The following is a 61,461-nucleotide window of genomic DNA, read 5'->3' as shown; positions in this document are numbered from 1 at the left end:
CACGCTCACCACCATGCTTGACTTTTTATGAGGGTCCTGGGGATCTAGGCCACCATCTCTCCAGGTGCCCCATCCACCCACCACCCAAGCCATTGTAAGGCAGAAGCCAGTATTGCAGCTGTTTCCATGTTACTTCAGCTTTACCACATCCTACATCCTTTTAACTGCCAAGTGCAATGTGGAGATTCACTCCCTAACGCAAGATGGGAGAATACACTACTTTGCAGGCAAAACTGGAGGTTCTGGAAGCACATTTGGGGGAAGGGGGAAGATGGTGGTGTTTACCTTTGACAGAGCCTCATTTCACAGAGCCTTGACTCAAGGCTGTGTAGCCAAGGATGGTCTTAAACTTCAATCCTTCTGCCTCTAACTCTTACAGGCAGGAGCCACCACACCCAGTGTATCAAGAACTCAGAGCTTCTTTTCATGGCCAGGTCCCAGCATTTGTTCTGTATTTGTTTCCTTTTAGGAGGGCTGTGTTTACCTGAGACACAGTCTGTCTAGCATAGGACGACCCTTACTGTGTATCCCAGGCGGGCCTGCAACTCCCAGTCCTCTTCCCCCAGTCTCTTGAACATAGGATTTTGGCCATGCCGCCAATTGCCCGGGTGGAACAATTAATAATAATAATTATTAAATCAGTAATAATTTAATGCTTCTGGGCACACATGTGCTTGAATAAGCCCAGTAAGGAGGCAGCAGGAATGTACACTCTGGAAAGCAGCTGACAGGAGGTGGTACAGGGGTCGCACCGAAGCTGTGAGCAAGAAGATGACAGAGGGAGACCCTGATCTTTAAAAACAAAAACAAAACAAAACAAAAAAAACAAAGGAAGAAAAGGAATCAGGGCATTAAAGCCCATACTTGTTGGCCTTATTAGATAGAGGAATAAAATATTTGTGTAAGCCAATGGGAAACTTTAGGGAACTAGATAGCATCAACTGACAAGCCATTGTTTAAGGAACATGACGTAGTCCCAGGTCCCAAATGTACGAGTTTATGGTTGGTAGGCTTGGTGTTGCAGAGTTTATCAGGACTGCAAGAACCTGGAAACACTAATTATACACAGGAGTTGGCTGAATATTACGTGGAAACTGTTAAAAAAAAAAAAGTCTAGGGTTGGCTTATGTGTCTGTGGGATCAGTGCTTGTCTGGGATGCCCTGGGTTTCATCCCCGGCACATGAACAGGTGTGGTGTGCACACCTATGATCCCAGCCATGAGCAGCAGTGGACAGGATGACGGTGGAGATTCCATGTCTATATAACAAGCTGTCTGATGGGTGGTTCATGCCTTAGATTCCAGTACTGGGGAGGCAGAGACAGGCTTTTCTCTGTGAATTCAAGACCAACTTAGTCTACATTGAGAGTTATAGGCCAGCTGGAGCTAGTTAGAACCTGTCTCAAGGAGAAAGGCAAATAGTGGCAGAGGAAAGAGCCCATAGGTGAGGGGGGGGCACACTCAGGAAAGCCCATAGGTGAGAGGGCACACTCAGGAAAGCCCATAGGTGAGGGGAGGGGCACACTCAGGAAAGCCCATAGGTGAGGGGGGCACACTCAGGAAAGCCCATAGGTGAGAGGGGCACACTCAGGAAAGCCCATAGGTGATAGATAGGGCACACTCAGGAAAGACCATAGGTGAGGGGGGCACACTCAGGAAAGACCATAAGTGAGGGGGGCACACTCAGGCAAGCTTGACCTTGGCTTTGAGACCATAGGTGAGGGGCAGAGCACCCCCGGGCAGGTTTGGCCACGGTGCGATCCTCTGCTAATTCACATCTATTATTAAGGAGAGTACAGAGTGCTATGCAGAGCCAAGCATGCGCCTACAGGGTTAAGAGTAGAGCCAAGGGCTGGAGCGAAGGCTCAGCAGTTAAGGGAACTGGCTGCTCTTCCAAAAGTCCTGAATTCAATTCACAGCAACCAAAGGTGGCTCACAACCATCTGTAGTGGGATCCGATGCCCTCTTCTGGTGTGTCTGAGGACAGCGACAGCGTACTCACATACATAAAGAAATAGACGAGAGCAGAAAGCCAGCTGCCACTCTCCATTGGTGACCCTGGGCAGAGGTGTTTCTTCCCCAGGCCAGCAAGGCACCCGACAACCAGGGGAGAATGAGAGCGATAGCTTCTAGGGTGGCTGGGAGATCCTGACCTCAAGAGAGAGCCCAGTCTGACACTACATTCCAAAGCAGGGCTATGCCCAGTGGTTCCCAGTTACCCCACAGTTACTATGCCAATTTTTGTTTTGTTTTGTTTTCATTGAGAAAGGATCTTACTCTACTCTAGGCTGGCTGTGAAAACCAAGCTGGCCTTAAACTTGCAGCTAACCTCCAACTCCTGCCTTTCCAGCCAAGCTCTGGAGCCACCAGACTCAAACTCAAGTCCTCAGGGCAACCTCCCCAGATCTGCCTGGCTCTGCCTCTCTTTCTTTGTCCTGGGATCACACACTCCAGGCCTCTGCATATATAGCCAACTATGGGCCCACCTCCACTCTCTGGTTTACTTCTTACTGAGAACCGAGATAACCAACTACAGTGAGGCTTGGAAGAAGACAGACACAAGAGCTTAAATGAAAACAAAAAGTAGTAACAAAATCTTTTATAAAAAAGAATCCTTCAGAATTCCCCATACCCCAGTGTCCTTCCCAGCAACCAGGTCATGTGAGCATGATTCCCACAGAGGCCAGTGCTTCAACGGCCCAGGCAGGACAGAGGCTGTGGTCACCATACATAGTGCGCATGAAGTTTCGTACAAAGTCAGGAAAGCGCTGTTCCAAGATACTGCTGCGCACGGCACTCAGGAGCTGCAGCTGCAGGGCAGGGATAAGCATCAGCTCAGGTGTGAGCCACCAGCAGTCCCAAGAGTGTCCCCAAGGCACCAGGCATGCAGCCTCAACCACATCACAGGCCCAAGGCTAAGGGAGCCACCTTGGAGGGCCCCACCCACACCACACCCTCTAGATGAATCTCACCCACAAGGCCCTTATGGCACAGACTCTACACCCCCAAGGAAGCCCCACCGTGCCTCAAACCCACAACTTCAAATAAAAAGGAGCCATGCTGCAAACCCAATCATAGCCCCACCCCCCACCCCCAGAGTCCCAAGGCCCTGCCCCACACTTGTCCAGGTCACCTGATAGGCAATGTTGTGCACGGTTAGGTGGTGTAGTGCTGTAGTGTTGTCACTGTGTAGCAGGGCATGCAGGAAGGCTCGGCTGTGCCTGTGGGTCACACAGTTGGTGGCTGCATACTTGCCTGAGCCCTCTCCCCTCTCCAATCCTAACTTCTAAGACCTACGTCTGGCAGGTGGGACAGGGACACTCAGGGTTTATGGGGCTGAAATCCTTGGCATACTGCTTCTTCTTCAACTGAAGGTTCCCAGTGGGCACAAGGGCGGATCCAAAGCGCTGGGGACAAGGAAAGTCAGGGTCACGAGGGGTACAGGCCCCTCGCCCTTCTAGCCCTGGGGCGGGACTCACCGCTGTCCGTGTGGGGTACACACAGTCGAACATGTCACATCCAAGAGCCACGCAGACCACCAAATCGGTGGCATAGCTGGGTGGAGCCATGGAAGAAAGGGAGCAGAGTCCACCTGAAGAGAGGGTTTTCCAGGACTCCCTCCATCCTCCCCCATCCTCCCATCCTCCTCCATCCTCCCCCACCCTCCCTCCATCCTCCCTCATCCTCCCCCACCCTCCCTCCATCCTCCCCCATCCTCCCTCCATCCTCCCCCATCCTCCCTCCATCTTCCCCCATCCTCCCCATCCTCCCTCCATCCTCCTCCATCCTCCCTCCATCTTCCCCCATCCTCCTCCATCCTCCCCCATCCTCCCTCCATCCTCCTCCATCTTCCCCCATCCTCCCTCCATCCTCCCCCATCCTCCCTCCATCCTCCTCCATCCTCCTCCATCTTCCCCCATCCTCCTCCATCCTCCCTCCATCCTCCTCCATCTTCCCCCATCCTCCCTCCATCCTCCCCCATCCTCCCTCCATCCTCCTCCATCTTCCCCCATCCTCCTCCATCCTCCCCCATCCTCCCTCCATCCTCCTCCATCTTCCCCCATCCTCCCTCCATCCTCCCCCATCCTTCCCCATCCTCCCTCCATCCTCCTCCATCCTCCCCCACCCTCCTCCATCCTCCCCCATCCTCCCTCCATCCTCCCCCATCCTCCCCCCATGAGGATGGAGGATGTTTTCACACTGTACTGTGTTTCACTTAGCCTAGGCTAGTCTTATACTCCCTACATAGCTGAGGATGCCCCAGAACATCCTCTACTCCAGGAAGTGGCTCATGAGACCACTTCATTAGCTCCCCAGGAACACTATCCCCGTCTTCCCATAAGGATCCATCAAAAGGGAATGGGGACCCCAGGATTGGCTCTGCACCAGGGCTCAGGGTTCTTTCTCCTCCACCCCAACATACCCAACCCCCATCAGGTATCGTGGCTTGTCCTTAGGCAGCATGGAGGTGCTCAACGCCACCATCTTCCAGAACTGTGCCTTGCTTTCTCCTCCACTCAGACCTCCGATGGCGAAGCCCGGCACATCTCTCTTGGTCATCTCTGAAAGGACATATGAACCCAGCTTAGGAGGACTTAGGATTTTGTGACATTATAAAAGGTTAAAATATGCTACTGTCACAAAGCTCAATTTCCTTTGGTACAATACAATACTGCACTCATTTCCTATAAAACAAGACCTTGAGACAGGCATTTAGAGACACACCCTGGAATCCCAACAGCACAGGAGGCTGGGGCAGGAGGATCAGGAACTCAGGCCAGTCTGATCTGCATGACTGTGACTGGGTCATTAGTGTCCCCTTGTGCAGGAAGCCCTGGGTCCCAGCTCATCCACACATCATCCAAGTGCGGTGATGCATGCCAGTGATCCTAGCACTCAGACACGGAGGCAGGAGGATCACAAGTACAGGATCATTCTCTGCTACACAGACCAGCCTGGGCTACATGGAAGCCTGTCATAAGTCAACAGATCTGTGAGAAGAGCCAGCAAGAGGGCAAAGGCACTTGCTGCCAAGCCTGAGGATCTGAGCCCCACCCCACCCCACCCCCACCCCACCCCACCCCACCCCCACCCCAGGACCCACATGGTGGAAGGAGAAAACTCACCACACACTCACAGTATCACATGTGCACATGCGCACGCATGCATGCATGCATGCATGTGACAGACACACACACACACACACCACTGGGAGGAAGGGAAGGAGGGAGGGAGAAGACATAGAGAAAGAAGAGACAGACAGACAGACAGACAGAGAGAATCATCAAATTCAAAAACCATGATCCAACCTAGGATCAGTTTTCTAGACCTGCCCTACTACTGCCTGAGGCCTCAGGCCTCTGTCTCCTGCACTCACACCTTTACTCATAGTTAATGGCTATGGTCACAGCACCCTTGTACCTGGACCAGCCCTACCCTTGTCAGTACCTGACTCTACCTTTCAGACAAGTGGTCCGAAGATCAGCATTCAGTCCACCCTGGATGATGGCAAAGAGGTTCTGCTTGTCCGGGTGCTTATGGGCTGCGATGCATCTGTCCAGCCAGCGGACTGACCTGCAGGAGGGTCCCTGGTCACAGAACCTCAAGGTGGCTAGGGAGAAGGATGGTGGGAGCCCATATTCCCCCCACCCCCCTACCCCCACCCCCCGCATGCACACACATACACACACCCCCGCACACACCTGTGCATGGCCTCCTCCACTAGAGGGCCTGTCACTGTGCTGCTCACCACATGGTCTAACTGCATGATGATGTCCGAGCCTGGGGGTAGGAGCATGCACTGGTGAGGAAGAGGACGCAGAGGACACTCCCAGGGACCACTTCTGTAATCATCCTAATACGGATGCACAGAAGCCAGGATTTCTTTTGTACAAATAGCCTCATGGACCAGTGAGATAGATCAGCAGGCAAATGTGCCTTCCTCCAGGACCCACATGGTGGAAGGAGGGAACCGACCCCTGCATGTTGTCACTGTGGATCCCAGGCTCTTCTCCAGCTCCCAGTCCTCTACCCCTACTGCGCAAGGACTATTGACATGATGTGCCTCAGTGGTATTGCCATAGTCTAGCATACACAAGGCCACAGACTCCATCCCCAGAACTGCATCAAGTGGGTGTGCCGCGGTGTCTCCGTCCCACGGTCCCAGCATTCGGGAGGTGGAAACAGAGGAATCAAGAGTTTAAGGTTAGCCGGGCATGGTGGCGCACACCTTTGATCCCAGCACTTGGGAGGCAGAGGCAGGAGGATTTTTGAGTTCCAGGCCAGCCTGGTCTACAAAGTGAGTTCCAGGACAGTTGGGATACAGAGAAACCCTGTCTCGAAAAAAACAAAAAACAACAACAAAAATAAAAGAGTTTAAGGTTGGGGGTGACTGGATACAAGTGCTGATTGCTATTCCAAAGAGCCTGGCTTTGTTCCCAGAACCCACATGACAACTCAGAACCAGGATCAGAGAATCCCATGCCCTCTTCTAGCCTCCATGCCACATGTGGTACACAGATATATATGCAGGGAAAACACCTACATAAAATAAATAAAATCAAATAGCTAAACATGGTTGGTGTTCACATTTAATCCAAAACGAGGCAGGAGAAGCAAGCTCTGAGTTCAACACCAGTCTAGCCTATGTAGAAAGATCTAGGGCAGCCAAGGCTACTCAGTTGTTAGATTTCCAACCCAGGACTCCAACCCTAACCCTGTTAATATGCAGGCAATTCCACTGGCCGGCTCTCAGGGACCTAGCAATTGCTAAAGTTATCACCTGCCAGGCCAGGTGCACAGGGTGTGTGCTGTTGATAACAGGACTGACCAGCCACCCTAGCACACTCTCTACATTCTCTCTCACTCTCGCTCTGTGTCCCCCACCCCACCCCCACCCCAGAGAAAACACCCCTATCCCCAAAGAGCTGCCTTCCAATAAATCTGCTTTTATATTTTAAATTCAGCTTGAACTGGCTTATTTCATCAGTGGAGAAAATCTATTGCCCGTCTCAAATCCAACAAAAATAAATACAATCTTTAAAAATGTGTTTTATAGAAAAATAGAATTCGAGCTGGCAAGATGGCTCAGTGGTTAAGAGCACTGACTGCTATTCCCGAGGTCCTGAGTTCAAATCCCAGCAACCACATGGTGGCTCACGACCATTCGTAATGAGATCTGACGCCATCTTCTGGTGTGTCTGAAGACAGCTACAGTGTACTTACATATACTAATAAATAAAAACTTAAAAAAAAAAAAAGAAAAAAAAAGAATTCAAGGACATTCTTGGCTCCTAGAGTTTTAGGGCAGTCTGTGCCATCTGAGACAAGACTGAGCAAGGACTAGCACCAAGGCTGACCTCTGCGTCCTGCTCTTGTTCCATAGCAGGAGAGCACACACCAATACAAATAAGCCACAGCCACCTGCTTCCCGCTAACAATTCTGAGAGCCAAAGACTTCACACAATGAAAGGTTTGGGGACCTGAGGATAAGACTCAGCAGCAGATACCTGACGTGGCATGTGTGAGAACCTGGGTTACAGGCCCAGCTTAGAGAGAGAATTAGATAAATGGGTAGACAGATCAGACAGACAGACAGACAAGCAGATGAAGAGCTAAGGGATGAATGGGTATACAGACTATACCAGTCTAAAGTCATCCGATCTGATTTCCTAGGTCAGATCAGCTGGTGGCCATATGTTTGTGAGAGACTACCATGTGAGAGGGCAGCCCTCCATGAGCAATACTATCTCTAGGCAAGTGATGTTGGAATAAGTAAAAAAAAAGCTTTGGGCTGAGGGTTGGGCTTTGTGGTTAAGAGCACTCACTGTTCTTCCAGATGACCCAGACTCGCTTCCCAGCACACAGGTTAAGTCAATACTGCTTGTAACGTCAGGTCTGGAAAATCTACTCCCTCTGGCCTCCTCAGACACCTGCGCTCACATGTACATACAGACATATAACTGACGATAATAAAAACAAATCTTAATAGAAGCTAGCTAACTAAGCATGAGCCTGCACGTAAGCTAGAAAGCCGCGTTCCTCCATTGCTTCTGCTCCAGGGTCTTGCTTTGGCTTCCCTCAATGATCACCTGCGACCAGGAAGTATAAGCCCAATAAAAATCAACCCTTTCCTCCTCAACTGGCTTAGGCTGTTTTATCACAGTGACAGGAGGAATCCAAAACACAGACAGAGGGCTTTAGATCAAAACCAGGAGAAGAAGGAAGGGCCAGGCTGAGCAACAAAGCTTTGTTCTTTCTCACAAAACAAACAAAAACAAAGCAAAGCAAAAGGCAGAGCCAGGTGTGGCTGATCCAGGTGTGGCAAAGCCAAGTGTGGCTGAGCATGCCTGTTACCCTCCTAACAAGAGAGTGTGTTTCAGTGCACACAACATGGTATAGGGAGAGCCTGCATTTACATACAAGAACTAGGGCCAGGGCTCAGAGAGCTGGTGGATTAGCACGTGGCTCAGTTTGAGACCACCTTCCTTAAATCCTTAATGAGGGGCTATTTGTAAGATGAAATAAACCCTTTCTCCCCCCAGTTTTTTTTGGTCATGGTGTTACCACAGCAACCTTATCCTGCTATCCGAAGATACAGGGACTCAGGGCAGCCCCTGTCACGAAAGCTTGTCCTGGCTCCACTTAGCATAATAACACAGGTTTCATAAGAAGGCTTTACGATAAAGCCCGTGCCCAGCACCGGAGACATCAGACATAAAGTTCCCAGCAGATCTTTTGTACTCGTCTGTACAGAAGTGGGAAAGAGTTGGAGCTTATGTTCCAAGGCTCCAGCCCCATGTGCAGTCTACACAACATAAACTGTCCTGGACTGTAGATGTAGCTCAATGAATCGAATGCTCATGTAATATACAAAAAGCCTTGATCCTCAGTATAAAACTAGGAATGATGGCATTTGACTGTAATTCCACCACTCTGGAGGTGAGAGAAAAGGATCGGGGGTTCAAAGTCAACCTCAGTTAAAGCAGAAGTGAGGTCCAGGCCAGCATAGACTATGTAGGTCTCTGTCTCAAAAATAAGACAAAATTGGGGGCTGGTGAGATGGCTCAGTGGGTAAGAGCACCCGGACTGCTCTTCCGAAGGTCAGGAGTTCAAATCCCAGCGACCACATGGTGGCTCACAACCATCCGATCACGAGATCTGACTCCCTCTTCTGGAGTGTCTGAAGACAGCTACAGTGTACTTACATATAATAAATAAATAAATAAATCTTAAAAAAAAAAAGACAAAATAAAATAAACTACATGGATGGAAATAAGGGGCCCAAACCATGACTATCTTATCTTGTTGTCACCAATATTTTATTAAATTCAATTTGTTACTAAGAACACTAACAGCTGGGTGTGGTGGCACCTGTCTTTAATGCCAGCACTCCAGAGGAGAGGCAAAAGCGGGTGTATCTGTGTTTGAGGCCAGCCTGGTCTACCAGTCTACCTAGAGAGTTCTTGCCCAGCTGAAGCTGCATAGTGAGACCCTCTCCAAAATAATAAACAATAAGTAAATAATAAAATACATACACATAAAACAAACCAATAAATAAAAAAGGATGACTCTGTATTCAGTACTGTGCTTACAGTACTGGCATTAGTTCTCTGTTTTGTCAGGAAATGAAAACAGCTTCTTTGTCTTTTTTTTTTTTTTCTTTTTTCTTTGAGACAGGGTGTCTTCCTTTGAGCCCTGCAGTCCAGGCTGTCCACTCACAGCAATCTCCCTACCCCCACACTTCAAGATTTTAGGTATAATTCTACTACTGCCAGCTTTGACATCCAACTTTTTCTCTCTGTTGTTTTCAAGACAGGGTTTCTCTGTGTAGTCCTGGCTGTCCTGGAACTCACTTTGTAGACCAGGCTGGCCTCAAACTCAGAAATCCGCCTGGCTCTGCCTCCCAAGTGCTGGGATTAAAGGTGTGCGCCACCCCCCACCCTCCTTTTTAAAGTGTTTGTTTTGTTTGTTTGCTGTAGTGAGGATCTAGACCAGGACACTGGCAAAACACTCTAATTAACTCTTGCACATGCCCAACACAGGACCTATTCTTTATCCTTCTTTTCTTTTTTTTCTTTTTTTTTTTTTTTGGTTTTTCGAGACAGGGTTTCTCTGTGTAGCCCTGGCTGTCCTGGAGCTCACTTTGTAGACCAGGCTGGCCTCGAACTCAGAAATCTGCCTGCCTCTGCCTCCCGAGTGCTGGGATTAAAGGCATGCGCCACCACGCCCGGCTATCCTTATTTTCGTTAGGTGAAAGAGTCCAAATTCAAAGACGATCCAAACCATACGTGGCGTTCGAAGCCCTCCTCTTACCCAGAGCATTCTGGATCTCCACCGACCTCTCTGGGCTCAAAAGTGTCTCTTCTCCATCGTAGGGCGAGCGGAAGTGGACGCCCTCCTCCGTCACCTCGGACAGGGAGAAGAGGGACACCATCTGGAAGCCGCCGCTATCCTGGGGAGACCCCGCAGCGAAGCTGTCAGGAGATTGAGACTGGGGACCTCTCACCTCAACGCAGCGCCCGAGGGCGGCAACCCCAACTCACCGTCAGCAGATTGTGGGGCCAATTCATGAAGCCGTGAAGACCCTGGGCTTTCCGGATCAGCTCCGGTCCCTGTGAGGGAGAAAAAGTTAGCGGTGCCCGCAGCTCCACGGCCAGGTGTGGGTGAGCCCCGGCACTGTGGGCCTTACTCAACAGACTTTTCCAAAGACCCCCTCGCCACCCACCCCCCAGATCGAATCCACACACCGGCCTCAGCCCCAGATGGTAGGTGTTGCCCAAGCAGATGCGGCAGCCCAGGGAGTCCAGCTGCTCCGTGGTGATACCCTTCATGGTGGCCTGTGTACCCACAGGCATGAACACAGGGGTGGCTACCGTTCCATGCGGCAGCCGCAGCTCACCCGCCCGAGCTCCGGAGCGACTGCACTCAGCGACCAGCCGCATTATTCGTGGAGCGGACTCAAGCGAACCTGGGCTGCCTACCGCCGCCATTTTCAGTCCCGGAACCACGTGGCCTGAGACCACAGAGGACAGCGCCGAGGTGCCCCGAATCACGTGATCTGAGAGCTATAGGGAACCATAGCAACTGACGCCACACCCTCCACACGCTTGGGTGCTCTACTTCCAGATCCCATAGCTGTCACCGTTCTAAGGCCCAGTGCCATGGCTTACCGAGTGAAGATACACAGCGCCAAGCCCGATGACCTGTCTCTGGGATCTACAAGACAGCCATTCAAATTCGCATGGGCGTACATACAATAAATGTATTTTAAACACTCCAAGACATGTTTTTCTGCTGTATAAAATACAACAGCCGGATATGATAACTCATCAGGAATCTCAAGATTTCAGAGGCTGAGGAAAAAGGATTATGTGCAGTTGGAGATCGACACCGGCACAGTGAGTTTCCTGCCAGCTTGGGCTACAGAGAGATCTCATCTCACAAAAAGGGAGGGGAAAAAAAGATGGAGCCAAGCCTGTTATTGTACTCCTTTGATACAAGGAAAGGTAGAGGCAGGTGGATCTCTGTGAGCCTATATAGCAAGCTCCAGGAAAGTTAGGGCTATATTGTGAACTACCTCAAAAAACAAGCAATAAAAAAGGCACTGTAGGGCACTACTGCAATCCCAGCACTTGGGAGGCAGAGGCAGGCAGATTTCTGAGTTCCAGGACAGCCAGGGTTACATAGAGAAGCCCTGTTTCAAAAAGCAACAACAACAAAAAACCCTAGCCAGACAAACAAAAAAACCTGATGGCTCAGCAGTTAAGAGCACCGACCGCTCTTCCAGAGGAACTGGATTCAATTCCCAGCACCCACATGGCAGCTCACAACTGTCTGTAATGCCGAAATCTGACATACATGCAGGCAAAACATCAATGCACATAAAATTATTTTTTAAAAAAAATCAGGGCTGGAGAGATGGCTCAGCGGTTAAGAGTACTGACTGCTCTTCCAGAGGTCCTGAGTTCAATTCCCAGCGACCACATGGTGGCTCACAATCATCTGTAATTGGATCCAATGCCTTCTTCTGAAACAGTGGCAGTATACTCAAATACAAAAAAAATCAAAAGCCGGGCGTGGTGGCGCACGCCTTTAATCCCAGCACTCAGGAGGCAGAGGCAGGCGGATTTCTGAGTTCGAGGCCAGCCTGGTCTACAAAGTGAGTTCCAGGACAGCCAGAGCTACACAGAGAAACCCTGTCTCAAAAAACAAAAAAACAAAACAAAAAAAAATCAAAATAGGGGCTAATGAGCACGTACCCAGAGGACATGGTACTCCTAGCACACACAGCCCCCTGTAACTCCATTTCCAGTGGATCTGATGTCCTCCTCTGACCAGGCAGGTAAGATGGTAGCACACCCACATTCAGGCAAAATACTTAAATACACAAAATAAATCTTTTAAACAAAAACAACCCAACTTTCTCCCTGGCATGCACAAGGCTCTGGGTTGAGTCCTCTGCACACATACTCACATAGCATACTCTTCATACATGTAGTCACTAACAATAGTCTGTCATTCTGTGTTCATTTACTAAGGACCTAGCATGTAGTCAGGCGCTCAGTCATTTTTTTGTCAAAGGATTCCTATCATTACAAAAAGAAATCTAATGCCCAGAAACTTGACCCTATTACTTTATTCAATGAGGGAGGTGTGTGTGTGTGTACAGTCACGTGTTCCCACTGCCCTGACCAGAGATTTAATAAAGATAGCCAAGTGATTTTCTGTCAATATAAACCGTATCTGCCACCTCTGCCGGCAGAGGGCACCATTGTCCCACAATATTCCCAGTGAGCTGCTATGCAGAACCTGCTATGATGGGCAGAGGTACTGGGTAGAATCTGAGTCTCTTGCAGTGAAAAAGAGTAAATGAATACCAATTACCAGAAGTTATAGGGCTGACTGAGCTTAGTCAGAATGCCTCAAGACACCGAGGCTGAGGAATAGTCAAGGCCCTTGTGCTTGTGTGAGCAGAGGCCAAGGGATGGTTAATAACCTGCTGTTGCTCTCCACCTTAATCCCCAGGCAGTGTCTCACTGAACCTGAAAGCAGCTTGGCAGTCAACCAGCCCCAGCGATCCTCATCTCTACGACCACTTCTCCATACACACAGTGCTGGTGTTCCAGGTCACAGCCCTGCTTTAGAGTGCTTACATTTATGCGTGTGGGTGTAACTGTCAGCGTAGATATACCCACACACTTGCCACAGCATCCTTGTGGAGGTCAGAGTACAACTTCCAGGAGTCTGTGCTCTCTGGTCCCAGGAAACCAAATCCAGGCTGTCATCTTTATGCATTTACTCAGCTCCCTAGACCTATGCCAGCTATTTAAGAATTTTATGTGTTTTGCCTACATGAACATATATGTACTGAAAGCATCCTGGAACTGGAGTTACAATTGTGAGCTCTCATGCAGATTTCTGGGACTAGAACTACTGAGATATCTCTCCGGTCCTGTATTGGTTATTTTTTGAGACAAGCTCTCACATAGTTCATGCTGACCTCACATTTACTACGCAGTAGCTGGTGTTGATCCTCTTGCTTTTTGGTCAAGGCAGGTTTTCTTTGTAGTCAGTCCAATCTGTCCAGGAATTTGCTCTGTAGACCAGGCAGGCCTCAAAGTCAAGAGATCCACCTGTCTCTGCCTACAAACTGCTGGGATTAAAAGCGTGCCAACCTGCCTCCACCTTTAAGTGCTAGCTCATAGTACTACCATAGTAGCTGGCAACTTTTTGGGTTGAGGCAGGATTTTACTCTGTAGATGATGCTGTCCTGGAATGATGCAGTCCAGGCTGTCCACTCACAGCAATCTCCACGCTTCAAAATTTTAGGTATAATCTTCTACAGCCAGCTTCGACATCCAACTTTTCCTGTTGTTCTCAAGACAAGGTTTCACTGTGTAGCCCTGGCTGTCCTAGGAGTCACTCTGTAGACCAGGCTGGCTTTTGCCTTGAACGCACAGAGATCCACCCGCCATCGTTGGGTTTATTGACAGGGTCTTAACATGTAACCCACCTGCCTCTGCCTCCTGGGTGCTGGCATTAAAGGCGTGTGGCCCCATACCCAGCACCCTATGTATGCTATTGAATTATCCGACAGACTAGGCTGGCTTGCCAGTAAACACAAAGGATCTATCTCTGCCTCCCAGTCCCAGGGTCAAAGAGGAAGCTCATTGCCATGGTCTGACATGTGCTAGGGGGCTCTGGTTTTATGTACCGACCTTTCCACCCCTTGAGTAGCCTTCCCTGGGTCTAGACTTTTTTTCCTTTTCTTTCTCCCTTTAGTGTTTTGTAGCCTATTCTGACCTCAAGAATCTTATACTCAAGTGAACTCACTAACCTCCAGTGGTTCGGAAACAAGGACTGAGCCTGGAGACACAGGCTGCACGAACCAAAGGAAAGTACCAGGGCACTTGAGCAGTGAACTCCAAGAGTGGCTGGTGGGACTAAAGGAAAGGATGGAAGACAAATGTCACTGCAAGCAGCTGTGCGACGCTGGATTGGAGAATGTAGGCTTTGCCATTGGGGTAAATATGCATGGGAGTAGTAGTAGCAGTTTAATGTCCTCAATGGGAGGAGAGCAGGGACCATCCTGAGCCCTCCCCTGCAATTAACAGCATTGGGAACTCCGCTTCAGCACAAGGGACAGCGGCACTATCGTTGCCAGGAGATTGGAGAAGCCACTGCACATACAAGAGGCCGGGCAGAGAGCATACAGCCTTCAGAAGCTTGGGGACTCAATGAGAGAGCTGGCCAAGTTCCCAGTGTGGCAAAGTCCAGGAGTTACCTAGGAAATCATGAGGAGGGAACTGGATTGGAAGGGGTGCTGTGTGCCTAGGAGTAAGAGCAAGTGCCATGCACTGACATTTTCTGTCTAGCCATAGGTGGTCTGTGCTCTCACTGTTCTCACTTATCCAGAGGTCCATGGAACACTAAGCAGGGACTTAGGTGGCTGGCATGAGAGCATAGGTCTGGAGTCTAGACAAGGCAGGCAGGGACTAGACAGAATTCTGGGTACAGATAGAAGCTGAGAACTTCCAGAAATGTAAAATTTAGGGTCTTAGACCCAATGGTAAAACGGTGGTTTAAGGATCATGGATTCGGATGAGCACTGGAGGCGGCTCTAGAGCCTTTAAGCTGGTTTAGTTAGCCAGGGTAGAGGTGCCCCATGACAACTTACAATGCCTGGATGCCATTTTTTCTGGAAGTAAAGAGGCCTGGGTCACCATACCTCTTATGACCCCAATTCACACCCGGGCGTGGTGGCACATGCCTTTAATCCCAGCACTTGGGAGGCAGAGGCAGGCAGATTTCTGAGGTCGAGGCCAGCCTGGTCTACAAAGTGAGTTCCAGGACAGCCAGGGCTACACAGAGAAACCCTGTCTTGAAAAACCAAATAAATAAATATTCACAGCAGGAGTACAGGCCTTTCAAACGGCCCACCGCTGAGTACTTCAAACCACATTATGTCTCTTTCAAGTCCTAGAGATTTCCATTATCAGCACTGGCAGTTCATGTGTCTCGCAATGCCACGGACCTTGCTCCGTAACTCAAAAGAATCACCCAGGTCTTCCCAGGTCAGAACCCTCAAGTGACCCATCCCATTGCCCTCGGGACAGGGGTTATAACCCCAGGCCTGGCATTTGGTGAACACTGCCCACCAGTCATACTTTTCATCATTCCCTTTGCATACAAGTTTCAGCCCTTGTCCAAACCCTATCTGTTCCCCTGCCCAGGATACACTCTCTCCTCTGATCCTAACCTCCTTCTGGCCCAACTGAGGCCTGGAAGCCCAAGGACTGTAGAGAACAGCCCCAGCACTGGTAGCATAGACCCTGAACACGCCTGCCACTCAAGCATATGGTAGAAAAAAACCATGAACTAAGTGTGGCGGCATCCCTCTCTGTATAGGTCTGTCTCTCTACACCCAAACCTCTATTTGTGACTTACCTCCGGTTCTCAGCACATCAAGCACGCAGACCTGAGGTCATACCTAGTCTGGATGTGCAGCTGCAGCTGTGGCATTATGGTGAGCTTTGGGACAGAGGCCATCAAATGGACAGTATTTTGGCAGATGAGAATGGGCAAGGCCCAGGCACTGCTCAAGTAGGCGGAAGCCCCGGGCCTGCAAAGATGGCCTTTACTCGGGCATTTCCAGCCTGAAAGGCTCCCCGCCCTCTGACAAGTATTACCACCCTGGAGCAGCTGGCACCGGGAACACAGGCCCAAACCCCAAGCACCTTATCATCAGGTGGGTATCTAGTTATCAGAAGTTAAATTCCTGCTGAGACCCCTGCTGACCTTTGAAGACAGAACACGAGACGCCATTCACAGCAGCCTGGAGAACAGCACTCGAGGAGTGTGTACTTCATAAACCAGCTCCTGTCTACTTACTGCTGGCTGGGGGAGGAAAGCAACTGCCAGGAAGGCCTCCCACCAGGTATGCACAGGTCAAGGGCCAACAACAGGTTCTCTATGTTCAGGGGACAAGCTACACCTTCCTGAAGCCAGCTTCCTAGGTTGATGAGCTCAGATACGCCAGGGGTGGGCATGTGTAATCAATGGCTGCTGGTTGAGTGTCCACTGACAAACTTCAGTGTGGTAGACAGGCATCACCCAGAGCTGCAGGAAAGGAGAGCCAGTTTGGCAGAGGGTGTGGTTGCTGTTCTGGTCTTCAGAGGACTTCTAAAGGTCCTGGGCTTCACAACTCCTCCCTCAGGCTATTATCTCACTAAGGCACCCTTTGTGTCCCTTTCTCACAGCAGGAGAGCAATTTTCCTCGGCTGCCATGTGGAAAGGAGGCAGGAGCCTGGAGCAAATACCTTCTGAGTAACCTGCTCCTTGTGTGGGAAGCAGAGGGACAACTGGGCTCAGGCTGGCAGCACTATAGACTGCTGACAAGGTGAGAGGGGTTTGCTGAAGGCGCTTGGGTTCCTCCCATCAGGATGAATAGGAGGCTGGCTGGATGCCCTCTAGACCCTCTGCAGGTAGGGTCCCGGGTGAGAAGGCCTTCCTTCCCTGAAGATGCATCATCATCTGCACTGCATGAGCAACATGAGCAGCATGAGGCATGGCCCAAGGCAACACTGGCTACTGGCAGCATCCCTCCTCACCTCGAGGCTGACAACCACTGCCCTTGGGCATGCACAAGCTCCAGTCCCAGCTCAAACTGGGGGACCTTATCCAGCCCAGTCTGCTCTGCCTCAGTGTAAGATTAGACTTAAAACCATATCAAACCTGGGTGTGGTGATGCACCCCCTGTTCCCGACATCCCAGCACTTGGGAGGCTGAGGTAGGAGGAGTTGTGCAAGTTTGAGACTGCTGGGGTCCTGTAGAGTGAATGAGGACTTGGAGAACCAACACCATCCAAACAGAGAAGACATTGGAAGGCCTGCAGATGGACTCTCGCTAGTAAACATGTCTTCTCTGACCTGCTCCCCTCTTCCATGGCTGGGGGGTCAGACACCCAGGCCTGAGACAGGCATTCTTTTGTTTTTCTTTTATTTATCTACATTCAGCGGAATTCAAATGTACTGTCTGAATGATCCAGACATACCCAAAAAAAAAAACCACTGTTTTTTAAAATAAAATTTTCACTTATAAAACTGAAACACTAAGCATTAAAATAATGAAGGCTCATTAACTCACTTCACAAAAAGCATTAACAGATGACGTATCCCTTCTGCAACTATTTAAAGACACCCGATGGAACTCACACCAGGCATAAACAGACAGAGGGATCCGGAACGGCAAGACCTCGGAACACTACTCAGACAAGGTTTACGTAATGGTAACTAACAAACCACTGAAGACACGGAGTCCAAAACACAGCTAAATAGGGGTCACGGCACGGGTCCCAGCGACCACCACACCTCAAAGCGTGGCAATGTCAGCAACGTGGACGGGTGGGCACTGGCCCAGTGAACATGGCAACTGGTGATGTGCAGACTCAATCTCCCGAGACAAGTTGGAGGCAGAGGTGCAGAAGGTTGAGAGGGGCAGGCAGCCTGGGCCTTTATCTGTACTGGTAGTTCATGCTGTGCTCTGTGTTCCGACTGTAGCCACCCTGTGAGGACTGGTAGGAGCTGGCAGGACCACTGTAGCTCTGGCTGGACCCAGGTGAGCTGTAGTTTGACTGTGATGAGTAGCCTCCTGCAAGATGAAAGTGGCTTAGAGGACAGAATTGTACGCTGAGGTGGCAGCTCCTGCTTTGTCATATAGGCCTCTCACTCACTGCTACCCTGAGAAGTGGGACAAGCCTCTAGGGGCTGATGTCAAGTGTTGACTTTCTGGCCAGAGAATGGAGCCCTACAGCTCAGTTCAATCCCCTCTAACACAAGTGCCTCTTTAATTTGGTGCTACTATATAAGAACCTGAGCTAGTGTGGCAGTACACAGCTTTATGAGCGAGTGTCTCAGCATTCAGGAGGCAGAGGCAGGCACATCTATCTCTATGAGTTTGAGGTCAGCTTGGTCTACGGAGCCACACAAAAAAGAAATGGGTGGCAGAGTTGGGCAACTGTGGGCCAGCACCCAGGTTCCCCAACCCCCAAGCAAAGTCACTAGCAGTTGCCAGTATAGCCTCAGGCCCAGTGCATTCCTGTCAAGTCCTGTGCACTCTAAAGCCCTCAACCCACCCCAACCCATTTGGGCCCACCTTGTTTGCCTTGGTATGAAGAGCTGCCTCCGGAGCCTGTGCCATAGCCTCCATGTGAGCCTGTGTTGTAGGACGATGACCCGCTGGAGCCATAGCTGTTGCCTCCACTCCGGCCTCCACTCCCACTGTAGTCTGAGGAAGGAATCAGTGTGATTAGGGCCTGAGCCAAGGATAACTGAGGTAGGCAAGGGCCTTAGTGGCAAGCCTGTCAGTCACCCTGCCCTGGTCAGGCTTGTAACCCACTCTCTCAAGTCCATCTGTCTCACTGTCCCACCTCCCTCTGCTTCACCTTCCCCACCATCCACACTGCTTACTTAGTCTCCAGTCCTTCTAATTGCTGCTCTTCTGTCATGAGGACAAACTCACACCTACTCAACCCTACTGGACAACAGTGCACATAAGGTTCTGAGACCCGCAAACGAGGATGGCTCCCTGAGGAGCTGGGCAGAACCTTGGCAAGTCCCGGGATGTCAACAGCCTCAAAATGTCTAACCTGTTTAACTAGCCATAGCCTGGGGACAGAGGCCTCAGCCAGAGGTGGAGACAGGGAAGAAACTTATAGCCCAAGGTGATGCTTTCAGGTTTCTCCCTACCTCCCCACCCTCTCAGAGTCAAGACCTCACAGTTCCTGGCTAGAGCTGGGCTTCTTGCCATCCCCAACCAGGAAGTGGACACTGGAGGTCAACTCACTGAATTTGCTGTCGTAGCTGTAGTCAGAGCCCCCACCACCACCTGGGGAGTTGTAAGAGTTGGAGTAGGAGGAGTAGCTGCCCTGCCCATGGCCATAGCCTTTCTGCTTGCCCTGTGGCGTGCCGTAGCTGCTGTACTGGCTCTGGTTGTAAGGTTGCTGCTGGCCCTGGTGGGACTGGTAGCCCGAGCTGTAGGAGGCTTTCTGCTGGCCCCCATGCAGCGGCTTCTTCCCAGCATGCTTCGGGGGTACTGGTGAGTTGTAGCTGTCTCCTTGGTAGTAGGAGCTGTAGCTGGATGAGCCACCACCTCCCCCGCTGCCTCCACCACCGGCATTCCCAGAATGCCCTCCATTGCTGTAGAACTGACCTAGACAGGGAAGCAGCAGATTAGATGGATGGTCCCAGGGTGAGGGCTGGGAGGGGAGGAAGGAGCAGTCATGGGCCCTGAAGGCTGGCCCGCAGCCGACTGCTCAGAGCAGCGAGAAAAAGATTGGAGCACAAGGCTCTGCTGGTCGAGGCAGCCTGGCTTAAGCCAGCCCAGCCTTCAGCTCCACTCACCCTCAGCTGATGACAAGGGGGTCTTTGCCAAGCAGCAGCACGACAGCAGCTTTGCAGATGTCAACATTACAATGAGATGGGCTCCGAGCGTGGATGACATTCAGGACTAGCTGACGGCTACCCAGATGTCCCCAACGGTGACAGGAAAAGCAAAGCACCCAGAAGCAGTGAGCCACCCCCTTTCCCCTCCGTGCAGGAAAGGAACTTAACAGGCATAAGCCTTGGAGACCCCAGGAGGAGTTGCTCTGCCATAACCACCATGCTTCTTCAAAGACCAAGCGCTCTCAAGACAGTGATTTGAGACTCAGACACTTGCCAAGCTTCCTCCCTCCCTTCCTGTGAAAGACACAGGACTGTGGGCACAAAATGCATCCCCAGGCTCATGAGAAGGCAAGCACAGGCTATGTCTGATGGGTCTCAGTGGCATGACTGATGAGCTAGCACTGTGGCCGGCCAACAGTCTCTGGCCCTCACTTCTAATCACTGGGTTTGTCACATGCTCCCTATTGGAGACTTTGGTGGAATGGCATGGGCTGGGCTAGGCCATGGCATCACTTCAGCCCCACTGAAGAAGGGAGTTCCCATCTCCAGGCAGGCTCAAGGGAAGCCAGTGCTCAACGGGGGCCTTGAAGTTCCTATAAGCCTGGATTCCCAGAGTAGGTGTCTCAGCATGCAGACCTTTTAAGCCCAGTGAAACCCATCAAGCCCTAGACAGGTAGAAGGTTAAAGGGATACTCCCACAAAGCCTGTCCTTCCTTCCTTCCCAGGTTGAAAACTAAGGGCACCACCCCTTCCCTTTGCCCCCTTGTGGATGCACACCTCACACCCATGCTGATGCTGCCCCCAGCTACCAGCACAAGCACCAGGAGAGGCAATACCCCTGTGCAGGCCCTCCTCTAGACAGGTCTCTCCCATCCCCATCACAAAGCCACAACACTGCAGGAGGAAGTGTTCCACAATGCAAGAAAGCAAACACATGGAGACTCAGTGAGGATACTGGGAAGCCGAGGGCCCCATCACTCCCCACTCCCCAACCCCACCCCAGTATCTCCTCCAAACCCTGCCCTAGCTTCCCCAGGGTCCTTTGCTGAGCAACTGAGCTGCCTGCCTGAAGCCAGGCATGAATGAAGACTCAAGTACGGAGGGCTCATTACTTTAACATGTATTCATTTAAAAAATAATAGTAATAAGGAAGGGTAGGTCTTCAACGTCATTCAGAACTATTTCCTGGTATAAAAAGACATTATTTGCCAACAATAACTTTCTAAAAAATAAAAATAAAATAAAATACATCATGCAAAATCTTAGAAAGTTTCACTGACTTTTCGAACCTTGGGAAACAAATCACACAGTAACCATTTTGACCACTTTTTGCCTGAATAAACGTCAAATCTTGCAAGTCAAGGCAGGGGCAGTTCTGCAGCAAAGACTGCAGAGCAGGGGCCTAGCCACAGTATCACAAGACTCCCCACCAAAAGGAAGGGACTCTGTACATTACACACTGGGACAAATTTCTAGGCACACAGATTCAGTGTCTGTGTGCCAGGCAGTGTAGATCATGGTGGGGGTAGGGGGAGCTGGGAAAAACCTCTGGTGATGGTGTCAAGACTCTTCCAGCTCATTTTTAAAGCCCCATTGTGAAAAAGAAAACATAGCCAAATCCAATCCAGGAGTCCGTCACTGACGCTGCCATCAGGACTTGCAAAATTTTACCGTTATTTCCTCCTCTCAAGCCTGTGTCATTTCTCACACAAGTAACGGAAGCGCAGTTTTGATGCCTTTGCGAGTTCACTTTCTTAACTAAAACAGCCACAGAACCTCCTCGCCCCAAGGACCCACCAGAGCATATACAAAAGGTGGGAGGCCCTGCTCTATGCAGTCCACAGTCCTGGCCGTCCCGGAGGTTTACATGCTCAGTAAAAAGGCAAGGAAAGAGTCAGCTATTGTGGATTCACATGTGCTGAAACAGTTTCATCACTGCCAAAGGCATCAACCAGAAGTGGAAACTTGTGAAAAGGTTAAAAATGCATACAAAACCTGCTGTAAATTAAGACAAAGGTAGATTAAACGTGCCAGTATCTGTCTCTTTAAATAAAAGAATGCTTTCCATAAAAAGCAAAGGTGGGCTTTTGCCTTGATGCTGAACAACGCTGGCTCTAGAATTCTGTGCAAGGCTGCACACACACACACACACAAAAAAATCTCTGAGAAAAGGGTTTTTCCACTTAGTGTGAACTTCGAAATGACCAAGCTCAAAGGCAAATTCATGATAGAAACTGCCATTGTCTTAAGTCTGCAGGCTAACAGTTTCAGACAGGCTGCGGTGGAAAGCCACGGTTGAGAACCCCAGTGAAGCACAGGGACACAGCACGGACACTTTGGGTTTTGGAGTTGGAGGAAATTGGAGTAAAAAGTTGATTTTGTGTCAATACTTTTAGACGCTCTAGGAAGCCCCAAAATCATGATAGCCGTAGCAGTCTGTGAAAAAGTCACCTACAAAAGGGGGAGACAGAGCAGAGAGAAGAAATTAGAATTCTTTTGAAAAAGGGCACAGAGCGCCACATTTGAAATTCAGGTTTTAGATTTCTCTGCTCGTGTGACCCCCCAATGAAGGCTCCTTCTCAAGACAAGAGCGGTGCATGGGCAGGAAGGCGCATTCTCAAAGACTGGTGCTTAAAGCAGAGAAATTTAAAATGCCGACTTCAAAGGAACTTAAGTGGTACTCAAAGGCTGTCTTAGCATTAAAACTGTCAAGGACACACTTTGGGGATGGGGAGGTGGGGGTCTTGAGGGCCAGCTAACCTATTCACCGCAAAAAGGTACGGCTGGTGGCCTTGAGCCTCAGAGATGCTGAGGCCAGCACCCTACCCTAATGAGACCCAGACTATGCTGCCGCAGCTTCCCAAGTGCAGACACAGAAAGTGCACTTACTGTAGCCTGCTGTGGCCGAATTGCTGCTGTACCCATAGCTTCCATATCCAGCACCTGCAAAAGAACAGACAGGTTACAGGGTTACATGCACTCACCCTGAGCCTCCCAAGGAAAGGTACTACACAATCATTCCTGGAGTAGGCCAGTAGGTGACATGAAAAAGGTCCCTCACCAGCATTCATGTAGCCTCCTCCATGGTTGGCGCCACCAAATCCTCGCCCCCGTCCTCGCCCTCGGATGTTACCTCCTCGGCCCCGACCTCGGATGTTAGGAGGTGGCGGCACTTCATTATGCATGGGGCCTCCCATGCCAAAACCAGGGTTGTGTGGCTGAAAGAGAACGCAGAGGAATGGGGTTTGCCCCACCTTCAGATCATCCACATTTCCACCCATGGTCAGAGGGGTCAAAGGTAAATCCTCACCTTGGCAGCAAATTTGGGTCCACCTCGGACAGGTACTGGGGTCCTTTTCTTTTTGTTGGCTTCAAGAGCAAGAGGGGTATCAGGGAAAAGTTTTTCTAATGCGGCAAGTGCAGCATAAGCCTTTGCCACCTTTTTGTTTGAACCAGCACCTTGAAACTTCTGTCCGTCCACCTCAACCTGTAGAAACACACAGTGTGTAGGGGCTGAACTAACCCAGCATCTCCTCCAGGGTGAGAGCCTATCCCCAAAGCCTTTCTGGAGAGGACCAGGCCTTCCCCCAGAGCACTTACTTCTTTCCCAGGAAGCTCAGAGTTGCCTCTAGCCAGCCACCTGCTTACTCACCTCCATAACAAACCTTTTGTCGTGGCTGCCCCCCGTCTCAGAAATGAGCTCATATTTGAGGCCACGTCTCTTCTCATTAAGCTCCATAACAGGGTTCTTGCCATGCTTAGTCAAAATCGGTCCCTGCTATTTGACGCCCTCAGGGAAAGCACAAACAAACAAAGAAATCCCACTAAATTAGATTTGGGCACTCCACCACCCAGAAGGGAAACAGTCACTGGCTAAGCCCTCTCATTTGAACCCCTAACTGGATCTGGGTCCCCTATTCTATGCCAGCTGATAGGTCTCAGTGAAACACCAGCTCCACCCATGTCCTTCTGGCTCCCAGAAAAACAGGGTTCTGGGCCGAATGACTCCCATAGCTTCCTGTGCAGGTGACTTGCATAAGATCTGGCAGATTAAGTTCAACCTTTTGATACTGCAACACATTAATTACCATATATCAAGGTTTCACACAGGGACAAGCAAGATAGTTCAATGGGTAAAGATGCTTGTGCCACAAAGCCTGATGATCCAAATCAGTCTCTGGAACTCACACAGTAGAAAACAGACTTCTACAAGCTATGACCACTCAACATATGCTATATGGATGCTCAGGTCCTCATATGTGTACACACACAATAATGGATCTAAGAGAAAGATTATAATAATAAAATGAAATTGCCATGGTGCTTATTATGTTAAAGAGAGAGGAAAAGGTCCAGGGACTAAACTAACTCAAGAGTTTTAAAGTACTGGCTGTTCTCCAGGGGACCCACATTCAGTTCCTAGCACCTACATGGTGGCTCATAACCTTTTTAAAATTCAGTTCTAAGGGATGCGGGCACTGCACACATGTGCTGTACAGATAACACACACATAAAAGAAAAATTAAGAGGGGGGGGGCTAAGCCTGAGAACCAGGTATCCATCCCAGTTACAAAAAACTAAAAACTGCAAAATAATCTCAGACTGTGTGAAGAGATTTCGGGATTTCACACTGGGCCACAGGATGGACAAGCCTGACTCTGTTTTGCATTTAAGGACTAGTGACCCCCTGCTCTGTCCTGGCAATAGGTTATTTCTAGCACCCATCATGCATGCAGCGCCATCTCTAGCACCCACCAGAGGCTCACCTCAGTAGTGGCATCTGAAGGGAAGACAGAACTGGGGTTGGAGACAGCTTCCACCACAGGGGGTGGGGCCACTATTGCTGGCTTCCCATCTGACTCCTCAGCGGAGTCTTCCCCCTTGCTGGAGTCTCTGCCTTCAGCGCCTGTTGGCAAGCCCATGTCCTGTAACACCTGTGGAGCAGACAGACCTGGGGCTCAGGCGAGGAAGGCTTGCAAGGATCCACCTACACAGGTCCTTCCCAAACTCCACAGAGCTTCCTAGGGAAGCGTGCAGCACAGTCCCAACTACCTTTTCTCTTTCAGTTCCTCGAAGTTATCTCTGATCATATGATAGATGTAGCTTGTCAAATGATCCAAAAATCTAACTACTTATATTTTTATACCCTTTCTGAGATGCATGCTATAAGCCTGAAAAACCTGAGGCCAAAGTGGGAAGTGTACTTTCTGTTAGGAAAGGAATACCACACTTACCTTCACAGCTACATGAAGCTTGGCAGTCTTTTTAGATGGCCCCGAGGCCTCGAAGTTACTGCCGTCTACCTCCACAGACATGGTGAAGATGGGAGCATGAACAGGGCCTGTCTGGGAGATCAGCTTGTACTGCAGCCCTGGCTTCAGCTGATTTAACCTCATCAGGGCATTCATAGCTTGAGGAGGATCAGCCTTCTCCTCTAAGAAGAGAACAAGGCAAGATGGGATCAAACTTCCCAAGCCCAGAAAAGGCAAAGCCGAGAGACTGTTAGAACCCGCTGTGGCAGGTGTGACTCATAGGAGCATCTCTCCATCTGGGCCTGTCACTGGTTCTGGGGGAAGTCTCTCACTCTGTATCTCAGCTTAGACTTCAAGTCCTGTCTTTTCACCTTAGCATCATGGGTGCTGAGATTAGAGACAGTGGGTCACCAGACAAGATATTAAGTGTTTACAGTACATCAGCATCGAGAGCAGCCTGGTCTCCACAGCCAGGACAAGGGTAAGGATAGCTACATTAACAGACACCATGTTTCCAAAAAAACGCCATTCAGAGCTGGGAGGAGCTGAGAGGCCAAAGAGCCTACTGTTGTGATTGAAGGCCTTAGAGTTCAGATCCTGAGAACTCACAAAAAGGCAGACGAGACAGCCTGTCTATCATCTCTGCATTCCCGTGGCTAGACAGGAGATGAAAATCCAACAATTCCCAGGGAGTACATGGGAATTACCATGGGGAATTAATTACCTAATAATCAGCACTGAACAATAAAGACATCTTGTCTAAAACAAGGTGGAAGGCACACACCCAAGTTTGTCCTCTAACCGCCACAAGAACACCATGACACATGCATATTCACATCCATACAAAACATTTTTAAATATATGGAGATTAAAAAAAAATTTTTTTTTTTTGGTTTTTCAAGACAGGGTTTCTCTGTGTAGCCCTGGCTGTCCTGGAACTCACTCTGTAGACCAGGCTGGCCTCGAACTCAGAAATCCACCTGCCTCTGCTGAGATTAAAGGCATGCGCCACCACTCCCGGAAAAAAAAAAAAAAAAGCTGGCCAGTGGTGGTAATGTCTTTCATCCCAGCCCTCAGGAGGCAGAGGCAGGCCAGACCTCTGAATTCAAGGGCTACAGAGAAATCCCGCCTCAAACAAAACAAACAAACAAACAAAAAACTCACAATGAATGAGTGAATAAAGTAATAAAGGCTTTGAATATTTTTTTTTAAAGCAAAGCAAAAACTAAAAGCACATTCCTAACAACTTCCAGGTGCACAGTCACTGGGGCAGGAAGGAAGGAAGGAAGGACAGCATCCACAAACCAGGGCACACACTCGTACCTTTCTTCTGGATCTTCTTTTTCTTCTTGCTGGGAGACTTCTCCTCCCCATCCTCTTCCATAGGGCGTTTCATGGGTGTGATAGCATAGGTGGTGCTGGGAGGAATTTGAACTGAAAAGGAGACCAAGTGAAAGCAGCTGAGACGTGCAAACAGCACTCTAGAGAGAACCTGTCATCAATGTCTGTGTGTCCTTACCAGTGTAGTCCACCGGGTTCTCGTTCTTTGGTTTCTTGGGCATTTTGGAAGGCAGGGGGTCCATTCCCAGTACTTTATGGAGTTGACCAAAGGCAGCAAGCCGCAGAGCATGCTATAGAAGGGAAGAAAGTCTGACTCGGCTGCCTCATGCTATAGTGACTGTGTGTGTGCTTACTAATGCCTTCTGAGATGGGGCAGGAGCTGGAGGGCTACTAACAGTCTCCCCTAGGTCATCAAGGGGTCCCCTGACAGCTAGGGCAGGGCCTGACAGCTCGGGCCCAGCCTTGCTGTGGGGGAGGGCCAGCCTGTGACCACCCCCCTCAAGATGAGTACAGGAAACCCCAACCTGGGGCTGGTTGCCACATGGAGTCAGGTATTAGACCCACAGGGGAAGAGCCCCACTGCAAAGCTGTTGCCCACTGCCCTTGCTGTGCCAACACGGCATACAAGCAGGGTGGAAGGCAGACAACAATCACATATGGCACCAGAACAAAGAAACAGCCCAGATTGGAGCACCCTGTATCAGAGACACCATGCCTTTGCCTTGGTCCCCAACCTGAGCCTATGATCCAGGGGCTGCCCTTCAAATGCCCAGTAATGGAACTGGGAGCCAGTGAGTGCAGACTGGGTAAGGGCTCATGTTGGCAATGGCGACGACTATACCTGCGCACTCTGTGTGATATCTTCCCGTTGCTGTCTGTCTAGATGCCCAATAGCATCAGTGGCTTCTTTTTCACAAGGGTCATAAATGCCAGAACCATCTGAAGGCAGGAAACAAGGAAGATATGCAGAGGATTATCTCTTGTCGTCTCATAAAAGTTGTTGGCTGAGGGAACCAGGTGTGTTACCCCCCCGCGCCCCATCCACACCCAGCTCTGGAAAACACACCGAGCTCAGTGACCCACTCGGCATCCAGCCCTTGACAGAAATAAATCATGTGTGTCTCAGAGCAAGAAAGTCATGTGGGAGTGGGTCACCTCGGGCCCCGGGTCCGCCCTCTGATTCATGGCTGCGGACCCGGTACAGGGCTGGATATGATGGTGCAAGAGGGTAGTCACGTGCTTTGGCCCTAACAGGGGGACATGGAGCTGCTGTAGCCCTAACCCAGTCAGTGGACCAGTGAGGCAGTGGCTGTAAGCCCTTCATCCCTGTCCTTTTCCCTGTCCCTTGAAAATCACAAGGCCCCAACCTGGCATTACGATGCCGGATGCCAGGCACTCCAGCACTCTCCGCAGGGCTTCACCAGCACCCATTGGCCTATTGGCAGTGCCGATGGACTTCTCACACAGCAGCTCCAGAGGCTAAAAAGCAAGAAGTACAATGAGCTTCCAGCTGCAGAAAATGACATCCCAGGAAGCCTATTACCATGTGAGAGAGGCTAAGGGGTCGGTCCCAAGAATCAAAGCTAGCCAGTGAGTTGAAAGTCCAATATCAGACATCTAGCAGGGGCTGGCAGACTTTCACAGGCCCGGAACACTGAGGACCTAAATGGGTAATTATGCTTAAAATGTAACCACTAGAAAGGATGTTCTTAATGGCAGGCTGTTAAGAAACAGGCAGCTGTCAGAATAGGCCTCAGACCCTAGTTTGCACAAGGTTCAAGGATACTTGTACACCTATCCTAAGATTAGTCACAGCACTGCTTGGCCAGCTCCCACCTCCTCTCTGAACTATGTCCCCCACAGAAGGCCCTTCTTCTTGCTTCTACCCCAACCCAAGGTATAACTGATCACAACAGCAGCTACCCAAGCCAATAGCCATGAAGCTATGTGAAGGCTACACTCTCAAAGGGCCTGCCTGGACAAACACTAACCCCACCCCTAGTCACAAGTGTGTCTTACCCATCCTCTGAGGGGACCCCAGGTGGGCACTCGGGTACACAAGTCCCTTAGGACACGGATGACAATGACACATGACTTCAGTCCATTGGCTCTGGCCTAGAGGAAGAAAGTGCAGACTCTTCATACTCAGGGCACCATGGAGGACACCAGGCAAACATGAAAAAACTTGAGTCTCATGGTGCTGCTTTGCCAAGGGTACACGATTGCAGGGGTACAAAGCCACCAAGTAAGTGGCCAGCATCTCACGCATTGTATATGTGGAAGCCTGTTACCCTTATTGCAAAGCAGCCCCCGCTCAGCATGAGTCTCCTCAGGGCTGTCAAGTCAAATTGATTGAGGCGCGTTCCTTTAGCAGCTGCACGCTGCAGGTGCTAACAAGATCGGCACGGTTACAGTCAATGTTATGGACACTTTATGGTCAAAGTTAGCCATGTTGCAAAACTTAGGCATTCTCTACCAAAAGACAAAGAGAAGAACAAAATGCAAACCTGGAACCACTTGGCGTGTCGGAGGGACGCCAAGGCAGCAAGGCATTTCTGCCTGTCCAGAACGTCCGGGGGATCGTTGACTGATAGCGTTTCTATTCATGGATGGAATAAGAAGACAAGGCACAGTTTGACCAAGGGGTTCTGTCAGGTACAAAGGGGATGTGGCAGCTTCCTAAAGGGCAGCTGAGTCTCCCACAATCTCAATTTGTGTCCACCCTGGACAAGGGAAGGAGAGGCTAAAGTGCCATCAGCTCTGCTCTGAGAGGAAGTCAGAAAAATTGGGAGGCCCTCTCCCAAATTTAAACCACAGAAACAAAAACCAAAATCAAAAAAGAAAAGTTACTCTAAAAGGAACAATCGGTAGGGAAGGGAAAAGATAGGCTAACCCTATCTTCTAGTAGACATCCCCACAAATTAGCTAGGCTGGAATTTACAATAGGAAAAACAAAAACAAAACAAAACAAAAAACAAAAAACAAAAACAAAAAAAGAGGTGGGGGAGTGGAAATGAACTCCCTCTCTGCTTCTCACAAACAGGCATCCACCTGTAGCGCAGGGGACCACCTCCGCCCACCAGGCGGGACTGCCCTAGCCCCAGGCCTTGACAGAGAGAGTCCTGTTGGTCAAAGGTCCAGCGTCCCTGAGTGGATAAGCTAAGAGGGCTTTGCTAACTGGCATCAGATACGTGTGCCAAAGGGAAATCAACAAGTCAACCTCCACTGCGGTACAACTAGGCTGTCGTTTGGCTCTGCCAGCTATCAAGGATTTGGATAAGGCCGGACAGCAGGCCCAGGAGGGCCCCAGGGAGATCATTGAATTGTGGACTATGCATTTTAACTTAGAATCTGAAGTGCAAAGTCTGGGCTGGAAGACAGCACAATAGTTTAAAACCTTATCCAAAACTCTGCTGCTGCTCCTGGCCTCTCTAAAGCTCAGAGTCCCACAGGCAGAGGCCAAACAAAACACCCTGACTGTGCCGCAGGGCCAGCTGATCACTATTCCTGCGTGCCGTTCTTACAGAAGCCATCTGGTTGCTGCTAACCACTGCAACACTGTAAGATTCTCAGGGACACACTTTTTTCCAAGAGGGAAACAAGTTTAACAAGGAGATTCCAGACCATTCGAGGAATAAGAGAAGCAAAACGGTACACTCCCTATGCAAAGTGCTACTCACTTTTAGTGCCACTGTTGGGTCAAACTCCCAAAAATACAAGGCCGAGGGGAGACATGAATTTAGAGTAAAGGCAGTCAGAGCTACACTGACACCCTCTAATCAGAGCACTCCAAAACTGAATAGCACATTTGAGCAAGAGGGAACACCAAGTCTGCAATGTTCTGTTGGCCTCTCTCGGCCTCCCTACCTCCAGCTAATACTTTCTCCATTTCTTCTCTGACAACAGGGGAGGTCAGATGGATGGTCAAGGACAAGGGGGGCTCTTTTGTGTTTTTTATCACAATCGCAGCATCATCCACAGACTGGAGTATTTCATACTTGTCTTCTGTTACAGTCTGGAGGAGGAAAAAAAGGTAGCTTTCATAAACACTTTCTCTGCAAGGCAATCAACAATCCTGACAAACTGTTGAGTCTCAGGCTACGAATGTTAGGAGAGCCGCTATCTGGTCTGTCAGGAGCTGCCCTTGGCTGGCCAGGTCTTTGGGCCTGTAACCCTGTAACCAAAGAAGCTATTTCCCACTAGGAGTACTGAGTGTAGAGGACCAGCACTTAAGAGACCTGAGGCAGGACAATGAGGTTAAAGCTAATAAGAGCCACTGAACAAGACTATCTCAAGGGCAGAGAGTTAAAGGAGCCATTGCAGTGGCAGCCAGTCCAGTGACTTGGGAGACTGAAGCCAAAGAATCACTTGAACCCAAGAGGTTAGAGCCAGCCAGGGCAACAGAATGACACCAACAACAATGAATCGTAATTTAAAAACCAACAAGGATGAGATTCAAACCTGAGCATCGGGGTATATGCACTCTGAAGACAGAGCCAAGAGGACACTGCAAGTTCTCAAACTTGCAACCTAGTCTATATGACCCAGGAAGACCCAGGCGAGCCAGGGAGGTCCATGTCTATAATCCCAACACTCGGGATGCTGAGAAGAAGACTGAGTTCAAGGCCAGTCTAAGATAACAAAGGGAGAATGTATTTAAAACAAAACAACAAAAACTTTTATTTTTCATTTCCTGAGGTAGGGTCTTCTTACCATACGGATCTCCCCACCTCAACTTCAGAGGTACCTCAAGGCTTGAGACTCTAATTTCTAGCATGCACCTAAAGTGCCAACACTTCAAGCAAGGCTGGGAAGCCTAGGGCCATGACATAGGGGGATCCTCAGCCTGAACAAGTTCCATGCTGGGAGAAGCAATCAGCAGACAACTGTTGAAGAGAAAGAAGCCCACGACCCCAGCCTTTAGCAAATGATAAAGACAGGGCATGTGCCTCCTGCAGAGCAGGTCTACAGGGTGCTCAACAGTCCAAGCTGAACTGCTTTAATATGCTAGCTAGTTCATGCTAACTGAAAATTAGGTTTCTTTTTATCATTTTCGTTAAAAGAAGTAAAGCGCATATACTGTGGAGAAGACATGTGCCCTGAAAACTGATAGGCAGATTTCTCAATCTGCATGGTTCACCTTCTGGACCAGGTAATTTCTTGCTGAGGAAGCTGTCCTGTATCATAGGGGGTGTTTAAAGCATCCCTAGCAACCAATAACTGGGAGAAGGCGTGTTATTTTTCCTATCTCCAGATGTCCAAAAGTAGTCCTTAGGGCTGGTGAGATGGCTCAGTGGGTAAGAGCACCCGACTGCTCTTCCGAAGGTCAGAGTTCAAATCCCAGCAACCACATGGTGGCTCACAACCATCTGTAACATGATCTGACTCCCTTTTCTGGTGTGTCTGAAGACAGCTACAGTGTACTTACATATAATAATAAATAAATCTTAAAAAAAAAAAAAAAAGTAGTCCTTAGAGAGAGTGAGGATGTCAGCTGTCAAGACACACAGCCACAGGAGCATGGGCTTTTGTGTATGCACTAGGGATGGAATTGGGTGAACTCACCAAGGACACAATATGCACATTGTGAGGCAGCCATTACTACCCCTAATGAACAGCTCTTCACAAAGCTCTTTAACAATCTTTAAAAAGATGTGATAAAGCCCAGCATGGTGGCACACGCCTTTAATCCCAGCACTTGGGAGGCAGAGGCAGAGGCAGGCGGATTTCTGAGTTTGAGGCCAGCCTGGTCTACAAAGTGAGTTCCAGGACAGCCAGGGCTACACAGAGAAACCCTGTCTCGAAAAAACAAACAAACAAACAAACAAAACAAAAAAAAGTAATAATAACTGAAATCACAACTATGAGAAACCTTCAGCAGTTCTCTGGTTTCTAACATTCTACAATTGCACCTGCAGATCTCCACTCACACTACTGTCCTGAGCATGTACCCAACACATTATGGACATGTTTATTGGCATACAGAGATACTTTTCTTTGCAAAGTAGCAAGATTGAAAACCAATTTTGAATTCCTGCTTGCTGTCTTTTAGTTAAGTCCATGAAGACTTTCCTACAAATGCAGACTATGGCAGTGAAGAAGCTTTGCTATCTCTGACTGCCCTGGGATCAGCTTCTACACTCCTGAATGTTACATCATCCCCATCACTCAGACAAGTGTGATGTCAGCCACCGCAACTGGCCAGGAAGACCCACTCCTATAATCCTAGCTCTCTGGAGGCAAGAGAAAAGAGATGGTAAGGCCAGCCTGGGCTATATGAGATTCTTTCTCAAAAGTCAGAGAAGGTAAAGTGGACCAAAATGGACAGACTCTCAAAGAAAGTGGGGGAGAGAGATAAACGGTCTTACTCTATAGCCCAGGCTGAACATATAATCTTCCTGAACCGGCCTCTTAAATGCTGGGATTACAGGTATGAGCCACCATGACCACACTCTTATTCCCCCTTCTCTACTCTACCATTGGACTCCCTGCAGCTGTAGCCAGATGGATGGAGTTTTAAGTATGTCCATGTCTGACTTCCCCATCCCATTCAGCCTACATATTTCTAGCCCAATAGTCCAGGCTTCAAAGGTAGGAGTACAAGGCTTTCGATAATTAGCCACTACAGACAGCAGGTAATTTCTCAGATACTCTATGGTTTCCTGCCTGCTATCAAAGTGAACACAAAGAAAGTGCAAGAGGGAGCCTGCTCCCTGGCACATGGCAGATAGGCTCTCCCTTCTTCTGACCATCTCTTCTCCACAAGAGCTAGAACCTCCCACCCCCTGGCATGATGGTGGTGATGGTGGTGCTGACAATGACTCACAGTGAGCTGGATGGCCAGGTTGTCAGCCACCTTGTCCAGAAGGGCGGTTGTGGGCTTCTCCTTACAGAGCAGAACCAGCTCCAGATCCAAGTCCCCCTTGAGCAGAAGACCCTTGGCTACCAGGCCGACCCGCATCACGCCCCTCAGGGTCCTAGTCATGTGTTCCGCCTTCTGTTCCCTGAGAGACAGACAAAAGTCGGGCTCAATGGGAAACCGACCTAGCTAGAACCCAGAGAGGTTGGTACTTCTTAGAAGAGATGCTAGCTTATCTGTGCCACATGGTGACACAGACCTGTAATCCCAACTCTCAGGAGGCTGAGGCAGAAGGATCTCTGTGATTTTCATGCTACCTTGGGCTACAAAATAAGGCCAGCACAGGCTATCCAGTGAGATCCTGCCACAAAAAAAAAAAAAAAAAGACAAAAACAAAAACAAAAACAAAAAAAAACCAGCAAAAAAAAAAAGAAACACTAAATGAGCTAGGCAAGATAGCAGCATGCAATGTCAGGAATTCAAGGGCAGGCTTGGCTATATAGTGAGCTAGTAAGTCTGGGCTACATGAGACCCTGCCTGAAAAGACCTAAGCCCTCCTCAACAAACATATATACACATCCATCCATCCATCCATGCGCACGCGCACGCGCGCACACACACACACACACACACACACACACACACACACACCACACAACACAGAGGCAGACAGACAGAAACAAAAACAGAGACTCACCCAGCCCCTTCTTTGCTCTCATCGTCTGGGGGTGTGTCCATATTTTCTGCCTCAGAGAGCTCGCTGTTGCCTTTCTCCTGCTCATCAATCCAGTCAGAGACAGCCTTCAGGGCCCGCTCAGTATGGGACACCATGTTCTGTACAGCCTCCAGCTCCTCTTGTGTTGGGTACACTGAAGAATGCTTTGCCATCACGTGGCGATCATCATTCACAAAAATTCTCATGGGACGCTGGAAATGCGAAAACTACGCTAAAAATGATGCAAGGACAGCCAGCAGCCCACCCTCACCTCAGTACCATTCCATCCTTCAGAAGACAGTCTATGGGAACGTGACCCAGGACCTGAGAGGAGACTCTCCAGGCTGCAGCAGGAATGGGGCACTCTACGTATCGCTATACTACAGTAGTCCCCCCTTATCCGCGGGGTACACATTCCAAGACCCCAATGGAAGCCTTAAACCGCGGACATCACCAAAACCAATACGGTCTGGGTTTGGCCTCTACACACACAGGTACAGTAGTTTAATCGGTCAATCGGGCACAGGAAAGGCTTAGACAGGACGGAATGTGAATGTTGTCTCCAAGTAGCATCGTCCTACTCACCCTTCTTCTTCTTGTGATGAAGTGATGATGATACAATGCCTACGTGATGAGATGAAGTGAGGTGAATGACGCAGGCATCAGGACGGTGCACAATTTAAAACTTATCAATTTTTTCTTTCTGGAAATTTCCACTTAATATTTTCAGACTGCGGTGGACCGCAGGTAACTGAAACCGCGGGAATTGAGAACACAGCTAAGGGGGGACTACTGTATTCACATCGTGACACGTAATTATTTTAGAGAATTCAAATATCTAAGATAAAATGCTAACAGCATCAAATGCTCTGGGGACATGCTGTCTCTGTACATAAGTGAAGGAAAAGTGTTGATAACCAAAGAAAAAAATGTCTTACCATTTTCCCCTCCTTTTTTCTTGTAGTGTCTGGAAATCAGTCTTGGCTTATCTTTTCAAATTGTGACAGTTCCTTGGTGTTACCAATACTTCAACTATCTATAAGATCAGAAAACCTTTTTAGTTTTCAATACCCCAGAGAAATGGATCATCTCAGCAGCTAAATACTTGGTAGTAGGGATAAAGATGCTAGCTCACAAAGGGTCTGCTCACATCAAGAAACATCTGTCTTCCCAGGTAGACAAGCCAAAGCACCAAAACAACTAACTCCAATTTCCCAATACAAAACCAGCAGGCTTTGAGAAGACAGACAGACTGAAGTGTTTGTTTCCCCGTGTTCCCTGTTTCATTTCTTCCTATACAGCATGCATGCAATGGGAGCCAGGAATGCAGTGGGGTGGTAGGGTAGTGGCCCACAACACAAATGACACAGTGTGTATAGAGGGCAGGTTGTCAAAGAGTTTTTGGCCCCCAAACTTCAAATCCTTTTGGCTTCCACCTCCCAAGTGTTAGGACAACAGATATGTACCACCAAGCCTAGCTTACTCTTTTGCAGTCCTGGAACCAAACAAAACCCACATTCTGGGCATATGCTCTATTTGGCAAGTGTGTATTATATGCACACTAGTCTCTATGGGCGCACATGGAGGACAGAGGTGGTATTTGGGTGTCATGCTCTATCATTTCCCACTTTATCCCTTACAATAGAGCCTCTCACCAAACCCAGAGCTAGGTTAGCACCCGGAAAGCCCTAGGGATCCTCCTGTCTCTGTCCTATCACAGCACTAGGATTACATCCTCCATGAGGCCATAGTCTAGCTTGTCCCAAGGATACTGGAACTCTAACTCAGGTTTTCATCCATTCCTGCTGTGGCCTGGAGAGTTAGCAAGCTTTCAGATTTATCCATTAGGCCAGCTCCCCAATCCTAGGGTTAGTTTTTCAAGGCAGTATTTTCTATTATAGCTCAGGCTCCGCCTAAAATTTTCTATACAGATAAAAAAGATGACCTTAAATTCCTGATTCTCCTCTATCTCTATCTTCCAAGTGCTAGATTACAGGCATTTGTCACAGAAATGAGAAATTCTAGATTCAAACACCCATACAAGATAGGCACATGCTCATTTCCCTGGCACTCCAGCACCAAATTATGCCGGGCTTTATAAATAAACTAGGGCAGGCGGTGAAACGGGTTGCTCAGTAGTAGAGCACGTGCTTATTAATACACTGCAGATACTGGGTATTATCCCCAGCACTAAAACTCAGAATGTAATATAAAGCTGAGCATGGTGGCACACACAAGTGATCCAGGCAGAGGTAAAAGGACAAAAGGAGTCACACAAAGCCTGATGACCTTCCTTCAAACTTTAGGGTCCACACAGTGGAAGGAGAGAAACAACTACATTCCTCAAGTTGTCCTCTAACCTCCACATGGGTGACATACTGTGTTCTTCCCCATGCACACAAATAAATGTAATAAAAAATAAACATAAACTAAACAAAATTAACAAGCTACCGAAATATGTTGTGGGTAGAAATATTCAACGAAATACAGGCACTATTCCCAACCCCTGGTGAGGACAGAGTCAGGAATGCTGTGAGAAGGAGGCTAGACTGGCGCTGCAGAGCAAGTTCCAGGCCAGCCAATGCTGTGAAAGGAAGAAAGGGAGGGAAAGAAAAGGAAAAAGAAATGATGAAAACTGTGGAACTTGGTGGTATACATCTTTAATCCCAGTACTTAGAAGGCAGAGACATGAGGAATCTCTGAGTCTGAAGGCCAGGATGGTCTACAAAGCAAGTTCCAGGAAAGCCAGGGCTGTAGAGAAACAGAGAAAGGCAGGCAGGCAGGCAGGCAGGCAAAAAGAAAAACAAACTGTGCTTATTAGGCATGATAGTATTCCCTGCACTCAGAAAACGAAAGTTAAGGCCAGCCTAGGCTATAACCCTATTTTAATACATAAACAGGGCAGGAGATAGATTAATATTTAAGAACACTTGCTAATCAAACATGAACACCAGCAGGTGACCCCCCAACACTCATAACGGAAAGTCTGTAACCCCAGCACTGAGTAGGTTAGAGACAAGAGGATGGCTGGCTAAAGCTTTCTGCTCGCTCCCTAGCTCCAGCTTCCTTGAGACTGCCTGTGTAAGGACTAAGGTGAGTGATAGAGCAGGACACACACACATGCATACACACCACATACAAAAAAGAAATCAAACACACATAAACCAAAATATCAACCAAAATATCACAATATGTTGCGAGAAGGAAAAAAGGTAGGAGCTCTGACCCTTGAGGACACTGCAGAAAAAATTAGGAGGTCACAAGGAAAAGTGGTGAGTACTCTCAACCTTGGGCAGAGAAGCTTGTTTGCAGTGGGCTTGGGTTAATGCAGACTCATAACCAGTCCAAGTGCTGAAAATAAGTGATTACTAAGTGAATGGCTCTAAATGGGACATCTAGTCACTGGCTCCAAGGTCTAGGAAACAGCACAGAAGAGTGGGCAGATAGGATGCTAAGAGGAGTAGGATGTGGTAGGAACACTGAAAGTATGTCTTTCTGACATGACCTGGCCACTGCACTCAGAACCTCAAGGTAGCTGGGACTACCTGCACGAGAACAACACTGCTTGGGATATGTCATTTTAACATAGATGGAGGAGTGGCTTATGAGGCCCCACCCTAGCTGAGACCCTTTTGGTAGTTGCTGAGGAAAAGGGAGTCATTTTCTTCAGTGTTGCAACCATTGTTAAGTTGCCCTTGCACCAGAGTATGGAACAATCCCACCACTACCATACAAACATACTTTTATAAGCAACCTTAATTAAAGGCAATGGGCTATAAAACAGCAACAAAACAAATAAAACAACAACAAAAACCCTGAGGCAAGAAGGGACTTGTTATAAAGGACTCAGTAGGAATGTGACAGAGTGAAGAGGGAGTAAGAATAATCAAAATATATTATGTATATGGACAAACTGTTAAAAAACTAAAAAAAAAAACACTTCTGGAAGGAGCTACCAGCAGAATGGCTCAGGGATAAGGGTGCAAAAACCAACTCCTCCTGCAAGCTGTCATCTGAACTTCCTTAGGTGTGTTATGGCATCTGTACCCCCCTCTACGCCATAAAAATGAATGTACATAAGAGACAAATGAACATTTAGAAAAGACATCCAAATGTACAAGGCAAAAGCAGTTACACAATTCTGTAAGCAACATGCAAACTACAATCTACCCTACTCTTGTGCCCTACCAATAGCCTGACCAGGCTGCAAGTGTCCACCAGTCAACGGCTAAGCCCCTCCACAGCACCAATCTGCTCCATCACACCAGTGAGGCCTTTCAGCCACACTAGTTACAAGACAGAATATAGGTACAACCCTCAAAAGGTATAAACTTCAAGGACAAAGTGCCAAGACTGGCCAGAGACTCTCCTAAAGAGCTTCAGAACTGCCTAGCAATCAACACTACTAACAGCACAGCATGGTAGTTGCAGAGTGCTGCAGAGGTGGCTCAGGAAAGAGGAGAAAGGCTTCAGGGGCCAAAAGTGGGGCAAGGAGAGAGTGCAGATGTGTAGGATGATAAGAGGTCAGAGACTAAGCCTAGGCTGTAACTGCTCCTTAAGCAGGCACATATGGGAAGTCAGCCACAGCCCAGTGACCTGTCTGCCTTTCAACTTTCTATGGGCTTCCTCCTTATTCCTACAGCACAGAAGGGCCCTGCACAACATCTTAAAAGCTAAGCAGGTCAACCTATGTAAGTCACAAAGCTCAAGTCCCTCTGACCCTTTGTATGTCCTGCTCCTAACAGTGTTACTGTCACCAGAAGATGCAGGTTCTTCCCATGTTAAAAGGAAGAGACTGGAACTCAAGTGGGTGTCAACTATACAAGACTGTGTTGCAAAAGGATGTCCATGCACAGCTCCAACGTCAGCACTTGGAAGATAGAGACAAGATCAGGATTAAGGACATATTTGAGGCCAGCCTAGCTTAAGGGAAAATTTATCCCAAAAGCCAATACTTGAGAGCTAGAAAGGCAGCTTTGTGGTTAAGGGCTCTTGCTGCTCTTGTAGAGGACTGGAGTTCAACTACCAGTACCCATTTAACTAGCTTACACTACACCTTCCTGTAACTCCAGACACAGACAATAGTACTCCCATACGCGCGCGCGCGCGCGCACGCACACACACACACACACACACACACACACACACACAAGTAAAAAATACTTTAAAAAAATGTACTGCTTAGAAGATGTGATAATGGGCGTGGTGGTGCACGCCTTTAATCCCAGCACTGGGAAGATAGAGGCAGGTGGATTTCTGAGTTCCAGGCCAGCCTGGCCTTCAGAGTGAGTTCCAGGACAGCCAGGGCTACACTGAGAAACCCTGTTTCAAAAAACCCAAAAAAAGGGTGACTGGAGAGATGGCTCAGCGGTTAAGAGCACTGACTGCTCTTCCAGAGGGCCTGAGTTCAAATCCCAGCAACCACATGGTGGCTCATAACCATCCATAATGAGATCTGATGCCCTCTTCTGGTGTGTCTGAAGACAACTACAGTGTACTTACATATAATAACAAATAAATCTTTAAACCCCTCCCCCCAAAAAAAGATGTGATAATGATCCAAGTTAGCAAGGTATAATGGAGTATGCCTTTAATCTTAGCACTCAGGAGGCAGAGACAGACAGATCTCTGTGCATTTAGACAGACAGATCTCTGTGCATTTGAGGCCAGTATAATATATATAGCAGACAGCCAGAATTATGTACAAAAACTCTATCTCAAAAAACAAAACAAAACAAAAAGAAGTTCCAGTTCAGTGTCCAGCACCCACATTAGGCAGTTCACCCCTTCTCTACCTCCAGGTCCAGGGGATACACTCACTGTCCTTCTATGGACTCTACAGGTGCTTGCACACACACACACACACACACAAATTCCAAAACAAAACTTTAAAAAAAGAAAGAGACACCTTTAACCCAGCATGCAGGAGGCAAAAGCAGATGGATCTTTCTGAATTTCAGGTCAGCTTGCCTACAAAGCAGGGTCCAGGCCAGCCAGAGCTACAGAGTGAGATCCTGTCTCAAAATTCAAACAAACAAAAAAAGAGCATGCAAGAAAAATTCTGTTGCCTTAAACTGTGGGGAGGGGAGGATAATTTATCTACCTGCTTATACCTAGTTCAGATAAATACTTGGCTGAAATTACTACGTGCCTGATGTTTCCTGGAAATGCTCCAGGGAGAAAATACAAGAGGATGTGTAAACCTCAAGGCATTGAGCAGGAGATGGACGTCCTGGGGCTCATTTCTTTGGGAAGCTCCTCCAGGTCTTCTGTTCTGGTGTAGGAATAAATAAATCCCAGGGCTGTGGGCATGCTGGGCAAATGTCCTACACCTCTGGCTATGCCATGCCCCAGCCCTTTTTCATGGCTTAAGAAAGTCTTGCCGTGGGGCAGTGGTGGCGCACGCCTTTAATCCCAGGCAGATGCAGGCGGATTTCCGAGTTCAAGGCCTGGACTACAGAGTGAGTTCCATCAGCCAAAGCTACACAGAGAAACCCTGCCTTAAGACAAACAGACAGGGCTGGTGAGATGGCTCAGTGGGTAAGAGCACCCGACTGTTCTTCCGAAGGTCCAGAGTTCAAATCCCAGCAACCACATGGTGGCTCACAACCATCCGTAACGAGATCTGACTCCCTCTTCTGGAGTGTCTGAAGACAGCTACAGTGTACTTACATATAATCAATAAATACATCTTTAAAAAAAAAAAAAAGACAGACAGACAGACAGAAAGAAAATAAATAAATCTTGCCCAAGCTCCCCCAGGTGGACCTTGAACTTGCCACTCACACTCACCTACCCTAGCCTCCCAAAGTGCTGAGGTTGCAGGTATGCAACAGTATATACAGCTGGTTGGGTTTTTTTTAAATTATTTATTTTATGTATATGAGTACACTGTAGCTGTCTTCAGATACATCAGAAGAGGTCATCAGATCCCATTACAGATGGTTGTAAGCCAGGAGATCTAACACCCTCTTCTGGCCTTCTCAGGTACCTGCACATGTGTAGCTTATACTCTGATAGACAGAGATCACACATAAATAGAATTTACACATAGAGCTGTAGGCACCGAGCGTTGACACAGTCTGTAATCCCAGTGCTCTCAAGGCTGAAGCTAGAGATCATTTTGAGGCCAGTTTGGGCATCCAGTTCAAAAAAATAGAGGAGAGAGTGGACAGCCAAGGGGAAAAGGGAGATGACTCAATGGGTAAAGAACTCTGCCATGCAAACCAAGCCTGACAGCCTGACCAAACTACATAAGTACAAGAAGAGCCTGAAGTCCCCACAGGCTGTCCTCTGATTGTCACACATGTGCCATGCTACACTCACAACCCTCCCAAATCTCATGAACACACATGCAGAAAATTATATCTGCATTTTTAAACTAAACATCAGGGGGGCTTCTGAGGTGAGCCAATGGCCCTAAGTGTTGCTCCTGCAGAGGTTGTGGCTCCTGTCTCCCAATGAGTGGCCCTGGTGCTGGCTAAGACTTAAAGCCCTTAAATTGACAACTACTGATGTGATATTTATTCTAGCCAAGAGTTTCTCATCCTAGGAGACATTATAAAGTATCACTGGAATACAGCAGAACAGTGTTAATAAGAAAAACAATCTGGGGCTGCAGAGTTGGCTCAGATGTTAAGAGCACTTGCTGTTCTTGGAGAGGACCTAGATTTAGTTCCCAGCAAAACAAGGTGACTCACAACCATCTGTGACTCCAGTTCCAGGGGATACAACATCCTCTTCTGGCCTCTGCAGGCATTGCACACACATGGTACACATACATGCAGATGAAAACCCCACAAAAATTAGGTTTTATTAATGACATCCTGTCTCAGAAACAAAAAACCTAAAACAAAACTTAAGAAAAAAATCCCAAATTAGAAGAGCTGTGGCCGGGCGTGGTGGCGCACACCTTTAATCCCAGCACTCAGGAGGCAGAGGCAGCTGGATTTCTGAGTTCGAGGCCAACCTGGTCTACAAAGTGAGTACCAGGACAGCCAGGGCTACACAGAGAAACCCTGTCTCAAAACAAAACAAAACAAAACAGAAGAACTGTGAACAAATACTGAACTCCAGATAACTTTGTAAGATGGCAACACTCTACTCCTTAGTCTTAACTGTATCAAAAAAAAAAAAAAACCTGGAAAATGGAGGTGCTAGGCATGGCTGCACCCACCTATATACCCCAGTGCTGTAGCGGGTTCTGCTGGCTGCCAGCCTACCTCCAGGTCCAGAGAGAAGCTCTTTTCAAGGGAACTAAGCAGAGAGGAACAGAATAGGACAGTTGATATCCTCATCTGCCCTCTGCATCCATATTCAAGGATGCACACATATAGCACAAACATACAACACACCCCAACATATACACAATACATTCTTAAATGAAGAACTGCCCTGGGAGGATGTTTCAGCGGGTCAAGTCAACACATAGGACCTGAGTTTGGATCCTCAGCATCCACAGAAGTCAAGCTCGGTAGTTAGTGTTGATCTGTAACCCCAACACTGGGGAGGAAAGACAGGCAGATGACTGATACTGGCTGGCCAGCCAGTCTAGCAGAAAGAACAAACTCCAGGTTCTGTGAATGACAGTGTCTCAAAAATTAAGGTGGAAAACAACTGAGGGTGATAACCTTACATTACCCTCCAGGCCTTCACATGCAACTATCAGTGAGCAAACACATGAACGAACACAAACACAAGCACACACACACACACACACAAACCCTAAGAAAGCATAAATGGGATAATTCAAATGACTAAGGGATGAACGATCCTACAGATCATATACAGTGTAAGAAATCCAGGACAGCCAGAGTTATGTCAGTGAGCAACAACCTCAGCTGTGCTTACAGCTGTCAAGTCCTCTGTTGCAAATCTGAACCTGTTTTGTCCTATATACAAGTTACAAACCATACACAAAGGCCAAATACGAATCTAGAAAACCACAAAGATAGTAAGAGGAAAAGAACTGACTACACTCTATTCTGAGTGCTTTCAGGTAGAAGACAATTGGCCCAGGTGATTGAAGGACTCTTAACAAAAACACTTGGAGGCTGTGGCTGGAGTTCAGCTGTAGAGGTCAAGAATAGCAATTGCAGGGGGCCCTGGGTTCCCACCACAGCACTGCATAAAAGGGTGGTAGCATAAACCCAAAATCTTCCTCCTCCCCCCCTCTCCGGGTTAGGAGACCTAAGGATTCAGGGTTCAAGGCCAGCCTTGCCCTACACAGTTAAGACACTGTGAGAAGGAAAGAGAAAGAAAGAGGAAACGGGGAGCGAGGGGGAGGGGACCTCCTCTAACAACAGAAATTGAGGTATTCACTGGGGTAACAACATCAAAGAGAGCAGCAGCCCAGTATTCTATCTTCATACCAGCATCCAGTCAACTTTCTGATTACCACAATCAGTGCTAAGCAGAAAACACATGGGCTTATCTTAGCAATAGAGGCTGCCTAATTTCATCCTCTGATGCCACCAAAAGGCCTACCAAGTTTACTCAGGAGGCTCCATCAGGCTGCTAATGACCACACCTGGCCTACCTGCAGTGTACCCTCTCTGGGCCCTTTCTCCATACTTAACTATAATGGATGAAGATGGCTCTTGATTCAGTTGGACAAAACAAACAAAAGAACTAATTATCTGTTTACAATGACAGAGCCAGGCTGCAGCTAAAAATCTACCAAGCTAGCCTCCCTGTCTCTGTGCGAGCCCAGATCTGCATGTCATGAACTGAGAAGCAGCACCTTCCAGGAGCAGAGAGAATTCCTAAAGATTCTTAGGTAGAAACAAAATTAGCAAGAGGCCCCCAGCTCCTGCCACATCACTCCACACAGATCTACACATGTCTCCAGGGCCGGGACTCAACTCAGACACCAGGACACCCATTGCTGGAATTTCCAATCCCAATAAACCTACAGAAAAAGATGCACAACCCAGTTATTATAATGTTAAGCTATAAGCCTAGATTGGGCAGATCTAAACATTACACTAATTTGTTCCCCAGCTATAAGACCCCTTTCCTCTCCTGGCCACATGGCTCTGGTCCATCATGGCCTCTCCTACTCTTCTGCCTCTCTCCCTGCACCCACTCTCAAACCTCTAGTCCCACTTAAAACTCTGTCCAATCATAGGCTCTAGCCTTTACCGACCAGCTAGAGTGGGGAGAAGGTTGGTAAGAGATTACCTGAGTACATGATGGGCTGCTAGTTGGGGGCAACACCCCTTGAGGAAACCGAATCAACACCAGGATACAAACAGCATCAGGAAAAACCACAACAGACACCAACCAGCCTCTCTGAGAAGCTGAGGGCTGAGGGAGGCATGGAGATTAAGAACTTCCAAGTGGTCAGGGACAAGGAACACGTTCTCTCCCTTTTATTATTGAAGCAGCATTCCAAGTCTACACGAAGCCTTAAGCCTACGGTGTGCTGGACATCTTTCCACCTCTAATTACATACAAGGAAATGTTTCCAACACTGTCCTGCTGAAGAACAAAACAGAAAATCATCAATTCTTCCCAACACTGTGGGGAATGGTCCTGAAGGAAGGGACATACTCATCTGACAGTAAATGTGGCTGTAAGCTGACAGCACTGTGCAGCACCCGACAGTTCCTTTCTTCACCTTTGATTCCACCCCAGACTCCTGCAATCTAAAAGCAGCCCAACCAGCTGCCAGCAATCTAAACTTTCACAAGAGATTAAAAGCTCTCATACAAATTCTCAAGGCTAGCTCAGTTCCCAGCATCCACACAGCAGCTCACAACTATCTGCATCTTTAACTCCAGTTCCAGGAGATCTGATATCCTCCCCTCTTGCCCCTGAGGACACTGCAAGCATTGGGTGCGTAACATACTTACAGGGAAATCCTCACACGTTAAAAAAAGAAAAGAAAAATAGTGTTTACTGTGAAGTTAAAAAGAAAGTCTCAATTATAATTCTCTCAAGGGGCCCTTGTTCTACCTGTACCAGTTTCTATAGCCATGCAAAAATTAACAAGAATAACCTTCAATTCAAACATTAATGTGAGGGACTGCCCCCTTCAAGGTCTCCCCTCTATTTCTGTTAGGATATCCTCAATGAGCAGGTGTGATGCAGTCCTATAATCCCAGTACTCAGGTGAAGGCATAAAAGACCAGCAGTTTAAGGCAAACCCAAGATGCAAGAGACCATGTCTCAGGAAGATATACAGTTGAGTTTAGTCCCCAGCAGCCACATTGATGGGCTCACAAACCCCTGTAACTCTAGCTCTGTCAGGTGTGGTGGCATAGGCCTTTGACCCTGGCATTCAGGAGGCAAAGGTAGGTGAATTTCTGAGACTAGCCAGGTATACCTAAGGAGTTCAAAGCTAACTAGAGTTACAGTGAGACCAGAAAAAAAAGGTAGCGTGTGGGCTGGGGGCACAGCTTGACGGTAAAGACCTTGCACTCAATTCCCAATACCACCAAAATAAACAAACAAACAAACAAAAAAACTAAACAAAAATTTACGAGAGGTTGGAGAGATGTCTCAGTGGCTAACAACACTTACGCTCTTGCAGAGGACCAGGGTTCAGTTCCGGATACCCACATGCAGCTTACAACAATTTGTTCCAGGGAATCAGACACCCTCATCTGTCCTCCTTGGGCACTGCACACATAGGTTGCACAAATACATACATGCATGCAAAACACACACACAGATTTTTTTTTAAGAAAGAAGGAAACAGCTTTGGGTCAGAGTAGTAGACTGTAAGGATCAACAGAACATGGGGCAGGCAGGACTGTGGTGCAAGAGTACACAGGCCTTTCATGTGCAGAGTAGGTTGATCTGCTCCCCTAACTGCAAAAGAAACCAGTGTACCTACAACTCTGCTGTCAGAACTACAATACTAAAAATATGATGTAGCAAAATTATCAACTGTTCCTGAACTGTGAGAGGCCGCAATATTGTGGAAGATATTTAACAAAACTCCAAGGGACTATGAGAACCCTCTTCCCAGTGTGCCAACAGGCAGGGAGAGGATAGCAGGCAACCTTCCCTCCCCAAGCTCAAGTCAGACAGCCTGCAGCAAGACAAGGAATTCTCAAGCTTAGAGTGTTTGTTAAACAAGGTCTCACTGCATAGCCCTGGCTGGCCTGTAACCCAGAGATCTGCTTGCCTCTGTCTCATAAATGCTATGATTAAAGGTGTATGCCACCATGTCCTGATTAGATCTTATTGGGAAAAAAACAAACAAAAACATAGTGCTCAATTTACTAAGTTTACTTCTTCTTCTTTTCTTTTTTTTTTTTTTTTCTCCTTTTGTTTTTTTTCGAGACAGGGTTTCCTCTGTATAGCCCTGGCTGTCCTGGAACTCACTTTGTAGACCAGGATGGCCTCGAACTCAGAAATCCGCCTGCCTCTGCCTCCCGAGTGCTGGGATTAAAGCCACTCCACCCGGCTTAAGTTTACTTCCTAATGTGCTTTCTCTAGTTAGGAGGGAAACAGGACCACCTCTCAAACTATGTTAGTAGGGAGCAGCATACAAGTATGTTTTCTTATAACAAAGGTTATTGGGGCTGGAGATATGGCTCAGCGGTTGTTAAGAGCACTGACTGCTCTTCCAAAGGTCCTGAGTTCAAATCCCAGCAACCACATGGTGGCTCACAACCATCCCTAATGAAATCTGATGCCCTCTTCTGGAGTATCTGAGGACAGCCACAGTGTACTTACATATAATAAATAAATAAATCTAAAAAATAAAATAAAATAAAATAAAAAATAAAAAAAGGGGGGAGGGTTGCTCCAAAGGTTACCAAATTTTCACTTTTCTGGAGGTCCTGGAAGTGGTCTTAAGCAAACCGGTAAGAATTCTACAAGTGAAACACACTGCCAGTTCTTTGTGTTAACGTTGTTAAAGAACTGGAGTCCTGAGGGGAGGAGAGAGCTCAGTAACACAGTGCTCGCTGTGCAAGCCTGAGGATCAGTTTGGAATCTCAGATTCCACACAACAGCCCTGTAATCCTAGCATTGCAGGGGCAGAGGTGGGGGGAGGGCAAAGAATTACTTAAGCAAGCTGGCCATCTAGATTAGCAAATCTGTTCTGTGTCCATCTAAGAAACCCTGCCTCTATCAAATGAAGAGCAAGCAAGGAAGACACCTGGTTTCAGCTTTGGTCCTCCACATTCACTTGTACACACACAGCACTAGCACCTACACACTATATGCAGCATACAAAAGGCGAAGACACCACACATACATTCACAAGAGGAAAAGAGGGGAAGAAGATGGGGTCTTGCATGTTACCTATGCCTGTAGCTAGGAAGACAGATGCCCTGTCCAGTGTGGTAAATGAAATTTCATTCTGAAATAACTGCAGCTCTAAGAAGCCAGATAAACACACTGTACCCTAGATCCTTCCTCTGAGACAACTTGAAAAGTCAGAGTCCAACAGTCTCAGACTCTGATACTAGCACATGGAGACAAAGCATACTGCCCAGGGCTTAAGAATCCCACCATAACCACTGACACCCACTCACCCAATCATCATGTTAAGAATGTCAGAGGGGGCCGGGCGTGGTGGCACACGCCTTTAATCCCAGTACTCGGGAGGCAGAGGCAGGTGAATTTCTGAGTTCCAGGACAGCCTGGTCTACAAAGTGAGTTCCAGGACAGCCAGGGCTATACAGACAAACCCTGTCTCGAAAAACAAAAACAAACAAACAAACAAACAAAATGTCAGAGGGTAGCCGGGCATGGTGGCACACACCTTTAATCCCAGGACTCACTATTTTTGAATGTATGTATTTATTTTGTGTGCATGTACATGCTCCACATTCTGTTCGTGGAGGTCAGAGAAGTGATGCAAGAGTCAGCTTTCTCCCCTTTTGCTTGGGCTTCGGTAACACACGCCTTTAGCCCTGGGCTACCTCACAGGTCCATCGTCCATTTTTTAAAAAGATTTATTTATTTCATTTTATATGTGAGTACATTGTTGCTCTCTTCAGACACAGCAAAAGAAGGCATCAGATCCTATTGCAGATGGTTGTGAGTCACCATGTGGTTGCTAGGAATTAAACTCAGGACCTCTAGAAGAGCAGACAATGCTTTTAGCCACTGAGCCATCTCTCCAACCCATCTTCCATCTTTTGTTCTTTCCCCCCCTTTAAGATTTATTTTTATTTATGTGTATGTGGATACCAAATGTATGCTGGTGCAGTAGAAGCCAGGAGAGGGTGCTGGATCTCCTAGAGCTTGACTTTCAGATAACTCTGAGTCTCCAGACTTGGGTGCTGGGAACCAAAATTAAGTCTTCTGGAAAAACAAAGTGTTCTTAACCACTACTAAGCCCCCATTTTATTTTCCTTTTTTTTTTTTTTTTTTTTTTTTTTGGTGGGAGCTTGGGGCATGGATAGTGTCCCACTATATATCCCTACCTGACCTGGAACTATGAACCAGGCTGACCTTAAATTCACCAAGATGCAGGCTTGTCTTTGCTTCCTCCATGCTAAGATTAAAAGTATCAGCCTATCTAGTCACTTTTGTTTTGAGACAGTGTTGTCACTTGGTAGCACAGGCTAACCTCAAACCTGACACCTTCCTGCCTCAGCCTCCATCCTGCTAACTTTTGTCACCAGCACTTGAGAGGTAGTTAGCAGGTCAAGCAGCCTGGGCTACATGACATCTTTGCATGTGTGAGGCCCTGGATTTTTTTTTTTTTTAAAGATTTATTTATTATATGTAAGTACACTGTAGCTGCCCTCAGACACTCCAGAAGAGGGAGTCAGATCTCGTTATGGATGGTTGTGAGCCACCATGTGGTTGCTGGGATTTGAACTCAGGACCTTTGGAAGAGCAGTCGGGTGCTCTTACCCACTGAGCCATCTCACCAGCCCGAGGCCCTGGATTTTTAATGGCAGAGGAAAATTAAATGAATGGGCTGGAGAGATGGCTCAGAGGTTAAGAGCACTGACTGCTCTTCCAAAGATGCTGAGTTCAATTCCCAGCACCCACATGGTGGCTCACAGCCATCTAGAATGGAATCAGGTGCCCTCTTCTGGTGTGTCTGAAGACAGCTACACTGTACTCATAGACACAAAATAAATAAATCTTTAAAAAAAACTTAAACGAATAAATAAGACTCAAGCAAACACACCAAAAATAATTCAAGGTCCCTTCCCCAAGGCAGATACACACCTAAGTGGTACAGCTGTGGTCAGGCATCCTGCAGTACCTCTGAGAACACTGACTAGAGACCCCTTCCTGCATGGCTGTACAAGTCCCTGTGTACAGACAAGAGATTGAGCAGCTTTCTTCTACAATGCTGGGACCTACACTCTGGTACTGTTTTAAATGGGTTTAACTCTGCTCCCCTCTCCTCCCAGGCTCACATCATCGTTTGTTGCAGCCTCCTGAGACTACAGCCCTAGTCCTCTGGCCTGGGCTTTTTAAATAAATTATGAATGAAGAGCAACAATTAACCTGTAAAAAATTCCCCAAACAGTACAAATCAAAGGCAACACTTTGTTCTTTAAAACCATACACCAGGGCCAGGCAGTGGTGATACACATCTTTAATCCCAGCCCTCAGAAGAGGCAGGTAGATCTCTGTGATTTCAAGGCCAGCCTGTAGAGTGAGTCCCAGGACAGCCAGAGCTATACAGAGAAACCTTGTCTCCAAGGGGAAACACACACACACAGCACACAGACAATGGCTACAAGTTCATACTACACAGTGAAAGCCTGTCTCCAGAAAGGGAGGTGGTGGCTCCAGCACCCATGTAATTCCAGGTCCAGAGAATCCATCATTCTCTTCTAGTTGTTGACAGTACCTGCACGGATGCACACAAGCAAAAGTGCAATAAATCTAAGAAAGAAAATTTGGGTGTGATGACCCATACATATATACCAGGTGAAGTGAATCTATGAGTTCCAGGTCAGCCTGATCTACACAGCAGGTTCCAGAACAGCCACAGCTAGGTCAACAGAAAGAAAGAGAAGGTGGCACAAACCCAAGCTCAGCAAGTAGAGCAGGAACATATCTCTTTTGAGGGTGAGGCATGAAAACCACAGGCCAGCCAGGACTACATAGTGAGACTCGAAAAAAGAGGGCAGATCCCTTGGGGGCAGGGGGAGAGGGAGTACTAGATATGGCCCAGTGGTTAAGAACTCATGCTGTTCTTGCAGAGTTGAATTGTGAGTGGTGGGTCACAATAGCCTGTGACTTCCCCTGCAGGGAAATCTAACAAATACCACAGTCCTCCTCAGCCTCTTGTATTCACTTGCACAGACCCAAGCACAGACACATAATTAAAACATGTTTTAATGTAAAGAAAGAAAAGCCCTTGGATAATAAATGTTTAACAGATGGTGGCTCACATCTTTAATGCCAAGAACTCAGGAGGCAGAGGCAGGCAGATCTATTGAATTTGAGGCCAGCATGGTCTACAAAGAGTTCCAGGACATCCAGTGTTACAGAGAAACCATATCTCAAAAAAACAAAAACAAAACAAAACAAACAATTATTTCTTTTCAAATTAGTTATACTTTATAGGGCTGCAATCATAGCTGTTTAGAATTGGATGCACAAGGCCTTGGTATCATCTCCCCCAAAACTGCAACATAAACAAGTGGCAAGACAGAAAACAAACTGTTAAACTACTTGTGTTTTCTTCTTTTAATTTTGTACTCCAATTGTTTATTGTGTATGCGATGTGGGTATACCCATACCATTACGGCAAACACGGGCAGGTCAGAGAACTACTTCTACGAGTCCTCTCATTTCATGTGGATTCTGGAAACAGAACTAAGTTGTCAGGCTTGGCGGCAAAGTACTCACTGAGCCATCTTGCCTGCCCTCACTTATATTTTCAGTATCTTCATTAGAAAAAAGCAAAACTTCAACTGGACATCCCTCTACAAAACATTTAGAAAAAAGAAAGAAGCTAGAGGCTGGGGAGATGGCTCATGGTTTTAGAGCACTTGTGCACTGGAGAACTCAATTCCCAGCATGCACCATTGGTTCACAGCCATCAATAACTCCAGCTTCTTCCTGGGATCCAATGTCCTCTTTTCATCTCCTCAGGTACCAGGCACAGACATGTGGTATGCAGACATACATGCAGGCAAAACACCCATAAAGAAAAACAAGTGGCCGGGCGGTGGTGGTGCACGCCTTTAATCCCAGCAGTAGGGAGGCAGAGGCAGGCAGATTTCTGAGTTCGAGGCCAGCGTGGTCTACAGAGTGAGTTCCAGGACAGCCAGGGCTATACAGAGAAACCCTGTCTCAAAAAAACCAAAAAAATAAAAATAAATAAAAAAAGAAAGAAGGGCTGGTGAGATGGCTCAGTGGGTAAGAGCACCCGACTGCTCTTCCAAAGGTCCAAAGTTCAAATCCCAGCAACCACATGGTGGCTCACAACCACCCGTAATGAGATCTGATGCCCTCTTCTGGAGTGTCTGAAGACAGCTACAGTGTACTTACATATAATAAATAAATAAATCTTTAAAAAAAAAAAAAAAAAAAAAAAAAAGAAAGAAAAAGTGACTTCAGAGTGTTCAACTATCCATTGTTATAAACAGGATCACATAAGACATGTCATATTGTAAAAATCTCAAGGACCTAACATACCCAAACTCGTAGATGCTTAGAAAGTTTAGGACAGATGAGGCTCTCCCTCCCTCCCTCCCTATTCAGCACTTGCTAATGAAGCAGGGAGGAGGCAAGCACTAGAGCTTCAGACACAGCTGCAGCAATACACTTAAATCTAGTTCCTTCTCCAAAGCCACAGCCCTCTTCAGTCAAGCCGCTTTTGCTCTAATTCTAAAACACTGAAAATAGTAAATAAATCTTTCTCTCCCAGAACTTTACTATAATCAAAGAAAAAGCACCAACTCTATAGAACATAGGAAAAATAAGTCCTAATGCACTAGACGGCTCAATCACCTGCAGGATGGCAGCCCCACCTCTGGGAAATCTAAACCAGGATCCTGAAGCTAGGCTAACCTGGACTACAACATTTGTCCCTCTTTTAAAAGGGAAAAACCAAAAACCAAAACCACAAACAAACAAACAAACAAACAGTGGCCAGGAGTGGCATGCCTTTAATCCCAACAGTCAGGAGAAAAAGGGAGGTGGATCTCTGAGTTTGAGGCCAGCCTGGTCTACACAGAGTCTCAAGAAAAAAAAGTTGCAAGTTCATGGGACACACACATTGATATACTTGATGGTGAGGCTCCCCATCTTTCAGAAGGGATCAAGGTAATCAAAGAACTGACAATAGGTAGCTGATCCTGGCTTAAATGTATCACTTACAATAAACTGTACCTGCACAGCTAAGAGAAGTATCTACACCTACACTTCTTGAGCTTAAGAATCACTCCCCTAAGCCGGGTGGTGGTAGCACAGGCCTTTAATCCCAGCACTTGGGAGGCAGAGGCAGGTGGATTTCTGAGTTTGAGGTCAGCCTGGTCTACAGAGTGAGTTCCAGGACAGCCAGGGCTATACAGAGAAACCCTGTCTCGAAAAACCAAAAAATAAAAAAAATTAAAAAAAAAAAATCACTCCCCTAAACCAATAAAAGTTAAGGATGAGCTTTAAAAAAAAAAGAAAAAAAGAGAAAAAAGAAAAAGAAAAAAAGGAAAAGGCATACCAGCATAGCCTGCAATCCCTGACTCAAATTAAGGCGCATTGGGGCCAGTAAGGACTTCAAAATGAGACTCTATCTGGAGAGGAGGAGAGCAAGGAGAAAAAGAACTTCTGGCAAGATGTGGTGACTCGCAACTTTGTTCCCAGCACTCAGGAAGCAGAGACAAGAGGATCTCCAAAAGTTAAGAGGCCACTCAGGCACTCAGGCTACACACTGAGATCCTGTGCAATAAAAGACTCTTCCAGGGCTGGTGAGATGGCTCAGCAGGTGAGAGCAACTGACTGCTCTTCCAAAGGTCCTGAGTTCAAATCCCAGCAACCACATGGTGGCTCACAACCATCCGTAATGAGATTGTCATGACATCCTCTTCAGATAGTAGTGTCTGAAGACAGCTACAGTGTACTTACATATAATAAATAAATCTAAAAAAAAACAAAAAAACAAACAAACAAAAAAAAAACACCTCTTCTAACTCACATCTATACCTTCCTCCTGTACCAAGTCCTGACCATGCTAGGACGCCTTGCCCATAGAGCAAGATGCTGTGGGTGTAGTGACATACAAACATAATCCAAGCCCTGAGAAGGTTGTGGCAGAAGGAGTTCAAGGCCTACATAGTGAGACACTACTTCAAAAAAAGAGGGGGGTGGGGGGCAGGAGCAAACCTTTAGCCAGTTAGTCAAAGACCAGAAGTTGAGGAAAATAAAGAACAGCACACAGATTATTCACAGTTACATGAGCCTAGAAGACGAGACGACATTAGAAAAAGCCAAACGAACTTCTGCCTACAGGTAACCATTAAGCTACATCAGAAAAACTAAAAACAGTCACGCCCTTTTCAGCTCCAGTAGGAGGGGAATCCCAGGCTGGTCCAAATCAGCAAAGAGAGACTGATACAGCGCCCAGCTTTGCCAAGGCCAGCCTGGCACTAATCACCAGCCTCCAATCTGGACTGCAGACTTCTAGACAGCCAAAATATCTAGGGTCTGCCGGGCGTGGTGGCGCACGCCTTTAATCCCAGCGCTTGGGAGGCAGAGGCAGGCGGATTTCTGAGTTCCAGGACAGCCTGGTCTACAAAGTGAGTTCCAGGACAGCCAGGGCTATACAGAGAAACTCTATCTCGAAAAATCAAAAAAACAAAACAAAACTAGGGCCTGCAGATCCCATTCACATACCTCAGCAACCAGGAGCTACCACAACATGTCAGCTAAGGGTCAAAGACCTCTCAGCTCTACTGGACAAGAGCAGTGGTACCTGCAGTGGCCTTTCTCCTTTGCTGCTGTTCCTCACACTTCATTTCGCAGGCTGAGTGACTGCACTAGCTACCACTCGTAGAATAGTGGTAGAACTCTATAATCAACCAGCAGAGTATCCCACCCACAGAAACCTGAGGGAGAACCACGAAAGAAGTCCTACATGTCTCCTTTTCCAGGGACCCTGTTCAGGACCGTGTTCAGGACAAAGAAGACATGTTTCCCGCCATAGGAACTGGGATGAACCTGGCATCCTCCTAGAAGCCAGGGATGTACCTGAACAAAGAGGTAAAGCGGGTAAAGGAAGGAGATTTTCCCTTCTGCGCCGGCTGGGATGCTCTAGATATGAGGGGGTGTGTGCTCCAACACGTGCGCGCGTGCGCGAGGCCAAAGCAACAGACAAAAGCTCGGGCTGGGGGAAAGTAAGCGGCCCGTGGAGAGGGGAGAGTACCACAGTGCGTGCGCACCCCCCGGGGGCAGCGCCCAGGCCTGGGCCGAGGGGGCCACGAAGGGGGGAGAATGGATGCGCGCGCACGGGGGCACTGCCTCCGCCATTTTGTTTCCTCGGCACAATGGGGGAAGAGTAACGGCCAAGCGCGGGAGCGAGGCCGGAGGAGGAAGGAGCGAGACGCTGAGAGATGGAAGAGCCGAGCGAAGGGGAGGGTCGGCGGGATGGCAACAGACCTGTCACTAGCGTCCTCTTGGCCCAGCCATCGCTGACAAGTGGGAGAACGGGAGGGGGGAGGGGCGGAGGCGGGAGACGCCACATTGCCACTTACCTTGCCGGTGTTCCCGTCCTTCGCCTTCAGGCGCCGCCGCCCTCCTGCCACGAGCCTTCCGGAGTCTTCACAACCCCCCTCAAAAAAAAAAAAAAAAGCCACGCGGTTTTCGCCGGGGCTGCTTCAGTCCCAACTGCAATGGCGAGAAAAGGAGGAGGAGGAGCCGGGGACCGGGGGCGAGCGAGCGGGCGGGCGGGCGCGCGCCGGGGAGGTGCAGGGCCACGTGACTGGCAGCGGCCCGCCCCCGCATCACGTGGGCGATCCACCTAGGCCCAACCCCCAGTAGGCGGGTGAGACGAAAGGGGCGGGGGAGGGCACATCACGTGACGTTGACTTAGCGACTGGGTCTGTTGGCGTGACGTCAACGTCGGGCCAGTTCTCTCACGGGTTTGGTCGGCCACGTGACCGTGGTTGGCTTCGCTTCCATCACGTGACAGGCCTTTCTTGTTGTTTCTTGACTCGTTTTCACTATTGGTAGACCCGAATCACCTGACGGGAGCCCATCCATTTCGTTTGTTTTTTCCAAAGGCGGTTTTTTCCGAGCGACCGTTATCACGTGACGCAATGGAGCAGGGGTGGGCCCTTCTGACGACTCCAGTTCGTGTGCGTTCCTGGGAGTGCGCGTGCGCCATGATTCGAAGTCAGTCTCCGTACCTTGATCCACACTGCATTGAAAGACTGGCACATGCGGTTGTCAACACTGGTCCAGGGCTCCTACTCACGCTGTCAGGCTGCTGAGCCATCTCACCGTTCCTCATTTTTGTATTTTTGAGATACAGTTTTGCTATTTTACCCACACTGGCTTTAAACTCGAAGATTCTGCCTCCACTTTGATATCGCTAGATTACAAATAAGACCATGTCACTAGGCAACTGAGGGTTTAATAGATTGCCCCTGTGTTAAGAGTGCTTAGCGCCGGGCAGCCGTAGCGCAGGCCTTAATCCTAGCACTTGGGAGGCAGAGGCAGGAGGATTTCTGAGTTCGAGGCCAGCCTGGTCTACAAAGTGAGTTCCAGGACAGCTAGGGCTACACAGAGAAACCCTGTCTCGAAAAAAAAAAAAAAGAAAAAGAGTCCTTAGCATAGGAGGCCGTGGGTCAGACCCCCGTACCACACACACAAAACAGGCAAATTCCAGGCAAGGATGAACAGAACAAAGCTCTCAAACTCCCAGGTCCGGAGCTCTTCATATCTGGTGTCCATCTATAGGGATTTATTGCTGCTATCAGAGTTGGTGTCTGGCTTTTTTTCTTCCTTCCTAGGTTTTAGAGACCTACCTCACCAAAGTCTGAACTTGAGGAAAAAGTTCTAAATGAACCCATTTGTAGGAGACCTGAGGTGCTTCTGATCTGGAATACGCTCTAAATGACACACCTGTTCTAACAGCGCCGCCAAGTGGTAGACATGGTTAATACGGTTTGCCTGAGGGTTTTCAGATGGATTTTTAATTCCTTTTTTTAATGTGTTTAGTGTTTTGACTGCGTGTATGTCTGCAACAGGTTGTGTCTGTGCATCACATATGTGCCAGGGTCCACTGAAAGTCAGAAGAGAGTGTTGAATCTTCCAGAACTGGAGTTACTTCTGAGGCGCCTCCCCAGCCCCTGCAGACAGACGTTAGTAAACTATTTTTTCTTTCAGCCTTTCTCAGTGTCTGTCTGTATGTCTGTCTGTCTCTCTGTCTTGTCTGTCTGTCTCTTTCTCCGCGCGCGCGCGTGTGTGTGTGTGTGTGTGTAGCCACACGCTGTATGAAGGTCAGAGACATTTCTATTTTTGTCTTTATGTGAGATCCCAAGGATGAACTCAGGCTGATTATCTACACCCAGGTAAAGAGCAGAGCATGGTAGTGTACAACTGTAACCCCAGGCTGGGGAAGGAGACACAGAGGATCCCTTGGGTCTCATTGGTTAGCCAACCTAGCAGAACAAGCTAGCTCTGGGATTAGTGAGACAGACTGAAGAAGTAATAAAGACAACTAGACGGGCATCCACTTCTGCCCTCTACATGCACAAGTGAACATGTAAACCTATGTATACCATACAAAAAGAACAAGTCCTTTAAAAGTGCACCACTGTCAGGGCACAGCCACACTACCTTGTGAGCTGCAGGATACAGCTGTGACAAGCACTGTCACAAGCTGTGTCCTCCAAATCCTTGTCCACATCAGCTTCTCGGTGGATCCTGGGGATTGGACTCAGGTCCTCAGGCCTGGTAGCAAGCACCTTTGCCCAGGGAGCTGTCGCATCAGCCCTGCACCACAGCTTTTTCTTTTTTTCTTCCTTCCTTTTTTTTTTTTTTTTTTTTTTTTTTTTGGCGGGGGGGAGGGGGGCGCAGGTTCGAGACAGGGTTTCTCTGTGTAGCCCTGGCTGTCCTGGAACTCACTCTGTAGACCAGGCTGGCCTTGAACTCAGAAATCCGCCTGTCTCTGCCTCCCAAGTGCTGGGATCAAATGTGTGCCCCACCCCCTCCCGGCAGCTTTTTCTTTTTTAAGATAATGTCTCACCCAAACTGGCCTTGATCTCAGCAGAGAGCAGAGAGCCATCTCCCTCTGCATCTGGAATACTGAAATGAAAAATATTTATCACATTCAGCTCATACCACAACTTGTAAAATTGAAAATGGGGGCTGGAGAAAGTTAAGAGTATGTTACTCTGGCAGAGAACATACTCTCTTCTTCGTAGCCCCTGAGTGCTTGCAGTAAATTCTTACTGGGGAGCTTTGCCTGTCAGTTCTCTGCTTAAGCCTATTTTAAAATATCTTTAATAGGGATTGAACCTAAATTTGGTTCCCAGCAACTGTATCAGTATGCTCACAATTTCCTGTAATCCCAGCCCTCTTCTGATGTTCTCTTCTCTATGGGTACCCGCAAACATATATTAATAAAAATAAAGTAAAATTTAAATACATTGTTTTTAAGATTTATTTATTTTTATCTATTTTATGTATATGAGTACACTGTACCTGTACTGATGGTTGTGAGCCGGGAATTTGAATTCAGGACCTCTGCTCACTCCAGGCAACCCTGCTTGCTCTGATCTAAAGATTTATTTATTATTATATCTAACTACACTGTAGCTATTGTCAGATGCAACAGAAGAGGGTGTCAGGTCTCATTATGGCTGGTTGTCAGCCACCATGAGGTTGCTGGGATTTGAACTCAGTACCTTCAGAAGAGCAATCAGTGCTCTTAATCACTAAGCCATCTCTCCAGCCCTTAAATACATCCTTAACTGGTTGTGGACCTTCAAGCATTTAATCCCAGAACTCAGGAGGCAGAGGCAGGCAAATCTCTAAACTCAAAGCCAATCAGGGCTATAGAGTGAGACCCAGTCTAAAAGCAAGAGCAACAGCACATTGGCTATGAAGAAAGTTTTCTGATTTCTCATTGCCTTTTTTTGTTTGTTTGTTTGTTTTTGTTTTTCGAGACAGGGTTCCTCTGTGTAGCCCTGGCTGTCCTGGAACTCACTCTGTAGACCAGGCTGGCCTCGAACTCAGAAATCCACCTGCCTCTGCCTCCTGAATGCTGTGATTAAAGGCGCCACCACGCCCGGCTTTTGCTTGTGGTTTTAAAGTACAAAATGAAAATGCGGGGCTGGTGGGTAAGAGCACCCGACTGCTCTTCTGAAGGTCTGGAGTTCAAATCCCAGCAACCATATGGTGGCTCACAACCATCTGTAACAAGATCTGATGCCCTCTTCTGTAGTGTCTGAAGACAGCTACAGTGTACTTACATATAATAAATAAATAAATCTTTTAAAAAAAAAGAAAAGAAAAGAGAAGAAAAGAAAAGAAAAGGTAACCAAGTGGTGGTGGCCCACGCCTTTAATCCCAGCACTTGGGAAGCAGAGAGGTGGAGAGAGATAAAGCAAACTGGCCCCAGCATTGAAGCCTTCCTGAGCATCCTAACTCTGGTCCTCCAATGACATCTCCTCTGCCATGGACCACCCCAGTCAGGTATGGGGATCCCTGGAATGAGGGTCCTCGAAGCTAGATGGGTAAGGATTTGGTGGTGACAAACAGAAACAAACACAGAGGCAGTTTGAATCTGAGTGTATTTTGCAACTCTCAAGCAGGGGATTTTATACATTAAAAAAACAAACATTACAACTCTTAGAAACTGTATCCAGTAAAACTATCACAAATACCAACAAAAATCATTTGTCACAGTAGAGCACAAAAATCATCCAAGCATTACAACTCTGAAACTATGTATTCAGTGAATCACATACAGAACAGGTAACATCATTCTTAATATAAATCATCAAAATAAAACAATTCTAAAAGGATGTATTCAGTGGGGTCTGTCATCCAAGGCTAGTGGCATATTTCCAAGAGCAGGTTAATAAATCTTTATGGTCAGTACTCTTAACCGCTGAGCTAACTCTCCAGCCCCATGGTCAGTTATTACTTAACATCTAATGCCTGATTTTTTATAAATCTTCAATTTGTAAATTTAAACTATTTTAATTCTTTCTAATTAAGTGTGTTACCACCAACGACACACTTGTAGCCATATGGAATTTTATTGTTGGGAAAGTTTTTATCATAATAGTTTTGTAAATGATTTAAAAAGTAAAGCGTTGGTTTCCCTGGGATAAGGTCATGTTAGTGACCTCATCTCTAGGGATGGTTTTTTGCCCATTATTCTTGCTTAAGATTTTGGCCTAGGCTACCAGGAACATGTAAAAAAGAAAAGGAATAACAAAGAGGATAGTTTGCCATGAAAACTACGGCTCAATAATTTTTTCGGGGGGGGGAGGATATGGGGGACTTTTGGGATAGCATTGGAAATGTAAATGAGGAAAATACCTAATTAAAAAAATAATTTTTTTCCAGTGAACAGTTCCATAACTGGTTCCAGGAGGCCTCCCCCTTTTGAGGTCAATCGCCTCAGTCTATGGATCTTGTCACACAAATCCTACTGGAGGTGGTGTGGTACTCCTCTCCTCCAGTCTCCTTGGTTTCAGAACACTTAACTCCAGAGGGAGTCTCACAGCATCCCTGGAGACTGCAGTGAGCGCTCCTTCAACAGACAAAGTTAATCAAGAGACTGATATTTGTCTCAGCGAATTGAACGTCTTCAGAACTGGGAATAGTGCACCTCTGAAGAGATTCCTGGGTCCCCTGCCAGGGGACAAGGGGACTGTGATACTCAGAACCATGGTCTCTGACTAGAAGACGATACTAGGCTGGACCTCCAGACCATGTAAGGATAGACCAGCCACTACCCAGAGAATTAGGAAGAGCCAAGGGGGTTTAAGCATCCTGCAAACTATTGCATCTAAAGCTTTGGTGAGAGGTGGCACTGGCCTCCGAAGCCAAGCCTCAAAGGGATTCCAAGACGCTGGTACTGTGGTCCTTTAAGGTTGGTAATTACAAGTTATGAAAGTTAAAGGATTTAAATACTTAAGATACTAATGAAAAAATAATTTAAATATAACTCTGAACTCACCAAGATAAGATAGATAATAAAATTGTTATTCAAAGTTGCCAAACACAAATGGCCTGGATTTTATGAATGTTACTTTACCTAATACTTTTCATAATTGTCTCACATTATTCCTACTGTATATTTTTTTATTGAGAGAAAGACCTTCTTTATTACATAGACAAAAGGGTCGGGAAACACTAGGGTTGGTCTGATGCTGCAGTGTATTCAAAAGCTAAATGCCACATCCCAAGATCTGGCTGCCCCAAAACCAGTGAGTTCCCACATACACCAGCTTTTGTTGTATAAACCTTGACCCCCAAGTTATCCCTGATTAGTTAATAAAGTTGCTGACAGCCTATAGCTGGGCAGAAGACAGGTAGGCAAAGCTTCAATTGCCAGGCTTAGGGTCCCAGGTTGGAACCACAAGGGTAAAGAGGAGGAAGAAGAGGAGGAGGAGGAGGAGGAAGAGGAGAAGGAAGAAGAGGAGGAGGAGGAAGAGGAAGAAGAAGAGGAGGAAGAAAAGGAAGAGAAGAAGAGGAGAAGGAAGAAGAGAAGGAGGAGGAAGAGGAGGAGGAGGAGGAGGAAGAGGAGAAGGAAGAATAGGAGGAGGAGGAAGAGGAAGAAGAAGAGGAGGAAGAAAAGGAAGAGAAGAAGAGGAGAAGGAAGAAGAGAAGGAGGAGGAAGAGGAGGAGGAGGAAGCGAGTCACCATGGAGTAGTATGGACCATGAGCATATGGTGAAGAGCAGTTTGTTCTGAGGACAGGTCTGATGGAACAGAAACAGCCCATATAGAACAAGTATTAATGGGGATTTTGTCAGGGAAGCAGACAGATAAGCTTAGAGAGTTGATATCTGCCCAGCTCTAGTATTGGAAGGCTTCTTTGTAAATCTGAATGGTGTCTTTTATTTGGAAAATAATGGGTTTAGTAATAACTGCCACTGTAATAATAGTATATACAGGGGCTGCTGAGATGGCTCAGTGGTTAAGAGCTCTTCCAGAGGTCCTGAGTTCAATTCCCAGCAACCACATGTGTATCTGAAGACAGCTACAATGTACTTATATACAAGGGGATGTATATATCCCCAGGAAAGTGCCAGGCTCTCCACTCACCCACGAAGTCACAGCAATGTCACCAGGACCTAAGTTCAGAAACAAGATTGTCTGAAGAGAATGGGGAGCCCCTCTATGATTACAGGGGTTTTAGAAGAGATTTTCTTCTCAGTGCAAGTCTGATGGATGAACTCTCCCGAATTTGGATATGAAAGTGTTTACAGTTGGGAGTTGAAGCA

The 61,461-nt window shown here is 47.7% G+C and overlaps 2 protein-coding genes and 2 long non-coding RNA genes across 54 annotated transcripts; 2 read left to right on the top strand and 2 right to left on the bottom strand.

Moving 5' to 3' along the window:
* Window positions 1-2,565: 2,565 nt before the first annotated feature.
* On the bottom strand, window positions 2,566-11,044 carry Qtrt1 (queuine tRNA-ribosyltransferase catalytic subunit 1). Of its 8 annotated transcripts, none has more exons than XR_379128.4 (10): window positions 10,748-11,044; window positions 10,544-10,612; window positions 10,314-10,452; window positions 5,702-5,780; window positions 5,448-5,573; window positions 4,423-4,561; window positions 3,479-3,554; window positions 3,297-3,406; window positions 3,133-3,220; window positions 2,566-2,809 (listed from the first exon to the last, which is right to left on the bottom strand). XR_379128.4 is itself a non-coding variant. In NM_021888.2 (10 exons), the coding sequence occupies exons 1-10, from the start codon at window positions 10,988-10,990 to the stop codon at window positions 2,657-2,659; spliced, it is 1,212 nt and encodes a 403-aa protein (NP_068688.2). In that variant the 5' UTR covers window positions 10,991-11,008; the 3' UTR covers window positions 2,566-2,656. The 8 variants fall into 8 exon arrangements, 4 of the variants coding, with proteins under 4 accessions (NP_068688.2, XP_006510587.1, XP_011240885.1 ...); XR_001778954.2 differs by having other exon boundaries at window positions 3,479-3,591; window positions 5,458-5,573; NM_021888.2 differs by having other exon boundaries at window positions 5,458-5,573; window positions 10,748-11,008.
* An 80-nt stretch (window positions 11,045-11,124) lies between these two features.
* On the top strand, window positions 11,125-17,603 carry Gm16853 (predicted gene, 16853). The gene is made up of 5 exons (NR_045742.1): window positions 11,125-11,398; window positions 14,283-14,524; window positions 15,478-15,574; window positions 15,909-16,437; window positions 16,760-17,603. It is a non-coding gene; the product is annotated as a predicted gene, 16853 (long non-coding RNA).
* On the bottom strand, window positions 17,482-55,114 carry Ilf3 (interleukin enhancer binding factor 3). 42 transcript variants are annotated; one of them, NM_001277322.1, is made up of 22 exons: window positions 54,243-54,313; window positions 49,263-49,348; window positions 35,048-35,145; window positions 34,695-34,733; window positions 34,092-34,321; window positions 33,362-33,539; window positions 30,403-30,550; window positions 29,043-29,134; window positions 28,555-28,650; window positions 27,903-28,014; window positions 27,377-27,474; window positions 26,714-26,825; window positions 26,518-26,628; window positions 25,177-25,376; window positions 24,709-24,876; window positions 23,595-23,720; window positions 23,253-23,429; window positions 23,004-23,160; window positions 22,832-22,885; window positions 19,344-19,709; window positions 18,654-18,785; window positions 17,482-18,149 (listed from the first exon to the last, which is right to left on the bottom strand). In NM_001277322.1, the coding sequence occupies exons 3-22, from the start codon at window positions 35,048-35,050 to the stop codon at window positions 18,013-18,015; spliced, it is 2,736 nt and encodes a 911-aa protein (NP_001264251.1). In that variant the 5' UTR covers window positions 35,051-35,145; window positions 49,263-49,348; window positions 54,243-54,313; the 3' UTR covers window positions 17,482-18,012. The 42 variants fall into 42 exon arrangements, 34 of the variants coding, with proteins under 34 accessions (NP_001264251.1, NP_034691.2, NP_001264250.1 ...); XR_001778801.2 differs by lacking the exons at window positions 49,263-49,348; window positions 54,243-54,313 and adding an exon at window positions 54,746-54,885 and having other exon boundaries at window positions 19,344-22,393; window positions 34,092-34,336; NM_010561.3 differs by lacking the exons at window positions 49,263-49,348; window positions 54,243-54,313 and adding an exon at window positions 54,746-54,974.
* On the top strand, window positions 51,961-60,235 carry Gm36198. Of its 3 annotated transcripts, none has more exons than XR_870570.3 (3): window positions 51,961-54,254; window positions 55,274-56,356; window positions 59,577-60,232. It is a non-coding gene; the product is annotated as a predicted gene, 36198 (long non-coding RNA). The 3 variants fall into 3 exon arrangements; XR_870571.3 differs by lacking the exon at window positions 51,961-54,254 and having other exon boundaries at window positions 55,031-55,385; window positions 56,006-56,356; window positions 59,577-60,235; XR_379180.4 differs by lacking the exon at window positions 51,961-54,254 and having other exon boundaries at window positions 55,031-56,150; window positions 56,243-56,356; window positions 59,577-60,235.
* Window positions 60,236-61,461: the final 1,226 nt, after the last annotated feature.

This window comes from Mus musculus, chromosome 9 (genome assembly GCF_000001635.26).
Source record: "Mus musculus strain C57BL/6J chromosome 9, GRCm38.p6 C57BL/6J".
NCBI classification, from domain to species: domain Eukaryota; kingdom Metazoa; phylum Chordata; class Mammalia; order Rodentia; family Muridae; genus Mus; species Mus musculus.
This window is presented reverse-complemented; position numbering and strand designations above follow the sequence as displayed.

Coding starts and splice junctions, on each gene's coding strand:
- Qtrt1 (NM_021888.2), bottom strand. CDS start 10,990: ATGGCGGCGGTAGGCAGCCCAGGTTCGCTTGAGTCCGCTCCACGAATA. Junction 10,613..10,747: donor ACCATCTGGGGCTGAGGCCG/GTGTGTGGATTC, acceptor TCTCCCTCACAG/GGACCGGAGCTGATCCGGAA. Junction 4,562..5,457: donor TCGGACCACTTGTCTGAAAG/GTAGAGTCAGGT, acceptor ATGTCCTTTCAG/AGATGACCAAGAGAGATGTG.
- Ilf3 (XM_011242403.3), bottom strand. Junction 25,377..26,517: donor AAAGAAGATCCAGAAGAAAG/GTACGAGTGTGT, acceptor TTCTCTTCTTAG/AGGAGAAGGCTGATCCTCCT. Junction 19,710..22,831: donor TTCGGCCACAGCAGGCTACA/GTAAGTGCACTT, acceptor TTCCCTGTCTAG/GTCAGTTCTACAGCAATGGA.